Raw genomic sequence first — 72,089 nt, 5'->3', positions numbered from 1 at the left:
ATTCATTGGTTGGAATTTATTTATTTGCATTTTATTTTATTTTGTTTTATTACCATGAGCTCTATGTTTTTCTCGTTGAATGACGCGTTCACTGCCTGGTCCGAGCTTAGCCGCCTTTGATCCTGAAATTGAAAGAACTCTTTCACGTACTAGGCGAGCTTGACGTTGGTTAGCCTCTGAGGGTGGTGAAGTGATTGCTATCGATTCACCAGTCTCATTTGAGGGCGAATCTAAACCGCCATTTGAGGAAGAAACAAGCTCATTTACTACTGATTCAGTTGATTCACGTGCAGGTAACATGGGAGCACCTAGGAGGATTACTCTCCAGGAAGCTGGAGCCCCAGATTTTACACTGCAGCCGTATCAAGTGCATCACTCAGTGGTGGCTGCAGATTTTGAACTGAAAACTGCACTAATCAACTTGTTGCCCAAGTTTCATGGCTTACCTGCTCAAGAGCCTATCAAGCACCTTAGGGATTTTCAGGCAGCCTATTTTACTGTTAGGCGTCATGGTGCAAATGAAACTTCTATTCTGTTAACCGCCTTCCCGTTTTCTCTTGAGGGAAAGGCGAGGGAATGGTATTACACTCAACCTGAAGTGACTGTTACTAACTGGGATATGCTTAGAAGATAATTTTTGGAAAAGTACTTTCCAGCTAAAGTTACTGATAGATTGAGGAAAGAAATTTCTATGATTATTCAAGGCGCATCCGAGACTCTCTACAAATATTGGGAGCGCTTCAACAATCTTCTGGATGCATGCCTGACATAGCGAAAATTGGCGAGTTAAGAATTTATTAATAGGGACACGTTGCAAGTACAGTCCTTAACCAGCCAAAAATTCGCTTATCAATTTAAAAAGGGGTTGTCACAATATTGAAAATTAAAATACTGGGAGTATGAATCCCAGGTCGTCTCCCAACGAGTTGCAAGGAGATGTGCTATTTCATCAATCGGGTGTTTTCAAAAATGGTTGAGTTGCTAAACAGAAATTTAAATTAGAGAATTTAATTAATTTTAAATAAAAGCCTTGACTGGGGGTAAACTAGTTGGAAGCCCTATTCTTGTTGAAATACTCTCAAGATTAATTAATAATTGGAAGTTACTCTGCTTAGTTAACCCTTACTAGGTAAAGGAAAGTCAAGCAAGTTGGAAATTGATTTCTAGTCATAAGTCCTAATCCTTTCCCTTGGGAAGGACTAGAGTTAATGATTATAGGGTGATTCAACAATAAACCCAATTATAATTTCTCTCTTGAGTAGTTCAACTCAAGGGTTCCTTTCAATCATCCCCAATCAAGTCATGGACTACTCACTCATCATAATTATAAAATTCACATAATTAATGGTGAAAATGAAAGAAGACGTGATAAACAATAATGAAAGGATTAATTGAAAATAAAAATAGTCTATATTAATAACTTGTAAAAATAAGCCAAAGTCAACTCTAGAGGGATTAAAAATATGGAAGAATAAATATAAAAAGTAAATAACAAAATAAGATGACTGGTACCGAAGGTAGACTCTTCTCAAAAACTAAAGCCAAAATCTTCAAATGCTAATTATGAATGCTCAAGTGGGTGAAAAACCTAGGTGAGGAGTAAATCTAGATCTAAAACTAAAAATTATGCAGAATGAATTGTTGTCGCTCGTTTCTGCATGTTCTCTGACTCTAGTCTGTAATTCCAGGCCGAAAACTGGGTTGAAATCCGGCCCAGAAACTTTGCCAGCGACTTTTGAAATTCTGCAGATCGCGCATGTCACGGACGCGTCATTCGGCATTTTTTTCCATGTGGGCGCGTCGTCCATGCCTCCGCGTCGCTTCTGCTTTTCCAGTCTGTGCATCCGCGTCACTCATGCGGCCGCGTCACTACGAATTCCTCTCTTCTGCGCGGTCGTGTTGCTGACGCATACGCGTCACTTTTCGCTGGTCATCTCTTCAATTTCTTGTATTCCTTCCATTTTGGCAAGCTTCCTTCCCAATCTCTCACTCATTCATGCCCTATAAAGCTTGAAACACTTAACACACAGATCACGGCTTCGAATGGAATAAAGGGGGATTAAAATACCTAATTAAAGGATCACCAGGAAGTTAGTTTTCAATCATGTAATAATTTTAGGAAGGAAATATAAATGCATGCTAATTATATGAATAAGTGGGTGAAGACCATGATAAAACCACACAATTAAACACATTGTAAATCATAAAATAGTGGTTTATCAACCTCCCCACACTTAAACATTAGCATGTCCTCATGCTTAGTTGAAGGAGATAAAATAAATGAGTAGGAACATGTAAAACTCATGCAATACAATGCAACCTATACATGTGAATGCAACTATATGATTCTTGCCCACTTGATCAAGAATAAATAAGCTCTTCAAAATAATTACAAATCAAGCTCCACTAATTCAATTCTCATACAGTAAGAACAGATAAAAATGCAAGAAGGTAGCTCATGAAAGCAGGGAACATAAAATTTTAAGCATTGAACACTCACTGATGATGTATGTATCTTCTAATCTTTCCAGCGTATAGGGTAATCACTCTATCCTTCTCTAATCATGCTCCCTAAATTTTGTTCTTCTCCTAACCAATCAACAACATTTAATATACCAATGCAACATCATGAGGTCTTTTCAGGGTTGTAATGGGCCAAGGTAAGGGTAAGGATACATATATGGTTAATTGAGCTTATAAATTAAATCTTTAATTAACTCAAACTCTAACATAACCTATATATTTTGTATAACTATGGAGTTCGTACCTAGCTACCCAGAATTCTCTTTCACATTCCATACTCATGTATCAATTGTTTATTTTAATTTTATCCTACATGCATTGACCTTTGGATTCTTAACTCAACATTGGGGTAATTTTTTTTTGTCCTCTTATTTATTTATTGAATATATAAAAATATATATATATTTATTTTATTTTATTTTTATAAAACATAGCTTATCAATGCACATGGATTTTTTATTTTCATAGTTTCACATGAGTAGGTGTCCAAATTCCTATTATATTATCATGACATATCCCCTTATTATCTTTTGTTCCCACAATTTCCCATACTTAATTAGCACACACAATTCTATCTTAAGCTAACCAAAGATTCAAATTGGGGTATATAATTGTTTTTCCGCTTAAAGCTAGTAATGTGGTAAATTATAGAATAAATGGGATTTAAAGGCTCAAAGTGGCTAAAAAAGGTAATTGAAAGGGTAGGCTTAATTTGGATAAGTGAACTAAACAATTAATGGTCTCAATCATATGCAGCGTATAAATATATTAAACATTAGACATATAAGATGGAACAAAATATAGGTTATAATCATAGAGAAGTAAACACACAAGAATAAAACAAATATGATTAAATAATGTAACCATGCATAAAGGCTCAATTCTCACAGGTTGTGTGTTTTTTAGCTTTAAAAATCATGTTCCAAATACAACTTCAAGCAAATTTAACATAAGAGTTTTAATTAAAATTAGTGAAATTTTGTTCCAAAGATAAAGTTTTAGAAGAAACTTATTGTCTTTTCAATCAAGTAGAAAATGCATGCAACTAATCTATTACTATGTAATTTATCATATTCTAAAAGAAAGAAAAACTAACTAACTATCCTAATTATTGGTGTTTATGGAAGAAAAATTACATCCGGAAGTCAGGTACTGACTGACCTCCCCACACTTAAGGATTTGCACCATCCTCGGTGTCATCTGTCAGGAACAGTGGTGGGCTAGTGGTAGTGTCTCCACAATCGGAACCGTCGTGGCTCCCTATGCTGGTGAAAGAAGTGGAGTCCGGAGTGCCTGAATCCTCATCGGGTCGGTAATTTCCTGTAAGTAGCTCCTTGAGGTGTTTGAAACGACGGTGGTTGCGGCGCTCTCGGAGCTTTGCTTTCTTTTCTTGTTGGTCCAATCGCTTCAGTATTTGGTGCAGCAGCTGACTAGTAGATGGTGGAGGAGCTGCAGCATCCTCTGTGGACTGGCTGGTAGTGGCAAGTTGTGGCCTGAGATATCTCCCGTTAGGGACATACTGATCATCCCGTGGAAGAATGGCTTTAGTGTCTCCAGCTCTGTAGGATACTCCGGCTGCTGAGATAAGATCAGAGACCAATGCGGGGAAAGGTAGGTTGCCCGCGATCTGCACATGTTCCATAGCATTCTGGATATGTCTTGGTAAATTAAGAGGCTGGTCTGTGAAGATGCACCATAGTAGAACGGCCATGTCTGCGGTAAAGGAGGACTCATGAGTACTCAGAAAGACGTAATGGGACATAATCTGTGCCCATACGTGAGCCTCTAAGATAAGTGCGGAAGCCAAGATTCCCTTAGGATGGGAACGATGGTATCCGAAGATCCATTTGCTGCCAGGTTGAGCGATAACTTGGAGAACAGTGTCCCAATCAAAGGTGTACGCCTGGTGTTTGATGGCGGCTTTTTGAAAAGCGTCCAATCCTTCTGGAGTAGGGGGAGATCTAAGGCTTGCTGAATGGCCTCTTCTATATCGGGGACTTGCTTCAGGCGTAAATAAACTGACTGCAAATTTGGTAGGTGGAAGTTAGAGTAGAACTCAACAACCCAAGAAAGATTAATCCGTCGTGGCTGTCTTTGTAAGAATTCCCAATGTCTTTGTGCAATTTGTGGCTCAACAAATTCAACAATACGAGGCGGAAGGATAAGAAGGTGTTCATTGTTGTAATTTCGAGCTTCCAGAATAGGAAACATTTGCTCACAATAGCGATTTGGAAATCGTGCAGTGTCCTTTGCTGGGAAGGCTCTCTCCTTTTCATCAACCTTGATAATCCTTTTAATTCTTTTTGTTGAGGGCTTGACTGCAGTTGAAGAAGGCTCTGCCACTAATGCTCTCTTCGTTCCTTTTCTTGCGGTGGGTTTAGGGGTAGCTTTCTCTTTGCCTTTCTTGGTGGCCATTCTGAAAAAGGGAAGAGAAAGTAAGTTAAATCCAAAGAGATAAAGCAAGGAAGGGGATTGAGTGAGTGATAATCAGTGCACGGTAAAGATGAATGAAATAAACACATGGTCATGACAACATGTGAAAAGATCAAGAAAGGGAATAGAATAGGTGTATGATAGGGTAAGTAGATGCAAGATGATTATTGGCATGCCGGCAAGGGCATGAGTAGCATAGATCAAGCATCACTTCGTAACAAACTATCACGTTTGTATTAGCAATTAAATTCAATTAATAAAATAGTAAAGGGAATTTGTGAAAAGCATGCATTGAATAGTAGAATAGGATAATGTAGAAAAGTGCATAATGCCACATGGGCTTTTTCACAAACACATAGCATGCATGGTAAATAATCCAATGAAAATAATAAATTGAACATGCAAGCAACCCCTTTAAAAATATAATTGCCAAACAATTATGAAACAATCCACAATGACCAAATAAATTTCCAACACCAAGAAAAAGGAAAGAAAAAGAAAACATATGCAATGAAAGTAAAAAGAAAGAGAAAGCAAAAAGAAAACGTAAATAAAGAAGAAGAATAGAAAAGTAAAGAGGGAAGAAGAAAAGAAAAACCTTGATAATGGTGTTGAGAGAGAGAAAGAGTAGAAGGTGAGAATGAGGGAAGAAGGAAGAAGGGGGAGAAAGAAAGGGAGGGAAAAGAAAAAGTAGGATTGGGGGAAGAGAAAGATCAGATATATGGCAAATTAGGATAAGTTGTGTTGCGCAAGCGACGCGGACGCGTGAGTGACACGTTCGCGCGAATGCGCATTATATGAATTGACGCGGAAGCGTCTGTCATGCGGACGCGTGACACATGTTATGCTACTGGCGCGAGGGCAGCCTCGCGCTCGCACGACTTTCTGTTCGAATTTATAATTTTGCCAAATTTTGGGTGACGGGATCGCGTGAGTGGCCATTAGAAGGATATGACGGGGACGCGTGAGCCATGCGTCTGCGTGGGAAGAATTTCTGCGTTTAGCACCGATCCATTACCACGCTAGCACAACTTTCGGTCATGCACCCATTTTACCTCGAATTCTAGGGCACGCGGCCGCGTGAGTGACGCGGACGCATGGGAGGCTAACTTTTGCACTTGACGCGGACGCGTCAGCGACGTGGTCGCGTGTGACGATTTATGCCAAAGGCACGCCTCCAGCCACGCTCTCGCGTGACTCTCTGTTCACTTTCTTATATTCTCGGATCCACCTGCGACGCGAACGCATCAATGGGGCGGTCGCGTCGCGTGAAGAATTTTTTATTTTTTTTATTATGCAAATGCGATATGCAGATGAGGTGCAAGATAAAGGCAATAGTATGGAGAAGAGTTATAGATGAGGGAAGAGAAGGAAAAGAAGAGGAACGATCATACCGTGGTGGGTTGTCTCCCACCTAGCACTTCGCTTTAACGTCCTTAAGTTGGATGCTTCAGTAACTCAGTTTTCAGTTGCGAGTGGATCCTCCAGGAGGAAGATCTCTAACTCCTTGTTTTTTGTCGCCTTCTCACCATGGTAGAGCTTCAAACGATGTCCATTAACCTTGATGAGTTCAGAGCTTGAAGGGTGACTTAGATGGAAAACTCCGTACGGCTCAGCCCTTTCGACTCTATATGGACCTTCCCACCTTGATCGCAGTTTGCCTGGCATGAGCCTCTGTCTAGAGTTGTAAAGAAGAACCAAATTCCCAGGTTGGAACTCCTTTCTCTTGATGTGTTGATCATGTACAGCCTTCATTTTCTCCTTGTACAGTCTTGAGTTCTCATAACCTTCTAGGCGAAGACTCTCCAATTCTTACAGTTGCAACTTCCTTTCAGCTCCGGCTTTCTCAAATCCCATGTTACATTCCTTTACTGCCCAAAAAGCTTTGTGCTCCACCTCAACTGGAAGGTGACAAGCCTTTCCATAGACTAAGCGGAAAGGACTCATCCCAATGGGTGTCTTGTATGCTGTTCTGTATGCCCAGAGTGCATCTTGTAGTCTGGTACTCCAGTCTCTTCTATGAGGTTTGACTATCTTCTGTAAAATGCACTTTATCTCTCTATTAGACACATCGGCTTGTCCATTAGTCTGAGGATGGTAAGCTGTTGCTATTTTATGAATGATCCCGTGCTTCTTCAGTAATCCTGTTAGTCTCCTGTTACAAAAATGGGTGCCTTGATCGCTCACGATTGCTCGTGGTGATCCAAAGCAACAAATAACATGGTTTCTAACAAAGGAAACAACTGTGTTCGCATTGATGACAAGTCATCATATACCCATTTTTCAAGCTAATTTCACTAGTTTTATTAGTCTTTATGCACTTTCTTGCATCCTAAGTAAGTGATTTGGAATGAAAATGCATAACTTCTTTAAATCAAGCAACTACCATTAAATTGATGCTAAATCATGAGGTTTGAGCAAGAATTAATTGATTTTTAATGAATTATAAACCTTGTGAATTTAGAGATACTTTGAGTGGTTGTTTTGGTTTCTTGTAGGTGAAGAAAGAAAGAAAAAAAGGAAAAACGTGGCTTAAGAAAGCGTGGCCCAAGGAGAAAAGAGTGTGGCGCATAAAAGGAGGAAGCAAATGTTGCCCTCCACAAGGGCACACTGCCCTCCAGGAGAGCAACATAATGAACCAAGCCTTGAAAAATAACATTGCCCTGCCCACAACAAGGGCGGAGCACAATTTGATGCTAAGGATCAAAGAAAGCAAAAACTCTGCCCTGCCCTCCTCAAGAGCAATGTCGGGCTTCACCCAAGAAAAATTCAAAAGGATTTGCTTCATAATGCTTCCTATGGGGTTCGAACCCAAGGACAAAGAGGAAGGGAGTAGCACTCAAGCACAATAAAATCAAGCAAAAAGTGGCTTGCTTTCATTCACCATGAATCGAACACGGCACCATGAGGAAGTAAGGAACTAGGCATGACTTTGGTGCCAAGAAAACCAAGGAAAAAGGAGCAACTTGTGCCTCCACCGAGTATCGAACGTGGGACTTCACCTTTGGCACATTGCCCTGCCCTCCACAAGGACAGGGCAGCATTTCTTGGTGCATGGCGCAGCATCTTGGCACGGCCAGGACTTGAACTCTCGGCAGCAGCAGCACGCACGGGCAGCAGAATCTGGCACACCAAGAAAACTCTGCCCTGCCCTCCACAAGGGCAGGGCAGCATCCTGCAGCACCATACACACCAAGCGCACGCAACAAGGGCCGCACGCACCATTTCCTGCCCTGCCCTCCACAAGGAAAGGGCAACCTCCTGGAAGCTAATTTTCATGGGCTGAAAATTGGATTAAAAATCCAATTTAATTCATTTATTCACCAAATCAAAAGCCCATCCAAATCCCAAGATCCAAGAATAAAAAGTGTATAAATAGGAGATAGTTTGATGTAATTAGGACCTTTCTTTTGAGCTTTGGACCTTGACCTTTACTTTCAATTTTTGACTTTGGAATTCAAAAACTTCATTTTCTCTGAGAGCTAGGAACTGAGATTTTGGAGAATTGGGGAGGAGAATTGATCTCTCTTCTTCCTCGTTCTTGCTTGAACAATTTTTACATTTCTTGTTTGAGTCTTGGGTGTCAAGAATTGAGGAATTTCTGTCTCAATCTCCATTCAAGATCTCTTTAATTTCTCTTCTGCATAATTGAGTTCAATTACATTTCCTTTACTGCTTCTTCTTTAATTTCTTGTTAATTGCTTTGTGAACTTGGATCTGGGAAGGCAATTGAGATTTAGACTTTGCTATCTAGTCTCTGGAGTCCTGAGATCCCATTTTCCTTTTGGGTTCTTCTGTGAACCCCTGCTGCAATTTAATTTCCCTTCCTATTTGAATTCCAGTTACTTCCAATTCATCTTCTGCTTTATTAATTGTTGCAATTTAATTTCCCTTGCTTAAATTCTGAATTCCCAATCCTCAACTCCTTTTTTCTATTCAAGCAATTTATATTTCTTGCACTTTAAGTTACTACAATTTACATTTCTTGCACTTTAAGTTTCAGTCATTTAATTTCTTGTTCTTTAAGATTCAACATCTTTACTTTCAGTTCTCTTTAATTTCTGCAATTCACCCCTCTCCCTTTACATTTTCTGCTATTTACTTACTGTTGGATACAAAATCACTCAACCAATACTTGATTTGCTTGACTAAATCAACCACCGAACTAAAATTGCTCAATCCTTCAATCCCTGTGGGATCGACCTCACTCATGTGAGTTTTATTACTTGATGCGACCCGGTACACTTGCCGGTGAGTTTTGTGTTGGATCGTTTTCCACACATCAAGCATCATTGATACGGGTAGGAGTTTCTTCCACCCATTTAGAAACATAGTCTACAGCTAATAATATATAGAGGTGGCCATTAGAATTTGGAAATCGACTCATGAAATCAATGCCCTAAACATCAAAAATTTCACAGAAAAGCATAGTTTGTTGAGGCATTTCATCCCTCTGGGATATATTACCAAACCTTTGGCATGGGGGACAAGATTTACAAAATTCAGCAGCGTCTTTAAAAAGGGTGGGCCACCAGAATCCACAGTCTAAGATTTTTCTCACTGTTCTTTGGGGGCCAAAATGTCCTCCACTCTCAGATGAGTGACAGGCCTCTAAAATGGACTGGAATTCTGATTGAGGCACACACCTTCTAATTACCTGATCAGCACCACATCTCCACAAATATGGGTCATCCCATATATAATATTTAGACTCGCTTTTCAGCTTGTCTCTTTGGTGTTTAGTAAAGTGCGGAGGAAAAGTACGGCTAACTAGATAATTAGCTACAGGTGCATACCAAGGGATTACCTCAGATACTGCTTGTAGGTTATCAAATGGAAAATTATCAGCTATAGGAGTGGAGTTATCCTTAATGTGTTCAAGGTGACTTAGGTGGTCTGCCACTAGATTCTGGGTACCACTCCTATCCTTTATTCCTAAATCAAATTCTTGTAGCAGTAGTATCCAATGTATAAGCCTTGGTTTGGATTCCTTTTTAGCTAATAGATACTTTAGAGCTGCGTGGTCTGAATACACTACTACCTTAGTACCAAGTAAATAGGCTCGGAATTTATCCAAAGTAAAAATAATAGCAAGAAGCTCTTTTTCAGTAGTAGTGTAGTTAGACTGAGTAGCGTCTAAAGTTTTAGACGCATAAGCAATAACAAAAGGGTCCTTACCTTCACGCTGAGCCAACGCTGCTCCTACTGCATGGTTGGAAGCATCGCACATGATTTCGAATGGCTGGCTCCAATCCGGTCCTCCCACAATTGGAGCTTGAGTCAGGGCGGTTTTCAGCTTATCAAACGCTTGTTTGCAATCCGTACTGAACTCGAATTCAATATCCTTCTGTAGTAGTCTGGATAGGGGAAGTGCTACCTTACTAAAGTCCTTAATGAATCTTTGGTAGAAACCTGCATGTCCAAGGAACGAACGGACTTCCCTCACAGAAGAGGGGTAAGGCAAACTAGAAATAACATCCACCTTTGCTGGATCTACAGAAATGCAAGTATTAGATATAACATGTCCCAGTACGATTCCTTGTTTAACCATAAAATGACATTTTTCAAAATTCAATACAAGGTTTGTACTGACACATCTATCTAATACTCTAGATAAACTATCCAACCAAAGGTTAAAAGAATCACCATAAATGCTAAAATCATCCATAAAAACCTCCATACAATCCTCAATAAGATCAGAGAAAAGACTCATCATGCACCTTTGGAGAGTAGCTGGTGCATTGCACAGGCCAAAGGGTCTTGTAAGCATAAGTCCCAAAGAGACAAGTAAAGGTAGTCTTTTCCTGATCTTCAGGAGCTATATGAATCTGGAAATAGCCTGTGTAACCATCTAAAAAGCAATAATGTGATTTACCTGACAGGCAATCCAGCATTTGATCAATGAATGGAAGAGGGTAGTGATCCTTACGAGTAGATTGGTTGAGACGCCTGTAATCAATGCAGACCTTCCAAGCGTTCTGTACTCTAGTTGCTATGAGCTCTCCATGCTCATTCTTCGCTGTAGTGACTCCAAACTTCTTGGGCACCACTTGTATTGGGCTCACCCATTCACTGTCTGAGATAGGGTAGATAATATCTGCCTCTAATAGTCTGGTCACTTCCTTCTTGACAACCTCTAAAATAGTGGGGTTCAATCTTCTTTGGGGTTGACGAACATGTCTTGCTCCTTCCTCTAAAAATATCCTGTGCTCACAAACTTGAGGGTTGATGCCTACTATGTCTGCTAAACTCCACCCAATTGCTTTCTGCTGAGAAGTGAGGTCCTGTGCAATGATAACTGGAAACTTCTGCTTGTCCTCAAGGTAAGCATATTTGAGGTGTGGAGGGAGGGGTTTCAATTCTAACTTCTGGTCATGGTCTGGCTCTGGATTATCTGGAACTGGTGGCAGTGGTAGAGTACCTGCATTGTCCTTGGAATTCCCCACACTCGGACCTTGTCCTATGTACTTATCTTCAAACTCTTCCTGGTGAACTTTAGCTACAGTTTCATCTATGATGTCACACTAGAAGATAGAACGGTCTTCTGGAGGGTGTTTCCTAACTCCATTCAGATTGAAGCTTACTACTCGGCCGTCTATTTCAAAAGAGTGTGTGCCTGCAAAAGCATCTAATTTGAACTTCGAGGTCTTCAAGAAAGGTCTTCCGAGTAGGATTGATGATGGCTTCTCTGAGTCATTTTGGGGCATCTCCAGGATGTAAAAATCAATGGGAAAAGTGAGACCTTTAATTCCCAGTAATACATCTTCAGCAACTCCAGCCACTGTAATAATACTTTTATCTGCTAACACAAAACAAGTTGCCGACCTTTTTAAGGGAGGGAGCCTCAAAACATCATATACAGATAAAGACATTAGACTAACACATGCTCCTAAATCACACATGCAGTCAGAAAATATCACACCTCTAATGGTACAGTTAACCATGCATGGACCTGGATCACTACATTTTTTAGGTATATTTCCCATTAAAGCAGATATAGAACTTCCTAAAGGAATAGTTTCTAATTCAATAATTTTGTCTTTATGTATGCACAAATCTTTTAGGAACTTTGCATATTTAGGTACTTGTTGAATAACATCAAAAAGGGGAACAGTTACCTCAACCTTTTTGAAGATTTCTACCATTTTGGGATCAGGTTCCAACTACTTCCTGGGCTTCCTTGCAAGTTGTGGAAATGGAATAGGAATGGCGTCCTCTATAGTGTCTGCGCCCTTTGGTGCTTCTTTCTGTGATTTGGCGTCTTCATCTTCAGCCATGTCCTGTATGCTCTTTTCTTCTTCAACATCTTCTATATCCACTACCTCTTCAGCTGAGGTGTGTTCAGATGGATTTGGCTCTTCCTGATTCCTCTCTTGCAGTGTGGTTCTGGACCTTAGGGTGATGGCATTAATACCACCCTTTGGGTTGGGTAATGGTTGAGAGGGGAGTCCACCAGAGCTTGATAACTGGTTGTTGGAGTTGCTCATTGATCCAATCTGTGAGACAAGGGCTTGCAAAGTAGAATTCAAACCATTCAAAGTAGAAGTAAGGTTGTTTTCCATGGCCTGTTGTCTCTGATCAATAGATTGTAGTAACTCATCATTAGGAGATGAAGAGGGGTAAGTGATCTGAGAGGTCTGCTGAGACGCTTGAGGCTATCTTAAATGAGGTGCTCTGTAGGTCTGATTTTGATTCTGCTGCCTGAAGTTGTTATTGTTATTCTACCTCTAATTTCTATTATTATCTGTTCCTCCTCTGTTATAATTGTCCCTCCAACCCTGATTAGAATTATCTCTCCAGCCTTGGTTAGAGTTATCTTGCCATCCTTGGTTATAGTTGCCACCTTGATTGTACCCTTAATTGGGGCGGTCATGAAAGTTATGAGTGGCTGCTATAGTGTTGTCTTCTGGTTGGAGTTGCGGGCACTCATCGGTATAGTGACTGTAATCTGCACAGATTCCACATACTCTTTATGGAAATAACTGCTGGCTGAGCTGTGGTGGAGAAGGCTGAACTTGCTGAGGCTGTTGTTGATTCAGTTGCATCTGCTTCAGCAAGTTAGTCAATTCACATAAGCTCTGAGCTATAGCAGCAGTCTCTTTACTAGTGGATACCTCTGCAACAGCTCTTGACTGACTTTGTTTCTGCCTGTGATTCCTAGTAGAGACAGCTAAGTCGCTGATCAATTGCCATGCTTCTTCCGTAGTCTTGTACTTTTTCATAGAACCATTGCTAGCACCTTCCAATGTGGTCCTATCTCGAGATTTCAAACCCTGTGTAAAGTAGCGGAGCAACACTATCTTGTCAATCATATGATGGGGGCATGCTTCTCGAAGATTATTGAAGCGTTCCAAGTATTCATAGAGGGTCTCAGATTCATCCTGAACGATCATAGACATGTCCTTCCTCAGCTTATCGGCAACTTCAGCTAGAAAAAATTTCTCCAGAAACTCTCTCCTAAGTATATCCCAGTTGGAAACAGTTGTTCCGGGTTGAGTGTAGTACCACTCTCTTGCCTTTCCCTCTAGAGAAATCGGGAAGGCTTTCAACAGAATGGAGATTTCATCAGTGCCATCACGCTTAACAGTAGAACAAGCAGTCTGAAAATCCCTAAGATGCTTGATAGGCTCTTAAGCAGGTAAGCCATGAAACTTGGGTATCAAGTTGAGTAGTGAAGACTTTATTTCAAAATCTACAGCTACTGCTGGGTGGTGTGCCTGGAATGGTTGGAGCTTAAAATCAGGGGCTCCTTCCTCCTGGATAGTGACTCTTCTGGGTGCTGCCATGTCACCTACACGTAAATGAACTGGATCAGTAGAGAGGGAGCTTGTCTCTTCCTTAGATGACGGTTCAGTTTCGTCCTCAAAGAGGATTCGCCGACGCCGAGCTTGCCTTATACGTAAAAGAGTTCTTTCAATCTCAGGGTCAAATACTGGCAAGCTTGGATCAGGAAGGGAACGCGTCATTTAACGAAAGAAACGTACAGCTCATAGTGACAAAATGAAAAGAAAAATTACAATTAAAATAAATACCAATCAATAAATTAGCACACTGTTGCAACTCCCCGGCAACGGCGCCAAAAATTGATGTAGCAGAAATTGGCGAGTTAAGAATTTATTAATAGGGACACATTGCAAGTACAGTCCTTAACCAGCCGAAAATCCGCTTATCAATTTAAAAAGGGTTGTCACAATATTGAAAATTAAAATATTGGGAGTATGAATCCCAGGTCATCTCCCAATGAGTTGCAAGGAGATGTGCTATTTCATCAATCGGGTGTTTTCGAAAATGGTTGAGTTGCTAAACAGAAATTTAAATTAGAGAATTTAATTAATTTTAAATAAAAGCCTTGACTGGGGGTAGATTGGTTGGAAGCCCTATTCTTGTTGAAATACTCTTAAGATTAATTAATAATTGGAAGTTACTCTGCTTAGTTAACCCTTACTAGGTAAAGAAAAGTCAAGCAAGTTGGAAATCGGTTTCTAGTCATAAGTCCTAATCCTCTCCCTTGGGAAGGACTAGAGTTAATGATTAGAGGGTGATTCAACAATAAACCCAATTATAATTTCTCTCTTGAGTAGTTCAACTCAAGGGTTCCTTTCAATCATCCCCAATCAAGTCATGGACTACTCACTCATCATAATTATAAAATTCACATAATTAATGGTGAAAATAAAAGAAGACATGATAAACAATAATGAAAGGATTAATTGAAAATAAAAATAGTCTATATTAATAACTTGTAAAAATAAGCCAAAGTCAACTCTAGAGGGATTAAAAATATGGAAGAATAAATATAAAAAGTAAATAACAAAATAAGATGATTGGTACCTGATGAGCGGATAATTTATACGCTTTTTGGCATTATTTTTAGGTAGTTTTTAGTAAGTTCAAGCTACTTTTAGGGATGTTTTCATTAGTTTTTATGTTAAATTCACATTTCTGGACTTTACTATGAGTTTGTGTGTTTTTCTGTAATTTCAGGTAATTTCTGGCTAATATTGAGGGACTTGAGCAAAACTCTGAAAAGGCTGACAAAAGGACTGCTGATATTGTTGGAATCTGACCTCCCTGCACTCAAAATGTATTTTCTGGAGCTACAGAACTCCAAATGGCGCGCTCTCAACGGCGTTGGAAAGTAGACATCCAGAGCTCTCCAGAAATATATAATAGTCCATACTTTATTCGGGAATTGATGACGTAACGTGGCGCTCAACGCCAAGTACATGCTGCTGTCTGGAGTCAAACGCCAGAAACACGTCACGACCCAGAGTTGAACGCCAGAAACACACTATAACTCGGCGTTCAACTCCAAAAGAAGCCTCAGCTCGTGGGTAGATCAAGCTCAGCCCAAACACACACCAAGTGGGCCCCGGAAGTGGATTTATGCATCAATTACTTACTCCTGTAAACCCTAGTAGCTAGTTTATTATAAATAGAACTTTTCACTAGTGTATTAGACATCTTGGGATGATTAGTTCTCAGATCATGGGGGCTGGCCATTCAGCCATGCCTGGACCTCTCACTTATGTATTTTCAACGGTGGAGTTTCTACACACCATAGATTAAGGGTGTGGAGCTCTGCTGTACCTCAAGTTTCAATACAATTACTATTACTTTCTATTCAATTCTCTTTATTCCTATTCTAAGATATTCGTTGCACTTCAACTTGATGAATGTGATGATCCGTGACACTCATCATCATTCTCACCTATGAACGCGCGTGACTGACAACCACTTCCGTTCTACCTTAGGCCGGGCGCATATCTCTTATATTCCCTAACAGAATCTTCGTGGTATAAGCTAGATAGATGGCGGCATTCATGGGAATCCGGAAAGTCTAACCTTGTGTGTGGTATTCCGAGTAGGATTCTGGGATTGAATGACTGTGACAAGCTTCAAACTCCTGAAGGCTGGGCGTTAGTGACAGACGCAAAAGAATCAAGGGATTCTATTCCAACCTGATTGAGAACTGACATATGATTAGCCATGCTGTGACAGAGCATAGGACCATTTTCACTGAGAGGATGGGATGTAGCCATTGACAACGGTGATGCCCTACATATAGCTTGCCATGGAAAGGAGTAAGAAGGATTGGATGAATGTAATAAGAAAGTAGAGATTCGAGAGGAGCACAGCTTCTACATATGCCTATCTGAAATTCCCACCATGGAATTATATGAGTAACTATTTACTATTTTATTTTCTGTTTATTATTTATTTTTGAACTTATCATAAACCATATTATCCGCCTGACTGAGATTTACAAGGTGACCATAGCTTGCTTCATACCAACAATCTCTATGGGATCGACTCTTACTCACGTAAGGTATTACTTGGATGACCCAGTACACTTGCTGGTTAAGATGAACGGAGTTGTGACCACACATAGTTGTAAACCATGGTATTGGCATCATGTTTTTGGCGCCATTGCCAGGGAAAGAAAAAGCAATGAATTTTACAAAATGCAATAACATATGAATCACAATTTCGTCCACCAAGTTTTTGGCGCCATTGCCGGGGATTGTTCGAGTATGGACAACTGATGGTTCATCTTGTTGCTCAGATTAGGTAATTTTCTTTTCAAAAATCTTTTTCAAAATTTTTCTTTTCTTTTTCGTTTTTCCAAACTTTATTTTCGAAAAATATAATAAAAATACAAAAAAATCATAAAATCATAAAAATAAAAAATATTTTGTGTTTCTTGTTTGAGTCTTGAGTCAATTTTTAAGTTTGGTGTCAATTGCATATTTTTAAAATTTATGCATTATTTTCGAAAATTCCATGCATTCATAGTGTTCTTCATGATCTTCAAGTTGTTCTTGACAAGTCTTCTTGTTTGATCTTGATGTTTTCTTGTTTTGTGTTATTTTTTGTTTTTCATATGCATTTTTCGTTTGTTAGAGTCCATGCATTAAAGATTTCTAAGTTTGGTGTCTTGCATGTTTTCTTTGCATCAAAAATTTTTCAAAAATATGATCTTGATGTTCATCATGATCTTTAAAGTGTTCTTGGTGTTCATCTTGACATTCATAGTGTTCTTGCATGCATCTTGTGTTTTGATCCAAAATTTTCATATTTTGGGTCATTTTTATGTTTTTCTTTTTCATCTTTAAAAATTCAAAAATAAAAAAATATCTTTTCCTTATTTCCTTCAAAATTTTCGAAATTTTGGGTTGACTTGGTCAAAAAATTTTAAAAAAAATAGTTGTTTCTTACAAGTCAAGTCAAATTTTCAAAAATTTAAAAATCTTATCTTTTCAAAATCTTTTTCAAAAATCATATCTTTTCCAATTTTTCCTCTTTTTCGAAAAATTCAAAAAATTCTTTTTCAATTTGTTTTCAAAATCTTTTTCTTATCTTTATATCATATTTTCGAAATTATGCTAACAATTAATGTGATTGATTCAAAAATTTGAAGTTTGTTACTTTCTTGTTAAGAAAGGTTCAATCTTTAAATTCTAGAATCTTATCTTTTAGTTTCTTGTTAGTTAAGTAATTAATTTTAATTTTAAAAATTAAATCTTTTTCAAAATATCTTTTTCTTAAAAATCTTATCTTTTATCTTATCTTCTTATCTTTTTATCTTATCTTTTTCAAAATTTGATTTCAAAATATCTTATCTAACTGATCTTCTTATCTTTTCAAATTTGATTTTAATATCCTTTTCAACTAACTCTTCGACTTTGTGTTTGTTTCTTATCTTTTTCAAAACCACCTAACTACCTTTCCCTCTCTAATTTTCGAAAATACCTCTCTCTTTTTCAAAAATTCTCTTTAATTGTTTTAAATTTTAATTTTAATCATATCTTATCTTTAATTTTCGAAATTACTAACCCCTTTTTCAAAATTATTTTCGAAATTCTCCCTCTCTTTTCTTCTTCTATTTAATTATTTAATTACTAACACTTCTCTTCACCTCTCTTCATCTAAAAATCCGAACCCATTCTTCTTCACTTTTCCCCCCTTTCTTCTTCTACTAACATAAAGGAATCTCTATACTGTGACATAGAGGATTCCTTTTCTTTTCTTGTTTTCTTCTCTTTCATATGAGCAGGAACAAGGAAAGAGGCACTCTTGTTGAAATTGATCCTGAACCTAAAAGGACTCTGAAGAGGAAACTAAGAGAAGCTAAATTACAACAATCTAAAGGTAACCTTTCAGAAACATTAGAACAAGAGAAGGAGATGGCAGCCGAACCCAACAACAATAATGCAAGGAGAATGCTTGGTGACTTCACAAAGCCAACGTCCAAATTTGATGGAAGAAGCATCTCCATTCCTGCCATTGGAGCCAATAATTTTGAGCTTAAGCCTCAACTAGTTGCTTTAATGCAACAGAACTGTAAGTTTTATGGACTTCCATCTGAAGATCCTTACCAGTTTTTAACTGAGTTCTTGCAGATTTGTGAGACTGTTAAGACGAATGGAGTTGATCCTGAAGTCTACAGACTCATGCTTTTCCCTTTTGCTGTAAGAGACAGAGCTAGAATATGGTTGGATTCACAACCTAAAGACAGCCTAGACTCCTGGGAGAAGCTGGTCACGGCCTTCTTGGATAAATTCTTTCCTTCTCAAAAGCTGAGCAAGCTTAGAGTGGATGTTCAGACCTTCAAACAAAAAGATGGTGAATCCCTCTATGATGCTTGGGAAAGATACAAGCAGTTGACCAAAAGGTGTCCATCTGACATGTTTTCAGAATGGATCATATTAGATATATTCTATTATGGTCTATCTGAATTTTTGAAAATGTCGCTGGACCATTCTGCAGGTGGATCCATTCACCTAAAGAAAACACCTGCAGAAGCTCAAGAACTTATTGACATTTTTGCAAATAACCAGTTCATGTACACTTCTGAGAGGAATTCTGTGAGTAATGGGATGCCTCAGAGGAAGGGAGTTCTTGAAATTGATGCTTTGAATGCCATATTGGCTCAGAACAAAGTGTTGACTCAGCAAGTTAACATGATTTCTCAAAGTCTGAATGGATGGCAAAATGCATCCAACAGTACTAAAGAGGCAGCTTCTGAAGAAGCTTATGATCCTGAGAACCCTGCAATAGCAGAAGTAAATTACATGGGTGAACCTTATTGAAACACCTATAATTCATCATGGAGAAATCATCCAAATTTCTCATGGAAGGGTCAACAAAAGCCTCAACAAGGCTTTAACAATGGTGGACGCAATAGGCTGAGCAATAGCAAGCCTTTTCCATCATCTTCTCAGCAACAGACAGAGAATTCTGAACAAAGCACTTCTAATTTAGCCAATCTAGTCTCTGATCTATCAAAAGCCACGTTCAGTTTCATGAGTGAAACAAGATCCTCCATCAGAAATCTGGAGGCACAAGTGGGCCAGCTGAGTAAGAAAGTCATTGAAACTCCTCCAAGTATTCTCCCAAGCAATACAGAAGAGAATCCAAAAGGAGAGTGCAAAGACATTGATGTAATCAATATGGCCGAATGCACAAGGGAAGAGAAGGACGAAAATCCTAGTGAGGAAGACCTCCTGGGACGTCTCTCAAGCAAGAAGGAATTTCCTATTAAGGATCCAAAGAAATCTGAGGCTCATATAGTGACCATAGAGATTCCATTAAATCTCCTTCTGCCATTCATGAGCTCTGAAGACTATTCTTCCTCTGAAGAGGATGAAGATGTGACTAGAGAGCAAGTTGCTCAATATTTAGGAGCTATCATGAAGCTGAATGCCAAGTTGTTTGGTAATGAGACTTGGGAAAATGAACCTCCCTTGCTCATTGGTGAACTAGATACCTGGATTCAGAAAATTTTACCTCAAAAGAGACAAGATCCTGACAAGTTCTTAATACCTTGTACCATAGGCACCATGACCTTTGAAAAAGCTCTATGTGATCTGGGGTCAGGGATAAATCTCATGCCACTCTCTGTAATGGAGAAACTGGGATCATTGAGGTACAACCTGCCTTGTTCTCATTACAATTGGCAGACAAGTCATTGAGACAAGCTTATGGAATAGTAGAGGACGTGTTAGTAAAGGTTGAAGGCCTTTACATCCCTGGTGATTTCATAATCTTAGACACTAGGAAGGAAGAGGATGAATGCATTATCCTTGGAAGACCTTTCCTAGCTACAGCAGGAGCTGTGATAGATGTCAACAGAGGTGAATTAGTCCTTCAATTGAATGGGGACTACCTGGTGTTTAAGGCACATGAAAGAGAGTGAGCACAAAGAGCTTCTCTCAGTTCAGAGTCAAGAAAAGCCCCCACAGTCAAACTCTAAGTTTGGTGTTGGGAGGCCACAACCAAACACTAAGTTTGGTGTTAAGACCCCATACCCAAACTCTAAGTTTGGTGTTGGGACTATACAACATTGACCTGATCACCTTTGAGGCTCCATGAGAGCCCACTGTCAAGCTAATGACATTAAAAGAGCGCTTGTTGGGAGGCAACCCAATTTTATTTATCTAATTTTTATTTTATTTTATTATTATTTTGTGTTTTATTAGGTACATGATCATGTGGAGTCACGAAAAAAATATAAAAATTAAAAACAGAATCAAAAACAGCAGAAGAAAAATCACACCCTGGAGGGAGGACAGACTGGCGTTCAATGCCAGTAAGGAGCATCTGGCTGGCGTTCAACACCAGAACAGAGCATGAATCTGGCGCTGAACGCCAGAATCAAGCAACATTCTGGCGTTTGAACGCCAGGAATATGCCTTGAGAAAAGCTGGCGCTGAACGCCAGTAACAAGCATGGAGTTGGCGTTCAATGCCAGAAACATGCTACACATGGGCGTTGAACGCCCAGAACATGCTACACATGGGCGTTGAACGCCCAGAACGTGCATCACCTCGGCGTTTAAGCGCCAGAATGGTATGCAAAGGCATTTTACATGCCTAATTGGTGCAGGGATGTAAATCCTTGACACCTCAGGATCTGTAGACCCCACAGGATCACCTCAGGATCTGTGGACCTCACAGGATCCCCACCTACCTCGCCCTCTCTCTCTCCATTCATGGTCATCCCTTCTATTTTCCATTCACCACTCACATCCATCCACTCGTCCCCATACACCCCACCTACCTTCAAAATTCAAAATCTCTTTCCCACCCAATCCCACCCATATAGCCGAATACACACATCCCTCCATCTCCTCCATATCTTCTTCTTATTCTTCATCTTTTCTTTCTTCTCTTGCTCGAGAGCGAGCAATTTTCTAAGTTTGGTGTGGTAAAAGCATAGATTTTTGTTTTTCCATAACCATTGATGGCACCTAAGGCCAGAGAAACCTCAAAAAAAAAAGAGAAAGAGAAAAGACAAAAACTTCCACCTCTGAGTCATGGGAGATGGAAAGACTCTTCTAAAGGGTTTATAGCTCAGTGGTAGAACATTTGACTGCAAATCAAGAGATCCCTAAGATACCTCAGGGGATAAATTGTCCTCCACACAATTATTGGGAGCAACTAAGGATAGGAGCACCAAAATTACTAGAGATCATCCAACAGAAGCAAGGAAGAGACATAAAGGAGCTCAAAGAGCACCATTGGTTCTTCAAGAAGGCGCCACCCTCACTAAGGTGGACTCATTCCTTGTTCTTATTTCTCTATTTTTCGATTTTTATGCTTCATGTTTATCTATATTTTGTGTTTCTACTTCATGATCATTAGTGTTTAGTAACTATGTCTTAAAGTTATGAATAAATCCATTGATCCTTCACCTCTCTTAAATGAAAAATGTTTTAATCAAAAGAACAAGAAGTACATGAATTTCGAATTTATCCTTGAATTTAGTTCAATTATATTGATGTGGTGACAATACTTTTTGTTTTCTGAATGAATGCTTGAACAGTGCATATTTTTTATCTTGTTGTTTATGAATGTTAAAACTGTTGGCTCTTGTAAGAATGATGAACAAAGAGAAATGTTATTGACAATCTGAAAAATCATGAAAATTGATTCTTGAAGCAAGAAAAAGCAGTGAAAAGTAAAAAGCTTGCGAAAAAAATGGCAAAAAAAAATTAGAAAGAAAAAGAAAAAGCAAGCAGAAAAAGCCAATAGCCCTTAAAACCAAAAGGCAAGGGTAAAAAGGATCCAAGGCTTTGAGCATCAATGGATAGGAGGGCCCAAGGAAATAAAATCCAGGCCTAAGCGGCTAAATCAAGCTGTCCCTAACCATGTGCTTGTGTCATGCAAGTCCAAGTGAAAAGCTTGAGACTGAGTGGTTAAAGTCGTGATCCAAAGCAAAAGAGTGTGCTTAAGAGCTCTGGACACCTCTAACTGGGGACTCTAGCAAAGCTGAGTCACAATCTGAAAAGGTTCACCCAGTCATGTGTCTGCGGCATTTATGTATCCGGTGGTAATACTGGAAAACAAACTGCTTAGGGCCACGGCCAAGACTCATTAAAGTAGTTGTGTTCAAGAATCAACATACTTAACTAGGAGAATCAATAACACTATCTGAATTTCTAAGTTCCTAGAGATGCCAATCACTCTAAACTTCAAAGGAAAAAGTGAGATGCCAAAACTGTTCAGAAGCAAAGAGCTACAAGTCCCGCTCATCTAATTAGAATTAATATTCATTGATACTTTGGAATTTATAGTGTATTCTCTTCTTTTTATCCTATTTGATTTTCAATTGCTTGGGGACAAGCAACAATTTAAGTTTAGTGTTGTGATGAGCGGATAATTTATACGCTTTTTGGCATTGTTTTTAGGCAGTTTTTAGTAAATTCAAGCTACTTTTAGGGATGTTTTTATTAGTTTTTATGTTAAATTCACATTTCTTGACTTTACTATGATTTTGTGTGTTTTTCTGTAATTTCAGGTAATTTCTGGCTAAAATTGAGGGACTTGAGCAAAACTCTGAAAAAGGCTGACAAAAGGACTGCTGATACTGTTGGAATCTGACCTCCCTTTACTCAAAATGGATTTTCTGGAGCTACAGAACTCCACATGGCGCGCTCTCAACGGCGTTGGAAAGTAGACATCCAGAGCTTTCCAGCAATATATAATAGTCTATACTTTATTCGGGAATTGATGATGTAAAGTCGCGCTCAACACCAAGTACATGCTGCTGTCTGGAGTCAAACGCCAGAAACACGTCATGACCCGGAGTTGAACGCCAGAAACACGCTATAACTCGGCGTTCAACTCCAAAAGAAGCCTCAGCTCGTGGATAGATCAAACTCAGCCCAAACACACACCAAGTGGGCCCCGGAAGTGGATTTATGCATCAATTACTTACTCCTGTAAACCCTAGTAGCTAGTTTATTATAAATAGAACTTTTTACTAGTGTATTAGACATCTTGGGACGATTAGTTCTCAGATCATGGGGGCTGGCCATTCGGCCATGCCTGGACCTCTCACTTATGTATTTTCAACGGTGGAGTTTCTACACACCATAGATTAAGGGTGTGGAGCTCTGCTGTACCTCAAGTTTCAATACAATTACTATTACTTTCTATTCAATTCTCTTTATTCCTATTCTAAGATATTCGTTGCACTTCAACTTGATGAATGTGATGATCCGTGACACTCATCATCATTCTCACCTATGAACGCGCGTGACTGACAATCACTTCCGTTCTACCTTAGGCCGGGCGCATATCTCTTAGATTCCCCAACAGAATCTTCGTGGTATAAGCTAGATAGATGGCGGCATTCATGGGAATCCAAAAAGTCTAACTTTGTCTGTGGTATTCCGAGTAGGATTCCGGGAATCCAGAAAGTCTAACCTTGTCTGTGGTATTCCGAGTAGGATTCTGGGATTGAATGACTGTGACGAGCTTCAAACTCCTGAAGGCTGGGCGTTAGTGACAGATGCAAAAAAATCAAGGGATTCTATTCCAACCTGATTGAGAACCGACAGATGATTAGCCGTGCTGTGACAGAGCATAGGACCATTTTCACTAAGAGGATGGGATGTAGCCATTGACAACGGTGATGCCCTACATATAGCTTGCCATGGAAAGGAGTAAGAATGATTGGATGAATGTAATAAGAAAGTAGAGATTCGAGAGGAGCACAGCATCTACATATGCCTATCAGAAATTCCCACCATGGAATTATATAAGTAACTATTTACTATTTTATTTTCTGTTTATTATTTATTTTTGAACTTATCATAAACCATATTATCTGCCTGACTGAGATTTACAAGGTGACCATAGCTTGCTTCATACCAACAATCTCTGTGGGATCGACCCTTACTCACGTAAGGTATTACTTGGATGACCCAGTACACTTGCTGGTTAAGTTGAACGGAGTTGTGACCACACATAGTTGTAAACCATGGTATTGGCATCATGTTTTTTGCGCCATTGCCAGGGAAAGAAAAAGCAATGAATTTTACAAAATGCAATAACATATGAATCATAATTTCGTCCACCAGTATCGGAGGTAGACTCTTCTCAAAAGCTAAAGCCAAAATCTTCCAATGCTAATTATGAATGCTCAAGTGGGTGAAAAACCTAGGGGAGGAGTAAATCCAGATCTAAAACTAAAAATTATGCAGAATGAATTGTTGTCTCTCATTTCTGCATGTTTCCTGACTCTAGTTTGTAATTTCAGCCCGAAAATTGGGTTGAAATCTGGCCCAGAAACTCTGCCAGCGACTTTTGAAATTCTGCAGATCGCGCACGTCACGCGGACGCGTCATTCGGCGTTTTTCTTTTCCATGCGGGCGCGTCGTCCATGCCTCCATGTTGCTTCTGCTTTTCCAATCCGTGCGTCCGCGTCACTCATGCGGCCGCGTCACTCCAAATTTCTCTCTTTCACGCGGTCGCGTCGCTGACGCGTACGCGTCACTTCTCGCTAGTCATCTCCTCAATTTCTTGTATTCCTTCCATTTTGGCAAGCTTCCTTCCCAATCTCTCACTCATTCATGCCCTATAAAGCCTGAAACACTTAACACACAGATCACGGCATCGAATGGAATAAATGGGGATTAAAATACCTAATTAAAGGATCTCCACGAAGTAAGTTTTCAATCATGTAATAATTTTAGGAAGGAAATATAAATGCATGCTAATTATATGAATAAATGGGTAAAGACCATGATAAAACTTCACAATTAAACACATTGTAAACCATAAAATAGTGGTTTATCAATGCCCCCATCACATGATTGGCAAGATGGTGTTGATCAGCTACTTCACACAAGGCATGAAGCATCAGGATAAGACCACGTTGGAAGGTGCTAGTAATGGTTCTATGAAAAAGTACAAGACCAAGGATGAAGCATGGCAACTGATCAGCGACTTAGCTGAATCCACTAGGAATCACAGGCATAGGCACAACCACCCAAAAGCTGTTGCTGAAGTTTCCTCTTGGAAAGAGACTACTGCTTTGACCCAGAGTATATGTGAAATGACCAACCTACAGAAACAGATGCAGTTGAATCAACAACAAGCACAACAATATCAGCCTCCCCCGCCACAACAAAGCCAACAGTTAGTTCTACAAAGAGTATGCGGGATCTGTGCTGATTACAGTCATTATACTAATGAATGTCCCCAGCTCCAATAGGAAGACAATACTGTGGCAGCCACTCACAACTTCTATGACCACCCAAATCAAGGATACAATCAAGGTGGCAACTATAACCAAGGTGGAAACTACAACCAAAGTGGCAATTATAACCATGGATGGCAGGACAATTCCAACCAAGGTTGGAGAGATAATTCTAACCATGGTTGGAGGGACAACTATAACAGATGAGGCAAAGATAAAAATGGAAACCAGAGGTAGAATAAAAGTAACAACAACAGACAGCATAATCATAACCAACCTTACAGAGCTCTTCACCTAAGACAGTCTCAAGGACCCTATCACAACCAACAACAAGTACCTCAGATCACTTAATCAAATTTCTCATCAAATGACGAGATGCTCCATTCTCTTGCACAAGGGCAACAAGACATGCACACGCAGCTGAGTTCTACTTTAAATAGTCTAACTGCCACTTTACAAGCTCTTGTCTCCCGGTTAGATTTATCACCTAACTCCACCAATCAACCTTCAAGCTCCAGTGAAATTCCTTCTCAACCCCTACCTAATCCCAATGGTGGCATCAATGCCATCACTTTGAGGTCCGAAACCACATTGCAGGAGAGGAACCAGGAGGAGCCAAGCCCAACAGTACACGTCCTAGCTGAGGATGTGGTGGAAATGGAAGATGCTGAAGAGGAAGAGGATGTACAAAACATAGTTGAAGAAGAAGCAGCTCAACCACAGAATGAAACACCAAAGGATGCAGAAGCTGCAAGCAACGCGCTCTCTATTCCATTCCCACACCTTGCAAGGAAGCCCAGAAAGCAGACGGAACCTGATCCCAAAATGGTAGAAATATTCAAAAAGGTTGAGGTAATTGTCCCCCTTTTTGATGTTATTCAGTAGGTACCTAAATATGCAAAGTTTCTAAAAGATTTATGCATACATAAAGATAAAATTAATGAATTAGAAACTATTCCTTTAGGTAGTTCTATATCCGCTTTAATGGGAGGTATACCTGAAAAATGTAGTGATTCAGGTCCATGTATGGATAACTGTACCATTGGAGGTGTGATATTTTCTGACTGTACGTGTGATTTAGGAGCATGTGTTAGTATAATGCCTTTGTCTATATATGATACTTTGAGACTCCCTCCCTTAAAAAGGTCAGCAGCTCGTTCTGTGTTAGCAGATAAAAGCATTATTACAGTGGCTGGAATTGCTAACGATGTATTGGTGAGCATTAAGGGGCTCATATTTTCCATTGACTTCTATATCTTAGAGCTGTCTCAAAATGACTCAGGAAAGCCATCATCTATCCTACTTGGAAGACCATTCTTAAAGACTTCGAAGTTCAAACTGGATGCCTTTTTAGGAACCTATTCCTTTGAAATAGAAGGCCGAGCAGTGAGCTTCAACTTGAATGAAGCTATGAAGCATCCTCCGGATGATCATTCCGTATTCAAGTACGACATTTTTGATGAAACTATCACTGCAGTTCACCAGGAGGAATAAGAAGAGAAGCACATGGAGCAAGGTCCAAGTGTGGGGACATCCTCTGAACAAAATGAGGATGCCTTACCATTATCATTAGCTCCAGAAGGTCCAGATCCTAGCCATGAGCAGAAATTGGAATTAAAGCCCCTTCCTTCACACCTCAAGTATGCTTACCTTGAGCATAAGCAGAAGTTCCCAGTTATTATTGCAATGGAGCTCACTTCCCAACAGGAAGAACAACTGCTTAGTGTGTTGAGGAAGCATAGAAAGCAATTAGATGGAGCTTGGCGGATATAGTAGGCATCAGCCCTCAAGTTTGTGAACACAGAATATTCTTAGAAGAATGAGCAAAGCCTGTCCATCAGACTCAAAGAAGATTAAATCCCACCGTCTTAGAAGTTGTCAAGAAAGTAGTAACCAGACTACTTGAAGCAGATATCATTTACCCCATCTCAGACAGTGAATGGGTCAATTCAGAACAAGTGGTGCCCAAGAAGTCTGGAGTCACAACAGTGAAGAATGAGCATGGAGAGCTTCTGACAACTAGAGTGCAGAATTCATGGAGAGTTTGCATTGACTATAGGCGTCTAAACCAAGCCACTCACAAGGATCACTACCCCTTGCCATTTATTGATCAGATACTTGATCGCCTGTCAGGTAAATCTCATTATTGCTTTTTAGATGGTTATACAGGTTATTTTCAAATCCATATAGCTCCTAAAGATCAGGAAAAGACTACTTTTACATGTCCTTTTGGAACTTATGCTTATAAGAGAATGCCCTTTGGCTTATGCAATACACCAGCTACTTTCCAAAGGTGTATGATGAGTCTTTTCTCTGATCTCATAGAGAACTGCATAGAAGTTTTATGGATGACTTTAGCGTATATGGTGATTCATTTAGCCTTTGCTTGTATAGTTTATCTAGAGAATTAGACAGGTGTGTTAGTTCAAACCTTGTTTTAAATTTTGAAAAATGTCACTTTATGGTCAAACAAGGTATTGTTCTGGGACACGTTGTTTCTAATACTGGTATCTCTGTAGATCCAGCAAAGGTAGATGTTATTTCTAGTTTACCTTACCCCTCCTCTGTGAGGGAAGTCCGTTCGTTCCTTGGCCACACAGGTTTTTACAGGAGATTTATTAAGGACTTCAGTAAGGTAGCATTGCCTTTATCCAGACTATTGCAGAAAGATATTGAGTTTGAGTTCAGTGAGGATTGCATATAAGCGTTTGATAAGCTAAAGATCACCCTAACTCAAGCTCCAATTGTGAGAGGACCAGACTGGAGCCAGCCATTTGAAATTATGTGTGATGCTTCCAACCATGCAGTAAAAGTGGCGCTGGCTCAACGTGAAGGTAAGGATCCTTTTGTAATTGCTTCTGCATCTAAGACTTTAGATGCTGCTCAGTCTAATTATACTAATACTGAAAAAGAGCTTCTAGCTATTGTTTTTGCTCTGGATAAATTCCGAGCCTATTTACTTGGTACTAAGGTAGTAGTGTGTACTCAGACCATGCAGCTCTAAAATATTTATTAGCTAAAAAGGAGTCTAAATCAAGGCTAATACGTTGGATACTGTTGCTGCAAGAATTTGATTTAGAAATTAAGGATAGGAGTGGTAACCAGAATTTAGTGGCAGACCACTTGAGTCGCCTTGAGCACATTAAGGATGACTCCACTCCTATCAACGATACTTTCCCATTTGATAGCTTACAGGCAGTATCTGAAGTAGTTCCTTGGTATGCACCTGTAGCTAATTATCTAGTTATCCACACTTTTTCTCCAAATTTTACTAAGCATCAAAGAGACAAGCTAAAAAGTGAGTCCAAATATTATATCTGGGATTATCCCTATTTATGGAGATGTGGTGCTGACCAAGTAATTAGACGGTATGTGCCTCAAGCAGAATTCCAGTCTATTTTAGAGTCCTGCCACTCATCTGAGAGTGGAGGACATTTTGGCCCTCAAAGAACAGCTAGAAAAATTCTAGATTGCAGATTCTGGTGGCCTACTCTTTTTAAAGACGTTGTTGTATTTTGTAAATCTTGTTCCCCTTGCCAAAGGTTTGGTAATATATCCAAGAGGGATGAGTTGTCTTAACAGATTATGCTTTTCTGTGAAATTTTTTATGTTTGGGGCATTGACTTTATGGGTCCATTTCCAAATTCTAATGGTCACCTTTATATACTGTTAGTTGTAGATTACATTTCTAAATGGGTGGAAGCAATTTCTACCTGCACTGATGATGCTAACACTGTTGTTTCCTTTGTGAGAAACAATATTATTTGTCGCTTTGGATCACCACGAGCAATCGTGAGTGATTAAGGCACTCACTTTTGTAACAGGAGACTAACAGGATTACTGAAGAAGCATGGGATAGTTCATAAAGTAGCAACAACCTACCATCTCCAGACTAATGGGCAAGCCGAGGTGTCTAACAGAGAGATAAAGCGTATATTATAGAAGATAGTCAAGCCTCATAGAAAGGACTGGAGCACCAGGCTCCAAGATGTGCTTTGGGCATATCGCACAGCATACAAGACACCAATTGGGATGATCCCTTCCGCTTAGTTTATGGAAAGGCCTGCCACCTCCCAATTGAGGTAGAGCACAAAGCCTTCTGAGCGGTAAAGAATGCAATATGGAATTTGAGAAAGCCGGAGTTGAAAGGAAGTTGCAACTGCAAAAATTAGAAAACCTTCGCCTAGAAGCTTATGAGAACTCCAGGCTATACAAAGAGAAGGTGAAGGATGTGCATGATAAGCACATCAAGAGGAGAGAATTCCAACCTGGGGACTTAGTCCTCCTTTACAACTCCAGATTAAGGCTCATGCCAGGCAAGTTGAGATCAAGATGAGACGGTCCCTATCGAGTAGAAAAGGCTGATCCATACGGAGTCTTTCACTTGAGTCATCCTTCAAGCTCTAAATTCATCAAGTTCAATGGACATTGCTTAAAGCTATATCATGGTGAGAAGATGCAGAAGAACAAGGAGCTAGAGATCTTCCTCTTGGAGGATCCACCAACAGCAGGAGACTGAGCTAGTAGAGCATCCAACTTAAGGACGTTAAAGCAAAGTGCTGGGTGGGAGACAACCTACCATGGTAGGATCGTTGTTTTCCCTCTCCTTGGTTCTCTTTTTCAATAACTCTTCTCATTATTCGTACATATAGTTGCATCTTCATCTGCATACTGCATAAAAAAATAAATAAATAAATGGCACGTGACGTGACAGCGTCGCCGACGCGTCCGCGTCATATGTGCCTTGGGAAGAGAAGAGAATTTTACAGAAAGTCGCGCAAAAGCATGGCTGGAGGCGTGCCTTTGGCACAAATACGCCCACGCTACCGCGTCGCTGACGCGTCCGCGTCATGTGGAAAAATGGCCTCACACGCGTCTGCGTCACCCATGCGAACGCGTGCCCCAAAATATAGACGTAAAAAGGGTTGTATGGCAGAATGTTAGGCTGGAATGGGGCTGGAACCATGCTAGAAGCACAAGCCCTACCAAGTGAACGCATGCCCAACGCGTCCGCGTCGTTTTTCAAAAAATTTCCTTTCACGCGATCGCGTCACCCACGCAAACGCGTCACCCTAAATTTTGGCAAAATGAGTTTCAAACAGAAAGTTGCGCGAACGCGAGGCTGCTCTGGCGCCAATAGCACAGTTCATATCACGCGCACGTATGACCCACGTGTCCGCGTCACTTAGAAATCACGCCAACCGCGCGACCGCGTGCCCCACGCGTCTGCGTCGCCTGCGCCGCACAGCTTATCCAGATCAGCCAAATATTAAATCTTTTCTTCCCCAAATCCTAATTTTTCTTTTCCCTTCTTCTTTCTTTCTTCTTCCTTCCATCCCTCTTCTTTCTTTCCCACTTCTTACTTTTCCCCTCTCTTTCTTTTTTCCGACTCATCATCAAGGTTCTTTTCTTTTCTTCTTCTCTCTTTACTTTTCCATTTATTATTTTTATTTTCTTCTTCTTTTTCTTTTTCCTTTCATTATCTATGTTTTCTTTTTCTTTTTCTTTTTCTTTTTCTTTTTAAACCCCTTTTTTATTGGTGTTGGAAATTTATTTGGGTCTTTATTCTCTATATTTCGCTTGTGGATTATTAAGGATTTGTTTGACAATTATATTACTTTTCATAGGATTGCTTGCATGTTCAATTTCTTACTTTTAAAATCATATTTACCATGCATGCTATGTGTTTGTGAAAAAGCCCGTATGGCATTGTGCATTATTTAAAATTATTCTATTCTACTACTCTAATGCCTGCTTTTCACAAAATCCCTTTTATATTTTATTGATTACATATAATTGTCGAATACAAACATATTGTTAGTTCGAAAGAGTTGATAATCTAACTTGGACATTTAATGCTTGATCTATGCTACTCGTGCCTTTGCCGGCTTGCCAATAAACATCTTGCTTTAAATGCCATCACATGCACTTGCTATGTTTCCATTGATGACCTAATCATATGTATTCATGACCATATGTTAACGACATCCTTCATTACCATGCATTGATTATCACATATCCAACTCTCTTCCTTGTTCTAACCCTTGAAGTTTTAAAGTACTTACTTTTTCCCTTTCAAGATGGCCACCAAGAAAGGTAAAGAGAAAGCTACTCCCAAACCACCAGCAAAGAGGGGAACAAAGAGAGCATTAGTGGCAGAGCTATCTTCAACATCGGTGAAACCCTCAACAAAACAAATCAAGAGGATCATCAAGGTCGATGAAAAAGAGAAAGCCTTCCTAGGAAGGGACACTGTGCGATTTACTAACCGCTACTGTGAGCTGATGTTCCCCATTATGGCGGAAAGGAACTATAACAATGAGCACCTTCTCATCCTCCCGACCCAAATTTCTGAATTTGTTGAGCCCCGCATTGAGTGAAGACAATGGGGATTCCTACAGAGACAGCCACGACAGGTTAATCTATCATGGGTAATTGAATTCTACTCTAACTTTCACTTGTCAACACTGTAGTCTGTCTATGTCCGTCAGAAGTAAGTCTCCATCACAGAAGAGGCCATTCAAAAAGCTTTAGATCTTCCCCCTGCTCCAAAAGGTTTGGAAGCATTTCAAGAAGCCTTACTCAAGCACCAGACATACCAATTTGATTGGGACACCGTTCTCAGAGTATAGCACAACCTGGCAGCACATGGATCTACGGAAACCATCGTTCCCGACCTAAGAGAATATCGGCTTCCGCACTTACCTTAGAAGCTCGCTTATGGGCACAGATTATGTCCCATTACATCTTTCCGAGCACTCATGAGTCCTCATTCACTGCATACATTGCTATTCTACTCTGGTGTATCATTACAGACCAGCCTCTAAACCTACCAAGACACATCTGGAGTGCCATGAGACATGTACAAATTATGGGCAACTTACCTTTTTCCGCCGTGGTTTCAGATCTCGTCTCAGCAGTCGGAGTCTTATACAGAGCTGGAGACACCAGAGCCATGCTTCCACGGAGTGATCAGTAAATCCCTAACAGGAAATATATCAGACCTCCAGCAGCCACTACCAGCCAACCTGCAGAACAGGTTGAAGACATTTCTCCTTCCACACCACAAGCACCTTCAACAAGTCAACTGCTCCATCAGATACTGGAGAGGTTAAACCGGCAAGAATAGAAAGTGAAGCTAAGAGAGCGCCATAACTAGCGCCGATTCACATACCTCAAGGAGCTACTCACAGGAGACCACAGACATGACAAAGACCGAGACACCCAGGACTCCACTTCATTTACCAACACAAGGAGCCATAACGGTCCCGACTGTAGAGATACTGCTACCAGCCCCCCTTTGTTCCAGACAGATGGCACCGAGGATGGTGCAAAGCCTTAAGTGTGGGGAGGTCGGTCAGTACCTGACTTCTGGAGGTAACTTCTCTTCCCTAACATCAATAAAGTATGATATTTAGTTATTTTTCCTTCGATTAGAATAGGATAGATTCATTAATAATAGGTTATTTGCATGCATGTTCTATTTGGTTGAGGGATGCCAGGGCATCTAGGCTAGTTTCACTGACCTTTTCTTTACTGTTTTAGGATAGTTTCATACATTTTCTTAGTGAATAAGGCAAGTTTTGGATGAAAATACACTTACACCTTGATTTAAGCAACTATTGTGAATTTTACATGATTTCATGAGGATTTTGCAAGGATTGAATGACAAATTGATGATGCATAATCTCATGACTTGGGCTAGAGCTTTGATGCACTTTATTTGCTTGATTTCAGGACAAAAAAAGCTAGGAAGAACCACGTTAATAGCCACATTAATCTAATTAACATGACCACTAACGTGGAATGGGAATGAGCTTGCAACGTTAATGAGAAAGGTAGTCGCCAATAACGCCTGCGAAGCCATCATAAGCCCACGTTAATTGCCACGTTAACTACATTAACGTGGTAGTTAACGTAGAGATAAAGGGAGCTCCAGTGTTAGTGGTAAACATGAACACCACTAATGCTACAAAGAGGCAATTGGCCACGTTAAGAGTCACGTTAACTTAGTTAACGTGAACTCTAACATGGAAGAAAAGACAATGCCAACGTTAGTGACACTCACCTTTGTCACTAATGTTGGATCAAGCTAACATTGCCCACGTTAGTGGTCATGTTAAGACCACTAACGTGAAAGTTAACGTGGAGCTACGATTGATGAGCCAACGTTAGTGACACTCACCTTTGTCACCAACGTTGGAGATGGCATTCACTACCACGTTAACCTAGTTAACGTGAACTCTAACGTGGGAAAGAGGGGCGTTTGTAGCGTTAGTGACAAAGGTAAGTGTCACTAATGCTCTCGAAGATAGGCATGCCCATGTTAAAAGTCACGTTAGTTATACTAACGTGAACTCTAACGTAGGGAAAGAGGGGCACAAGGCAACGTTATTGGAAAAGGTGATTCTCAATAACGCTTGCGAAGGATCATAAGGCAACTTTAGTGGTCACGTTAGTGCCACTAACGTTGAAGTTAACGTGGACTATTTTGGGGTTGGACGTTAGTGAAAAAGGTGATTGCCACTAACGTTCTCGAACCTACATTTTCACTTAACGTTAACATCACTAACGCCGATGCCTAACTCACACTTTTCTGCAAGCTGAGCCCACTAAAAATTGTAATTTCTTCAACTCAAGATCTAAGGCCCACATCCAAGACTCGAAGAACTCACTAGAAGATCAAGAAGAGTAGTATATATAGGAGTAGTTTTGAACTATAGAGGGGCTTATCACTTTGGAGAACTACCCTCTGTATATTTACTTTTCTGCATTTTTCTAGCTAAGGATGTATTCTTTTCTGCCATTTCCCATTTCCAGAGCAATGAATAACTAAACCCCTTTCATTGGGTTAGGGAGCTCTGTTGTAATTTGATGCATCAATTATAGTTTTCATTCTTCTTCTTCTTTCTTTTCTCTTGATTTACTAGAAAGCTTTCGATCTTAATTCAATTGGTTAGTTGTCTTGGAAAAGAAACTCTCCATAATTGGATCTCCTTTGAGCCATGGAAAAGGGATGAGGAGATCATGCTAGAAATGCTTTCTCATGTTGGACCAAATTGGAGTCTGGGCGGATATAGTGACATGTAATCCTCCCAACACTGTGATTTGGAAATACATGTGGTATAATCAGTGACCACACTTCATCTCTTCCCATGAGCAATTAAATCAAGAAATTGGGCAATTGTTCAAGCTTAGAGAGATTGGGTTGCCAAGGAATTGGAACCCAATCACTTAAGATTGCCAAGAAGATCAATAGATGCTTTGATTGAAGAAGAGATAAAAATGTATTTGATCCGAAAAATACAACATCTCCTGAGCCCAATGAACTCCCCACCTCTGATCTTACCCATTCTCTTTACTTTCTGCCATTTATTTCCATGTTCATCTCCCCGATTCCCCATTTAAGATTCTGCACTTTATTTCCTGCAATTTACTTTCCCGCTATTTAATTTCCTACAACATCAACTACACTCTGTTTAGCTCAACTAGCATATTCTTCCAACTAAAGTTGCTTGACCAATCGATCCCTGTGGGATTCGACCTCACTCTATTATGAGTTTTTACTTGACGACAATTCGGTATACTTGCCGAAAGAAAATTTGTTGAGAGACAAATTTTCATGCATCATTGAAATATAATGAGTTTCTTTTTAAGACCCTATTTTTGAAAATTTTCACTAATTTAAATCAAAACTTTTTGTGTTAAATTTGTTTGAAGTTGTATTTGGAACATGATTTTTGAGCTAAAGAACACACAACCCGTGAGATTTTGAGCTTATTTATATGGTTACACTATTTAACCATAAACATTTTATTCTTGTGTGTTTACTTCTCTATGATTGTAATTTATATTTTGTTTCATCCTATATATCCAATGCTTAATATGTTATATGCATGCATATGATTGAGGCCATTACTTATTTAGCTCACTTATCCCAAATGAGCCGACCCCTTAAATCACCCTTGTCAGCCACTTTGAGCCTTTTAAATTCCATTTGTTCTATATTTTACCACATCACTAGTCTTAAGCAGAAAAATAATTAAATATCCCAATTTGAATCTTTGATTAACTTAAGATAGAGATTGTGCGTTAATTAAGTATGAAAAAAATTGTGGGAACATGGGTTAATAAGGGAATATGTTATGTTCTTACTTTAATAAAATATTGGGTATTTGAGTGCCTACTCATGTAAAACAGAAAAATTAAAAATCCATGTGCATTGATATGTTGTTTTTACTTTTACTTTAAAAAAATAAAAAAATAAAAAATATATTTTTACCAATTCTAAGTTGAGTTAAGTTCCAAAGATCAATGCACATGTGATGAAAATTAAAAGAAGGTTGATGCATGAGTATGTAATGCAAAAGTGGAAAAATTGGGTAGCTATGCATGATTTTAGAGTTATATAGAGTATGTGTATGTTAGGTGAGAGCTTAGACTAGTCAAAGATTCAATTCATAGCTCACTTAGCCTTATATATATACCATTACCCTTGCCTTAGCCCCATTACAACCTTGAAAAGGCCTCATGATGTTTGCATTGGTACATTAAATATTGTTGATTGGTTAGGAAAAGAACAAAATTTAGAAAGCATGATTAGAGAAGGATAGAGTGATTACCCTATACACTAGAGAGATTAGAGTGCACATACACCATCAGTGAGGGTTCAATGCTTGATACTATGTTCCCTACTTTTATGAGTTGTCTTCTTACAAGTTTACCTGTTCTTACTGTATGACTTGAATTAGTGGAATTTGATTTATGTTTGTCTTAAAGAACTTATTTACTTTTAACCAAGTAGACAAAATCATATAGTTGCATTCATATATATAGGTTGCATTGCATTGCATGAGTCTTACATTTCTCCTACTCATTTATTTTATCTCTTTGAACTAAGCATGAGGACATGCTAATGTTTAAGTGTGGGAAGGTTGATAAACTATTATTTTATAATTTATATTGTGTTTAATTGAGTGGATTTATCAAGTCTTTATCCACTTATTCATGTGATAGCATGATATTACAATTCCTTCCCAAAGTTGTTCTATGGTTGAAAACTTGCTTCTTAGAGATCTTCTTATTGTGTATTTTAATTCTCTTTTATACCATTCGATGTCGTGATCCGTGTGTTAAGTGTTTCAAGTTTCATAGGGCAGGAATGACTTAGAGAATGGAGAGGAAGCTTGCAAAAATGGATGGAATACAAGAAATCAAGGAGATGACCAACGAACACCGACGCAGATGCATGGCTCACGCAACCGCGCGAAATGGAGAAAATCACAGTGACGCGTTCGCGTGCCTGACGCGAACGCGTGGATTGAAATCTGCACGGATGATGCAAACGCATGGACGACGCGTACGCGTGGCGAGGAAAAACACTAGATGACGCGATCGCGTGGACGACGCGTATGCGTGACATGTGCGATCTGCAGAATTTACAGAAATCGCTGAGGGCGATTTCGGGCCGCGTTTTGACCCAGTTTTTGGCCCAGAAACACAGACTAAAGCCAGGAACATGCAGAGACTCGGGGGAGATTCTCATGAAGATAGTTTTTAGTTTTTAGATCGGATTGTACTCCTCCTCTAGGTTTTCTCTCTACACATTCATAGTTCTTAGAATTTTATTTGCTTTTGGATTTGGATATTGAGAAGAGTTGTTACCTCCGCCAAGACTTCGTCATTCTAGTTTGTTTTCTTACTTTTCACTTACTCTGTCATATCCTTAATTTGTCCAGGGTTACAATTGAATTATTTTTAGAGTTTATTAATACAAGAACTATTTTTATTTTTAATTGATCTTTTTGTTAATTGTTTATCATGTCTTTCTTTATTTTCCCTTTTAATTTTGTGAAGTCTACATTCATGATAATGGAGTAGTTCCCCAACTTGATTGGGAGTTGATTAAAAGGAGAACCTTGAGTTGGAATACTCAAGGGTCAAATTGTAATTGGGTTTATTGTTCGTTGACTCTCTAGTCACTAACGCTAATCCTTCCCAAGGGAGAGGATTAGAACTTGTGAATAGAAGTTGACTCCCAACTTACTTGACTTTCCTTTATTCAGTAAAGGATAACTAAGTGGAAACAACTACCAATTATCAATTGATCTTGAGAAAAAAATCCAATAAGGATAGAATTTCCAATTAATCTTCTCTCGGTCAAGATCTTCATTTAAATTACATAAATTCTCTTATTTATTTTCCTATTTCTCAATAAGTTGCATTCTTTTGTCAACTCGTTGGGAGATGACTTGATATTCATACTCCCAGTACTTTTATTCTAATTTTGTGACAACCTTTTTAAATTGATAAGCAGATTTTCACTGGTTAAGAACTATACTTGCAGCGTATTTTTTCCATTAAATTCTTAATTGGTCAATTTTCACCTCCGTCAGTCACGCCTTCAATCTCAAGTGGCACGCCCATGTGTTTGGACCTTCAATCTCGCCTCTGGAAATTTATACTAGCGTGCCATGCCGTGATGTTCAAGTGGCACGCTCAAGTGATGATGGCCTTCTTCAAGCTTGGCGTACCACACCTGGCTCCTCAAGTGGCACGCCCAAGTGATGATGAGAGATTGGCGTGCCACGCCTTCAATATCAAGTGGCACGCCCAAGTGCTTGAACCTTAGGATTAATGAATTGGCACAGCACGCCCCATCTTTCAAGTGGCACGCCCATAGTGGTTGATGGTCTTGGTGTGCCACGCCTAGCTTGGCGTGCCACCCCCCTCTTGTGGCATTCATCAAAGCTCTCTAGAAAATTGTACCAGCGTGCCACGCCCAACTCCTGTTGTGCCACGCCCATATACTTTCATGGCGTTTGCTCTATGTGGTACGCCAGTTTCACACGCCCAGTTCTGTTTTGTTGTTTTCTTCTCCTATTATTGCACTTTTCACCTGAAACTTAACACAAACCCATTTTAAAGCAATGCACCATAATATTTACCATTTTGCTCATGAAATTGCAATGAAACAATGAGTATGTGTTCTTTTTATAGTCCTTTTGTATAGGTAAAAAAGATAAATGATGCAAGTCACCAGGGATCTAATGCGAGTCTTTTATGGAAAGGTCAATAGAATATTAAAAGTCCTTAGATTAGATTGTGGTTCAGGTTCAGGTTGAGTCAAAATTGTTGCCTAAAAAAGCTTGAGAGAATAATATCTAAATTTCTTATATTGAATTTCGGTTCAGTGTACGTTAAAGCTATAGCTTAGGAAGACTTGATGGAAAGAATTATCAATAGACATTTATTTTATTAATAGAACTCGTAACTTCTCTTGAAAATTGGATTTAGACATTTTGAGTCGAACTACTATATATTGCTAAGTACATCTTCTTAAGTCTTATCTTTTACCTTGTGCATTGTGTTTATTTTCTTCTAAAAGATCTTAATTTGTTCAAGTTTTGTAGATATTTCAAAAATTATTTTAAACTGATCTAAAGTTTATTAGGCTACGTTTATTTTCAAGGACAGGACACTGAGACAGGAACACGTGACACAAAATCGTATTTGATATATGAGATATGGACAGAGACATTGTGTCTAGGAACACTAAATTAGTGTATTTTGTGTCCATCCTGACAGGAAGGACACAGAGACACTAACAAGGAATATAACTTTTTCTTTATTTTTTCTTTCATTAATCTTGTTAATTTTTTATAATTATGTTAGATTTTCATAATTTTTTCTAGTTTATCCCCACACAGAATACAACACAAAATTTTGTGTCTCTATCCTTTATATCTTGTTCTCAGTGTCTTATCTTGTCCTCTTCTCAAAAACAAATACAACCTTAAAGACCTGAAAAATCTTCTAGTAAAACCTTGTTTTAAAATGAATAAATGATCCTTCACAATTCGTTAAAACAACTCTTATTCTTGAGAAGTTATATTCTTTTCGGTGACCTTAAAAAAGGTTTTTTAACTAGCAAAAAATGACTTGAATTGAAATACTAATAAACTCGACTGCATACAAAGTCATAACACATAGATAAGTATTTTCAGTTCACGTATTTCAAGAGAATGTGTATGCATTATTCAAGCTCCCTCGTGCACCCTTAACTAATTTTAATAAAGGGTAAAGTATCATTTTTGCCCCTAATATTTGGGGTAAGTTTTAAAATTGTTTCTAACATTTAAATCGTCCTATTTAAATCCTTAACGTTTAAAAATTGACTCAATATTATTCTATCGTTAGGGATCTGTTAACAGAATTGACGGCGGGACAAAATTGAGACGATTTTAAAACGTTAGGGACTTAAATAGGACAAAAACGTTGTGGACAAAAACGATACATAAAAATAAATCTTAGCTTTATCCTTAAATAATATCAATTTTTTACGGTACATAGTTATTCAATTATTTTTTTTATCACATCCAAATAAATTACACTTAATCACATTACACTCATTCTAAATAAATTTATTTTTTATAATTTTACTCTTAAAGATTTTTAGTCATCATGAACTTTTTGTAGAATGACAAGTACATAAACTTGCAGAAAAGAAAAAAAACAATAAATATACAATAAAGTATAAATTGTACATTTTATATCTGATGTTTAATTTAGTTAAATTTTATTTTTAATTTTATTCTTCAGTAATATCAAATTTTTACAGTATATAATTATTCAATTATTTTTTAATTTTATTCTTAATCACATTATTTTTTCCTAAATGAATTTATTTTTTATTAAGAGCAAAATTAGAAAATAAATTAAGTAATTATTTGTGTAAAAAAATTGAAATTATTGAAGGAAAAATTGAAATTTACTTGTCGCAAGTTTATGTATTAGTCATTCTACAAATATTTTGTGATGAGTGAAAATCATTAAAAAAATTATAAAAAAATAAATTTATTTAGAATGACATTAATGTGATTAAGTGTAATTTACTTAAATGTAATTAAAAAATAATTGAATAACTATGTACCATAAAACATTGATATTATTGAAAGATAAAATTAAAATTTATTTCTGTGTATCATTTTTGTCCACAACGTTGTCGTTATATTTAAGTCCCTAACGTTTTAAAAATATTTTAATTTTATCCTACCGTCAACTCTGTTAGCAAATTTCTAATGGCAGGACAACATTGAGCCAATTTTGAAACGTTAGGAACGTAAACAGGACGATTTAAACGTTAAGGACAACTTTAAGACTTACACCAAACATTGGGACAAAAATGATACTTTACTCTTCAATAAACAACCACCTGTAACGAGTCTATTTTGTATTATTAATAGTTACGGCCTCTAATATATCATTATAGCTACAAAAATACACAAAAAGTTAGCCATTAAAATCCAATATTATATGATTCTGGCTTGGATGGATTTCCTATTAGGGTCAGTGGAAGGACCAAGTGGTGACGAGCCCCGCGCTAAGGAACACGCCCACCGAGCGAGCGGAGCGGCCTATTTGGCCTCTTTCTGCGGACGCACGAGATCCCCCTCCCGAGGGAACAAACTTCACTCTCGTTCCCAGGACGGACGTCCCTTCGAAGGGACAAGAAGCGTCAGCGCTAGGATAATGCAGGAGTTGCGCCACAGGGTACAAAATCTAGAGAGGGAGCTAACGGCCAGGGATCGCTACCAGCCCGACCCAAGGCAACCCAGTCCTCGATTTCCTCGACAAAGAGGGGATGTCAGGGGAAGAAGCCCGCGGAGGACCCACACCCGGCGTACCCCGGACTCCCGATCCCCACCAGCTCGTGCTCAGTCAGAAGACCAGGGGGAGAGCAGGGAAATATTGAGGAGACGACAAGACCCCATCATATATAGTCAGCACCAGGCAAGGCACACTAGGGGGAAAACCGAAAGGAGGACAGGGAGAGACCGAGAAGGTGACCTATCATCATGGGAGCGACCCCCTTCCACCACTCCATTCTCGAGGTCCGGTTGCCGAAATATTTCGACAAGCCCACGGACATGAGATACGACAGAACCCAGGACCCCCAGGAGCACCTAACAGCCTTTGGGGCCAGGATGGACCTGGAAGGCGTGCGTGATGAGGTGAAGTGTCGCGCTTTCCCTGTGACCCTGGCGAGACCGGCAATCCGGGGGTTCAACACACTCTCCCAGGGGTTCGTGAGGGCTTTCGCGAACATAACCTGAGGTTTTCTGGCACAGTTTACCATGCATATTTCCAAGGCTAAGCACCCGATCAATCTTATAGGGGTGACACAATGAAGCAGCAAACCGACCAGGAAGTACCTGGAAAGGTTCAATGACAAATGCTTAGAGATAGACGGCCTGACCGACTCAGTGGCTAGCCTTTGCCTAACAAACGGGCTGCTGAATGAATACTTCAAGAAATACCTCACTGCCAAGCCGGTTTAGACGATGCAGAAAATCCAGAACGTGGTGAGAGAGTACATAAATGACAAGGAGGTCAGCCAAGTTGTGGCATCCAACAAGTGGCAGCCCGCGTACCATTCTACCCTCAGCACAAGAGCGGAGAAAGACCCAAAGAACACTCCAAGGATGGAGGGCCAGCTAAATCCTTCAAGTTGTCCCCTCATGTAGGAAAATTCACTAATTACACCCCCCATTAATGGTCCCGATCACTGAAGTATACCAGCAGTTAGCCGACAAATGTATCTTGTCGAAGCCTCGTCAGCTCAAGGACAAAACTGAAGGAAACAAAAACCTCTACTGCGACTACCACAAGGTTTCGGCCATTGATGCGAGATATTTTGTCGATATAGAATTTATCAATAAAATCTGTTGCGAGTATAGTCTAAATCAACAAGCAATCCCGTATCAAATTTAGAAAATGTGTCACCACAATTCAAAAATCAATAATCGGGAGTAGAATCCTGAGTCGTTCTCCCTATGAATTCCCTACGATGCACATCATTGGTTAGGAGTTCTCTTGATGTTTTCAAGGTAAGTAAAAGGAAAGTAGATAAGCATAAATTGAGACAATGAGCAATTAACAATTGAAATAAGAGAGCCAAGAAATCAAACTAATAAAAGTGAATGACAACCAATCAATGTAAAAGCCTTGTCTAGGGGTGAGAATTCGAAGTCCTATCATCATAGTCTCCATCAATTGTGACAATAATTAGTTATTGCTCCACTTAGTCAACCTCTAACTATGGAGAAAAGTCAAGTGGAGATAATCAATTTGAGTCTACAAGTCCTAGTCAACCCCTAAGGAAAGACTAGCTTTAGTGGCATGCGAATCAATTAGCAATTTCCAATTATGAGTCAATAAAGGACATTGACAATTCAAGTGTCTCCAATAACTCAACCCCCAATCCAAAAGTGAAAAGTCTGCTCCATAACTATAGTTTACAATTTCTCAAACACTTGGTGAACAAGAATGAAGGACATTGTCAAATTGAGAAGAAAATTCAAATCAAAGTTTTCTACCACAAACAATTAACAACAATTGAGCAATTAACAACAATGAACATGAAATACCTCAATGCATTAATAAAATTCAAAAGAAACAAGATCCAAATCCAAGATCTACAATAACTTGAGTAAGAAGAACACAAAAACAAGAGTAGAAGAATGAGATCTACAAATTAAAGCAATGTAAACTTGAGATAAATTCAGATCTAACCAAAGGATCCAAGAGAAATTCAAATTGATAAAGCCAAAACCTAGAGAGGTGAGAGTTTCTCTCTCTAGAACATAAACTCCAAAAACTAGCTAAAAATCCCTAAAAATGTGTGAATCCCTCTATTCCCTTGCTCATCTTGGGTCTTTATCATTCAGAATTCCTCTAGAATGGGCCCTAAAGCTCTTCAGAAATCACTAGGCACAATTTCACTAATGAAGTCACGTGCTGCGCGTCATGCGTACGCGTGGGTCACGCTTACGCGTCGATGAGATTTTTAAGCCACACGTACGCGTAAGGCACGCGTACGCGTCGATGGGATTTTTGCTCATCCACGCGAATGCGCCAGCAATTTGCGCCAATTCCAGCATCATACATCCACGCGTGCGCGCAAGGCACGCGTACGCGTCGATGCTAAATCTCCAAATCTTCCATTTTTCATGTCCCTTCCACTTGTGCATGCTTCCTTCCTCTTTTCTAAGCCATACCTGCACTATAAACTCTGAAATCACTTAACAAACACATCACGGCATCGAATGATAATAGAAGAGGATTAAAAATATAGCATATTTAAGGTCAAAGGAGCATGTTTTCAACCATGAAGCAAAATTGGGATGGAAACACAAAACCATGCCTTTTATATGAATAAGTGTGAAAGAATATTGATAAAACCCCCAAATTTCGTACAAAATAAACCCTAAAATTGGGGTTTTTCATCCATAAAACCAAAGATTGCTTTGACTTAAAGGACGCTCTGGAACAAACAATCCTTGAAGGCAAGCTGGTGGAGTTCTCGCAATTCATAAGGGAACCCAGGAGGCGAGAACGTGATCGATCCGATGACGACAGAAGTCGTGCTTAGGCGATCACTTTATCGAGCCCGACGGGATCATCTCTCTCCCGGTCTCCATAAGCGGAGGTCAGGGAAAGAGGTCCTTAATGGCAGCGTTCGTTGTTCCGAGGGACTCCACAGCTTACAACCTCATCCTGGGGAGGAAAACAATCAACGAGTTCGGAGCGGTAATATGTACTAAACTATTGGTAATGAAATTCACAGCTGACGATGGGTCGGTGGGATCCATTAGGGGAAATCTGAAAACGATAGTCGCATGCCACAATGCCAGCTTCTCCATAAGGAAGAAGATGACAAGCCAAGACCAGAACACCAAGGAGACCTAGAAAAATTCAGGGTCGGCAACTCGGAGGACAAGTTCATATTCGTGAACAGAAACCTCCCCCACGGCTTGAAATAGCCCTTGATGGATATTATTCAAGCTAACGGGGACCTGTTCGCCTGGACGCCAGCCAACATGCCACGTATCAACCCTCAGTTCAAAGGCGAAGGAAGATGTCTCAAGAGAGAGCCAACGAGGTGGCCAAGCAAACGGCCATCTTGTTAAAAGCAGGATTCATCTGGGAATTTGACTACTCGACCTGGTTGTCAAATGTAGTCCTGGTCAAGAAATCTAACGGGAAGTAGAGGATGTGCGTAGACTACTTCGACCTCACTAAAGCATGCCAGAAAGACTCTTTCCCCTCCCCAACATTGATGCTCTGGTGGACGCGGTCGCGGGATACTATTTTCTGTGCTTCAGGGTTGCCTACTCTGGTTACAACCATATACCAATGCACAGACCAGACGAGGAAAAAATGGATTCATAACGCCAGGAGGCATGTATTGCTACAGGGTAATGTCGTTCAGACTAAAGAACGTACGGGCCACCTATCAAAGGTTTATGAACAAGGTGTTCGGCAACCTTCTTAGGAAGTCGGTGGAAGTGTACGTGGATGACATCCTGGTCGAGACCACCCTCTCGAAGGATCTCGTGGGAAACCTAGAAACCGTGTTCGCGTCCCTCTGACGACACAACGTGAGTCTTAATCCGCTCAAGTGTGCTTTTGCTATGGAGGCCGGAAAATTCTTGGATTTCATGATAACCCAGAGGGGGGTCGAGGCCAACTCAGAGAAGTGCGAAGCGATCCTACAGATAACGAGCCCGGGATGGGTTAAGGATGTTCAGAGACTGGCCGGGAGACTCACAGCCTTGTCCCATTTTCTCGGCGTGTTTGTGATGCCTAGACATCTTAGGCTAGTTTCACAAGACTTTTTCATTAGTTTTTACTTGGTTTTCATACATTTCTTAGGCAATAAGCAAGCATTTGGATGAGAATTACATGCATATCCTGATTCAACGAACATGATTTATTATGTGCATTTTCATAAAAATTATGCAAGATTTACTTGATGCTATGAATGATGCAAAAATCTTGTGATTATGGCAAGACTTTGATGCATTTGTTTGATTGATGATAGGTGAAAAGAAGCAGATGAATAGCAAGGAAGAAGCAGAGAAAGCAACATTGGTGGCCAAAGTTGGCTCACCGGTGCAATGTTGATGGCCATTTGGCTCACCAACGTTGCTGGTGACGTTATAAAAAAGGGGTATCAACGTTGGTGAACCAACGTTACCCCCAACGTCTTCAATAAAAATTTCATTTTGGAGTTGGAAAAAATGGCTGCGACGCGCACGCGTGGGCAACGTGTACGCATGAGTGAGGAAATTGACAATCCACGTGTACGTGTGGGTGACGCGCACGTGTGAGATGAGCATTGGTGCGCCAACGTTGTGAGTTGAACTTTAACATTTGTACGCCAACGTTGGGTCACACGTACGCGTGACATGATAAACGTTGCTGCCACCAACGTTGAGTCCAACGTTAGTGGCAACGCTCGAAAAGATTTTTACATGCAACGTTTGACTCAACGTTTTTACACAAACGTTGGTCACCAACGTTAAGGCTAATTTCATTCCAAAATGCACCCATGCAAACTTGTGAACGTTAGTGAATTAATCCCAACGTCAACGTTACTAAAAAAGTCACTCCTAACTACTTCAATCAAGACCAAGGCCCACATCCAAGTACTAGAAGAAGAGTATAAATAGAAGAGTTTTTGAAGATGAAAAGAGGCTCTGAAGGCTGGAGGATTAGAGACTCCAAATAGCTTAGCTTAGAATTTTAGTTTCTTTTGATAGGCTTTTTCTTCATTACAATTTTACAATTTAGTTTGTATTGAGTTTCATTTATTTTCATGCAATTTCAATTCTATGCTCTTCTACCTTTCTGCACTTTTACGTTTAAGTTCGCATTGCATTCAATTTACTTTCATGCAATAAGAATCTTCTGCAAGTATTCTTAGAACGATGATCAACTAAACCCCAATTTCATTAGGGGAAAGGCTCTATTGTAATTCACATGATTGAATGAACATCTTCTTCCTCTCAATCCGCTTGGGTAGCTAAGAGATAACATCTGTTTTGATTTGATCCATTCACTCCGGAAGGGGGTTTGGATCCATTGAATTCCCATGTGAGCCTCGAAAGGGAAATCATGAAAATTAGAACTGAAGCTCTATCTCTCACAACTCTCTTGATCAACACCATTCCGGAGGAATTGAGATCTTGAGAGTTAGTGTGACTTATGGATGAGAGACATGCACTTAACCTCTTCTCATGTCAATTGGATCAAGGAATTGGCAAGATTGATGGATATTAGAGAGATTGGGTTGCCAAGAAATTGGGATCCAATCAATTACAATCCACCATAGATCTACTCATATTGTTGAGAAGGGAGTTGGCACCCATTGGTTCATGATGGACTATGATATCTCCAACCCCTAATGAATTTTTCTCTCTGTTACTCTTCACTTTGCTTACTGTGAGTTTCCTTTAATTGCTTTGATTTATTGCTTTCTTTAAGATTTCCAGCACCCAATTCCCATTTACTTTTCATGCAATTTACTTTCTATTGTCATTTACATTCTTGCTTGTTATTTATATTTCTTTCCCTTTTAATTTCTTGCTCTTTACGTTTCAGTTGTTTAGTTCTTTGCCATTTACATTTCAAGCAATTTACATTCTGTTAATCAATTTTCACCAAACTCTTCTCAATATTTTGCTTGACTTGACATATAATCTCACTAAAGTTGCTTGATCCATTAATCCCTATGGGATTGACCTCACTCTTTTGAGTTTTACTACTTGATGCGACCTGCTATACTTGTCGGTAGTTTGAGCGGATGCGTTTCCCGCCATCAGTCGGCAGCCAAGGCCCTCCCGTTCTTCAACTTAATGAAAGGAATAGTTTTTGAATGGACCCTGGCGTGTGAGGAGGCCTTCAACCACTTCAAAAGCGTACTCTTGGCAGACTATGGCGACCGTTCTAGTACGAGAAGAAGGGAAAACTCAACAGCCAATCTACTTTGTGGGCAAGGCGCTACGAGGGGCGGAGCTAAGGTAAAGTAAATTGGAAAAGCTGGCATCTCCGCTCCGAACCTCGTCCAGAAGGTTGCAGAAATATTTCCAGGGGAATCAGTGATGCACCACTCTTTAGTGGTACATATTGTGCTTAATTTAGGTGGATTTTATCCACTGTTTTCAAATTTATTCAAGAAAATAGCATGGTTTCATAATTTTCTCCTAAATTATACTTAGGTGTAAAAGCATGCTTTTTAGGCCTTCAATTGATTAATTTCTATTCACCTCAGATTCCACTAGATGCCTTGATGTGTTTGTTAAGTGAATTCAGGTTGAGAAGGCTAGGGATGGATCAAAGGAATGAAGAGAAAAGCATGCAAAGTGGAGAAATCATGGAAAACCAAGGATTTGAGATGCTGAGATCGACGCGCAAGCGCAGCAGACGCGCACGCGTGGGATATGAAGTCACATGACGACGCGTACGCGCACATGACGTGCACGCGTGGAAGCAAGAATTCCAAGCGACGCTTACGCATCGATGCTCGCATGTGACCTCATTAAAGTAAATCCGCTGGGGGTGATTTCTGGGCTTTCCAGGCCCAAATCTAACTCACTTATGATGCTATTAAACCTAAGGATTGAAGGGGAAGTAATCAATTAGTTACCACACAAGTCATTAACTAGTTTAGTTTAGAGTTAGTTTTTAGAGAGAGAAGCTCTCACTTCTCTCAAGAATTAGGATTAGGATTAGGTTAATTCTTCTCTAAATCTAGGCTTTAATTCTTCTTTTCAATTACTTCTCCTTCTCAATTTTTTGTTGCTACATCTTGTTCTCTTATTCCTTTGTAATCATTTCCCTTATTTTGTATTCTTTGTTGTTGATACACTCTTGTTCCTTTCATTTTCTTTTAATGCAATTTGAGGTAATTCATGTTAATTGTGCCTTCTTTGATTGTTGTTGTTAGTTCTTTACAATTAATAGTTGTTAGATTTTATTCTTGTTGTCATTTTGCTATGCTTTCCTTTTATGCCTTCCAAGTGTTTGACAAAATGCTTGGAAGGAAGTTAGAGTAGAATTTTCTCCTCTGGGCTTAGGTTGAGTAATTGGTGACACTTGAGTTATCAAAGTCTCTTGTTGATTGATAATTAAAAGTTGCTAATCGATTTGAATTCCACTAACTCTAGTCTTTTCTTATGAGTTGAGTAGGACTTAAGGAATCAAATTGATTTATCCACTTGACTTTCCTTCATACTTAGAGGTTGACTAAGTGGGAGCGATGAATAATTCTCATCACAACTGATGATGATAATAAGGATATGATTTCTAGCTCTCATGCCTTGCCAAGAGCTTTCTCAGCTATTAGTTTACTTCTTGCAATTTACTCTTCTTGACCTTTATCCAAAACCCCAAAATATACATCTCATAACCATTAACAAGAACACTTTCCTACAATTCCTTTGAGAGACAACCCGAAGTTTGAATACTTCGGTTATTATTTTTAGGGGTTTGTTACTTGTGACAAATAAATTTTTGTATGAAAAGATTTTAGTTGGTTTAGAAACTATACTTGCAACGAGAATTTATTTGTGAAATTCTAAACCATAAATTTTCCATTCATCAATCGGATAATCGTTAGAACGGATCAGGTGATCCACCAAGTTTTATAGAAGCCCGACCTGACGGGAAGAATGATGACTTGGGCAATCGAGCTGTTTTAGTACGACCTGCAGTACGAACCCAGACATGCAATCAAGGCCCAGGCGATGGCTGAATTCTTAGTGGATGTAACGGGAGATCCTCACAAAGTCCCGAGCACACGGTGGAATCTCCACGTGGACGGAGCTTCCAACTTGACGTTCGGAGGAGTAGGGGTGATCCTAGAAAGCCCGACCGGAATTATATACGAGCAGTCCATTAAATTCGAGTTCTCGGTGTCTAATAACCATGCAGAATACGAAGCACTAGTCGCTGGTCTACTCTTGGCCAAATAAGTCGGAACGACTAAAGTAGAAGTATGTAGTGATTCCCAAGTCGTCACCTCCCAAATTAACGAGACGTATCAAGTAATAGACTCCCTGCTACAGAAATACTTGGAAAGGGTCAAGAAACTAAGTGAAGAATTTGACGAGGTCATTGTACAGCATGTTCCCAGGGAGAGTAACATCCGAGCTAACCTCCTGTCAAACCTTGCGAGCACGAAGCCAGGAGCAGGGAACCAATCCCTCATACAGGGTTTAGTGAAAGAACCAACTGTCACTTTCTACTTAACCCAAACAGCCCATGTGCCCTCGTGGATGGATCCGATCTTCGACTTTCTGAAAAACGGCAGACTCCCCGGGAACAACAAGGCTGCGAAGGCGTTAAGAAGAGAGACGGCTAGGTATGTTATAGTCCAAGTACAACTGTTCAAGAGGGGACTGAACCAACCTCTGTTGAAATGCCTACTTCCCGACCAAATGGACTACGTGTTAATGGAAGACCACGAGGGATGTTACGGCCAACACATCGGAGGGAAGGCCTTAGCCCAAAAACTTGTCAAGGCTGGCTACTTCTGGCCCTCAATGATGTCGGACTCCCAAGAGTTCGTAAAGAAGTACAGGAAGTACCAGGAAAACGCCAACCTCCACAAAGCCCCAGCAGCGGAGCTGAATTTACTAATCGCCTCTGGGCCTTTCGCTCAGCTGGGGGTCGACCTTTTGGGACACTTCCCCATCGGACCGAGACAGGTCAAATACCTAATTATTGCCGTGGACTATTACACCAAGTGGGTGGAAGCTAAGCCGCTAGCCAGCATATCCTTCGCAAACTACCAAAAGTTCTTATGGAGGCAGGTAATAGCCAGGTTCAGAGTCCCAAAGGTCGTCATATCCAACAACGAGACACAGTTCGCCGACAAGAAGTTTGGAGAGTTCCTTGCTGGCTTGGGGATAAAGCAAATGTTCTTTTCCGTTGAACACCCTCAAACCAACGGCCAAGTCAAAGTGGTGAATAGCGTCATCCTCCAGGGTCTTAAGAGGCGACTCGACCAGAGAAACGGAGCCCGGGTGGAAGAGCTAGCGTTGGTCCTATAGTCCTATCGCACAACGCCGCAATCCTCTACTGGCGAGACGCCTTACCAACTCACCTATGGAGTCGACGCAGTAATACCCGTGAAGATAGGAGAACCGAACCCGAGGAAGCAGTGGAAAAGGATCTTATCGACGAAACCAGGAAAATGGCGCACTTGTCAGAAGCGGCGTTGAAACAAGAATAGCCTTGAGGTACAACGCCGAGGGAAAGGAAAGTTGGCGGCCAATTGGGAAGGCCCGTACAGAGTAACAGAAGTAGTCGGCAGCGGAGCATACAGGCTAAAGTGACTTGACGGGAAAGAAGTGCCCAGGACCTAGAACGCATGGAATTTAAGGAGATTCTACTCTTAGCAGCCTCAGCAGGCCCATGGTCAAACAACGACCTGATTTAGTAACACCCGCTTCATGCTCCCTTGTTAATATTTATGTTCATTTGCCCGTCTTATGTTCCCTTGTTAATATTTATGTTCATTTGCTAACCGAATACTTGTTATTACATGCTTACCTGCTTGTTTAGTTCATGAGTTTAATATACTTTAGTCTCTTCTCGACGAATGCCTATCGCGTTTTTTATTAGCTTGCTGCCTTAAAGGCATCTCACGGCTACTACAACCAGTCGAACTAATAAAAAAGCAGCTCCTCGGGACTGATCACCCCGTCAGCCATTGAAATCGTGAAACACTATGCTAAAGCGGCTACGAAACTGTTGCCATAACAAATAATTGGAAAATAAAGTCACTTTCCGGCTTCGTTTTGTCAACGATTAAGCGACGAAGCGATAAAATGTTTCACAAAAAACAAACTACAAGACCAAAAGTACATAACGCAGCCAAAAGCGGCAAAAAAAAAAGACTACAAAGCAACAAGTCATACTTCTTCAGGAGATCAACGATCTTGCCATTTTTAATAGTCTTCAAGGCGCTGATAGCTGAGACATTAAAGTCGGGAGACAGCAGCTTCACTTGAGCCTTAATAGCCTCTTCGATAGCCCTGATGGCATTGCGACCATGCTTCACTATCTCTGCTATTTTTCTTCATATCGGCGGCCTCGGCCTTGGCTGCATTTGCAGACGAGACATCTACGTCACGCTTCTTTTCCAGCTCCTTAACCTGACTCTGCGCGACGCTGAGCTGACCTTCCAAAGTAAGCTCTCGCTCGGTAAGTCGCACAACCGTCGCATCAGAAGTCTTCACCTTCCCCTCAGCGGCGGCCAGCTGTGTCTGTAGCGACTTCACCTCAAGTTTGTACTTCTCATTAGCATTGACGGATGACTGAAGCTTATTCTCCAGAGTCTGAGCCCCCGCCAGAACGGGTTCCGCTTTCCTTGCTATGGCGGCTGCCCGGAGCAAGGTGCGGTACACCCACTTGGCCTGAGAGGCAAGATCGCCGCCATGGAAAAAGTCCTCTGTGCTGGGCAGGAGTTGAGAGTCGATGAAATTCCCAGCATCGAAGTTCTTTTCCATCACAGTAAGGGCTCCCTCAAGGCTCGAAGTCGACTTCTTCTTTCTCGGGTTGTCAACAATGACGACTTCGGGCCCCGCACTCTCTCTTCGACCACTGGTCGAGAGACCGGTCCAGTGCTGGTTCCAATCACTTCCCCTTGGGTAGGTTAGCATTGCACTTCAACAGCAGGAGAGTGCATCGGCTCGTTCGTCTGAGTAGTAGAGCTTCCATCGCCAACGAGAAACGTTTGAAATAATGTTTCAAGTCCAACCTACTCACCAGCCATCGACACTGACAAAGCACAACACACAAGAGCTCGTTAGTAGGTAAAATGAGTAAGTAAACAAAAGAGCAATGACAACCAGAAACATACGACTAGACGACGACTCACCTCTATAGCCCATACCCATATAACGATCACCCATAAGAAGGTAGGGGTTAACATTGTTTTTGCCAAAAATAACCAACAGTACGTCGGCAACCTTTTTATTTTGAGGGGTCAGGCCTTTGTAAGTCACCTTAGTGAAAGCATTGGACCCAGCCCAAAGCTCCAGTAAGTCGGGATGCGGCGTTTCCCTTCCAAAGTTAACCAAAAGGGATGCCGACCCTCGAGAGGCCGCACCTTGAAATATTTCTCTTTGAAACCATGAAAGAAGTCTCCGAACAACCCAAAAATTTGCCTACCCTGAGCTTTCTGGAAAGACATATACCCTTTCTTGGCTCTCCCTTCCTTGGAAGGATTTATTAGGACGAAGAACCACAAGAACACCTCCACCGAGACCAGTAGCTCGAGATATTCGCAGACAATCTCGAAACATCGGATGGAGGCCCAACTAATTGGATGAAGTTGCGACGGCGCAATGTCATATTGGTTCAATAGCACCATTTGGAAGGGAGAAAAGGGTATACGAACCCCCAAGCTGGCGAACATGGCTATGTACAACCACATCCAATCAGCAACCCGGGGAGTGTTTAAGTTGAGGTGGCAGATCTGTTCCCGATCCGTGGGAATGAATACGTCGTAATTATCTTCCCCGGGACCTCCTCCGCCCAATTGGTCGTTTTGGCGGAACTCCGTGAACTCTTCCACGGTTATTTGCGAAGGAGTGTCCTTTATGTCCGACGTAACCCACGCGTACCAATCCACGGGGGCCTTCGCCACATGACACTGCGTCATACCTACAATGGAAGTACCACCGGGTCAATAAGATCGGGAGCTCGGAAAAAGGAAAACTCGGAACCAACTCTATCAGTTGCAGGAAGCCTATCTACAGTTATAAAAAAGGGCGAAAAAAACGAAAACTAATGGTAACCCTTTCTAGAGTCTAGCTAATGATAGAGCGATCCAAAAACACATGCATGGCCTAAAAGCTTTGAAAAACAAATAGCAGCAAATAACTATACACATTCCAGGCAGAAAAAAGACAGTGGCAATACAAGGTTTATACACCAGAAAGAAGGAAAGGGTGAGACTTACCAGGAAATGATGAGCGAAAGTACAGCAAGAAGAAGCCTGGATCGAGCAAGAACAAAGTAGAACACCTGAACTCAGACAATTAGGAAGAAGTTGCAGAAAGGAAGGAAGAAAGAGGGAAAAAGGGAGTGTTTTGAGCACGAATAGTGAAAGGCACAAAAAACTAAAGTGCAACTGATGATAGAGTAGCACAAAAGGCAAGGGAAGAATGGACATTTTACCAAGGATTTAAATCTGCAGTTAAGGGCATTAAATGTCTAGCACGAAGAACGAGGCGACTAATGGTATTTTCCAAAAACGACGATGCACTTTCGCGTGTTGGGGGCACACCCCTATCACGAACAGACAACCCAACAATGATATAGCTCGAGGTGGATAGAACGCGCTAGCAACGGCGCTCACGCCCCAGCTAGCACGTTGGGGGCATTACTCCGGCCCAGCCCAACTGAGTGATGACCCGGCGGGCGAGCAACACCCAAACCGCGGGTAATATCCGAACACCTCCCTACCGGCTAGCCGCATGACAGCTACAAGAAAAAACTTCCTGGAAGACAAGCCTACCTTGTGGGATCCGCCCTAGATTCAGAGTATATAAGGAGAAGGCCTTACCCCCCCCCCTCCCAGGTACGTCACGATTCCCTACTTTTACTGCCACTTTGTAAGGTTTCTGACTTGGTCATCGAAGTCCCTTTTACAGGTGGCTCCCCCTCATCCAATCAAAAGCTTGGGAGGTCGTAAAACCCCAATCCTTGCACACCAGCTCCAGCTCGAGAGATCCACCCCATACCAGCTACCCAGATCCAGTCCTATTCACTCCACCTTACATTCCGTGCAACCACGACGACCCGTCCGAGACCCGACGACACGAACAAAAATCATGTTAATTAATGACTTAGCTATGGTTTAATATTAATATTTTTTACTTTAATTAGCGTAGTGTCACCATCAATAATAGTTCACAATTTATAAACTATGGTGTGAGAGACAAACATCAATTACCTAATTAATAAACTAAGGAATATCATGATACAAGTATTCTGCTCCGTGAGATACAAATATCACGATTGGATGATATTTAAATCTTCCACACCATCCACCACTCAGTTCATGCTATTAAATACCAGCTATAATAATCAGCAATTACATAAATAAGCATTAGAGAAGCTAAGATAGAAGAGAAGAAACAACTGCATACAATATGTTGAGAATTAGAACAATATTGAGAATTTATATGTATACATTATAGAAAAGCTCGTTAATGGAAGGTAATGACTATGTACAAATAATTGGTCAACACTTTTACAAATTATTCCCACCTCCCAGAAGTTTAGCCTTCAAGCTCTCGCACCTGTTAACTAATAAATAGGAAAACCTGGGTACGGCTCGACATATATAAATGATCATCGATTAATTAGTTACACACATGTGGAGCATAATTCTCAAATAATGATACGCAAATTGATATTTCTCTGGAGAGCTATATGAAGGTTAGATCCCTAAGGGTGCTTAAAATAATGGTTAATGTTACAAGTAAACAAACTCTGAACAGCACAACCGATCAACAGTTTCTACTACAATGCATCCTACACCAACTCCAGCAACATGAAGACTGAACATTGGAGATATTTAAAATCCAATGGAGGACGGATCTGTCACCAAGAGAAAAAGAGAATAGAATAGAACAATGGAGAAAATGACATCAACCTATGCTGCAGTAATATGCAACAATGCAGCTTTGATGTTGGGAATTCCACAGAAGACAAGTTAGAAAGACTTTGTTCCTTTTCCGAAATTATTTTTCAGATAGATGATTTGGTGCAAATAATGATAGCAAGCTTGGTCCCCCACACAACTTAATACAAGGCTATTGCGATCATATGTGCATCCGATTACACACAGACTAAAATTTCAAGGATCTTCACATTGTCCCCATCCTTCAGGAAACCATAAAAATGGACTCTGAAAGCTTCTGACACCAACGAAAAGGACCTCAAAAGATGGAAATATCAGACAAACTACCAATGATGGAAAAGTTAGACACAATGGACTAGGCATTGGCTTGCCCTATTTCCATTAACAGAAAATGCTGGCATGGCAAACATGTATGATGGCATGTCAGTATGTTCTGTTCAAAGAAACGTGAGTGGATTGTTTTGTTAAACTTTACTATCTTCGTGGGGTCTTTTAATTTGTTGTTTCAATCTTTCAAGATTTTTATTGTCAGCAGTAAAATCTTTTAGAACATGGTTTACTGCCCCATCCTTAAAATAAAATAAGTAAATAAATCATGAGTAATGAATCGAAGTTCTTGAAAGGATGGATATCCATCAGAATAGTTTTCAACATGAATTTAAGTGTTATTGAAAACAAAAAAAGAAAAGAACAAGGCGGGATACAAATTAGAAAAATAAGATCTGATCTAACAATCTTTACCTTCAGTATTTTTCATAGTTGGACATCACAGGTTTAACCCCGTCTTCTAGGAATGAAAGGAGATGCAGAGCCAGATGACTGAGAAAGTGGCCGTTGGACAAATGAATGTGTTAAGAGTTGAGTAGCCGTGGGACGATCATCTGGATTCACTTTTAGGCACTGCAGGATGAAATCATTTGCATCTCTTGAAAGAGAATCAGGTACCGGAGGTGGTTCACCTTTTCCAATTCTAAACAGTGCCTGCATCTATTGTGACAAGATTCGTCAAATATTCAAATCTCAAAAGTTAACCACGAGCAATGCAATTTTACTGTGAAATTGTTACAGATAAAAGAAAAAGAATTTAAACCTAAAATCAGGTAGTCAAAACTTAGGTAGTTCCATTGAAAAAAAGGGGAAAGCAAGAAGAAAAACAATGTTGGGTTATATGTATACCCATTGAATTTGGAAACCATGACGGGAATGAAAGTGGTAATCATTATAGGATACATACGCATTCCAAGTGAGAATATGGGATTTTCCCCGTCAACATCTCCAACACAGTGCACCCCAAACTCCATATATCAGCTGGAAGCCCATAACCTCGGGCTTTTCCTTTCACAACCTGCATATTACAACAATAATCAATAGTCATCTAGTGAAAGAGAATAAATCACTAATGAACATCTGAAAGAATAGGATTTTCGTCCCCTCTACTTTGGAGGCTTGCCCAATATGTTCAAGGTTTCTATTTCCAAAGGCAAAATAAATGACTTTAAATTAGAATTGAGTGGATCGAATTCAACCCTAAAAGATAGCTCAAGGCGTGAAGGATATCCAAGATCTTATAAAAGCTACCTACATATTATCTTTAGGCAAATGGAAACTCTAAACACACCCTCTCATGCTCAAGACTATAAATCTGAAGCATGAAGTTTCCAAGACTTTGGGAATCTACTGGAAGCTCATTAACAAACATAGAATAAGTTTTGATACCATATTAGAATTGAGTAATCTTAACTCAACCCTAAGAGCTAACTCATGAGATAAAGGATGTCCAGGCTCCCAAAGGATATATAGGCCCTCTATGTGATGAGGCACAAACACTATTAATTATGATAGAAACAAGTTGTTTGTTCCTTTTAAGCTAGGTTAGCAGGTTTAGGAGTAGTAGGGCTAGGCCTAGCTGCTGCCTATAAATACTAGGGATTAGTTACTTTTAGTCGGTTAGAGAAAAATCTGTTCAGTTTGTTAGTTCAGGTGAGGGAAATTCTTTCCAGAGTTGGTTCCAACAGTATACTTCAATAAGATCACAATCCCTAGTTCATCAATAAAATCCCTAATTCTGCTAGATCTCAGTTCCTATCAAATTACAAACAGAAAAGAATTCTTGAAAAAGAAACATAAATACAGAACCACTGCCATGAACTATGTCCATTAATTCATCACAATGGTCAAGACTTAATATGAATTTAAAACAAGAAACTAAACAAAAAAAAAAAAAAACAAATACAAATACAAAAACAGAAACAGAAAAATGTGAAATTCGGTAATAGTCTAGGACTGTCCAGAATAGCCCTGATGTTTACTAAATCAACTGGAGAAAACTTACAGTCAATGTGAATAGATGCTTTTCTATATGTGCAAAACCTTGTAAATTTGTAATATAATAAGATCTTGATGCTATGCTCCATCATTCCATAATTCTAACTTTCTAATAACCCTTTCAATAAGTGCAAAATAAGTCAACGTCCATGTTCGACATTGTATAGTAGGATTTCCATTTGAAACAATCATATTCTTGTTAGTTCCGAATCTCAAATTATGTTTTGAATTTTGATGATTAACAAATGACAAATATAAATTTAAAATTTCATCAATTCATTTCTAATGATTCGCTCAATCTCTTAAGTAATTAACTGCAAATCAGAAATGTATAAGACTTGAAAATGGTGTAATTAATGAACGAAAGAACATAAATCTAACTTCAATACACATCTCAGGCTACAAAAGCATGATTTCTAGACCTCAGATGCAGGATAAAAGGACACAACTAGACCTCAGAAAAAGCATTTAAATTCAACAGATATATTTTGGCTCCAAAGTATGAACTTGCTCAATGAGCTAAAACACTGAAAAGAAATTATTTCTTACTCATCTTCTACATGTACAGAAAGGACTACCATATTTGCTAAAAGGACTATACCAGCCAAAAAGAAGCTTGTACTACTTGCACACTTTAAAAAATCAAGCTGTCCGTTATGAAGAAAGGATTTCCAACATCCTTTTTACCAAGGAACACTAAATACAAGATGAAGGACCCTATGAAGAACATAAAGATCCATTAAAAAGCGAATTACTGCTGCCTTGTTTTCAAAGTTGAAACTTGAGTTCTTCATCATTCTTCATTTTTTGTGAACTCTTCATACCTCAAGAGTCTTTTAAGTTTGTTTGTAATATATGTTAAACATAGTTTCATCATGCACTAGATTTACAAACAAAATCTAAGATAGTTCGTATTTGTGATATATCTTAAAACAATAATTTCAGAAGCTGTAAAATGTTTTCATAACTTCTTTTTTGAAGCAATTTTCATAATAATAATTTATAGTGTTTTCATGAGTGTGAGATCATGTTGTTTCCGCTCCTTAAAGGTAGCAGATCCAGTATTTGCTACCTTTTCGGCATCTGTAGAAAACTGTGGAGGAATCTTGGATGGATAAGTGTGTTTCTCCATGTTAACAGTTTGAAAAGTAAGAAAACATGATGTTGCCATGTTGAGAAACTGTTATCGTCCAATTTCTCACTGATAGGAGCAATGGATGTTTTGGCAGAGGAATCAACAAGAGTGAGGGACATAGGTTTAGTATCAAGAAACAAAAAAGAAAAATTGAGGCTCTTCATACCATGGAAGAGCTTGAGATGGAACCAATAACAGATCTTGAATGATCTGTTTGAACACAAAGAACTAAAAGCACCAGAGCTGGTAGAAGAAAGAGAGCAAGGAAGATGAGTGAAAAGTGAAGAGTATGAACATTCAATATCACTTGAGTACTGTGTTTACAATCTGTGTATTAATCACAATAGTGGTGCAGCATCTATCTTCTTCTTTTATCTTTTATCTTTTATTATCTTTTATCTTTTATCTTTTATCTTTTATTATATAAAGAGGATATGGGAATAGTTTGGTGTCCAACTTTCTTTCCTAAAATACCCTTCATTAAGTATAATCTATTAAAAAAATTATTGTTATTTCGATGACTTGAACCCAAGACCTTTTAGCTAAGTTATAAACAGCATGCCATGACAACTAATTCTATTTTTATTATGTTTTAGCATATATTTAATATATAAAAAGTGGACATAAAGTAGTCGATCACCAATACATAGTGTACAAGACCACCAATACATAGCACACTAGTATACATAAATTATTGATACACTAGTACACGTAGCACACTAGACCACCAATACACAGAGCTGATTAGCAACTAACCACTAGCTAACAGCTTACTAATTCTAGAAAGTAGTTGATCATAACCCACTCTATTTAACCGTATTGTCATCTTCCTTTACAATATTAGATAAGTGTTGGCATTTGTTTTAAATTTCAATCAAATCCTAAACAATCTCATTTTATTTTTGTTAAAAGGATTTTGAGATATTAAAAAGATACTACCGATCTTGGTCTATGGTATAAAAAAGATACATGTACTAAGATCATGCGATATACAGAAATTGACTTTGCAGGAGATAAGGTTGACAGAAAAAGCACTAATGGAAGTTGATGTTTCTTTGTAAATTGTCTTATCACTTGCAGAAACAATAAACAAAATGCTGTTGCACTATCAACAGCTAAAGCAAAGTATGTAGCTAGCACAAGTTGTTGCAAACAAGTCCTATGGATCAAAAATCAACTTGAGAACTACTTACTAAGGTACTCCAAGATCCCTATCTTATGTGATAATACAACTGTCATATATAATGCAAAAAATCATGTCATTATATTAGATATCATGTTCAGAAAAGTTTAATTAGATGAAGACCATTGAAAATTCACATATGAGCAAAGCAAGCATATACTCTAATACCATGTTAAGTCCACCTAGCTTATAATAGTTGTATGACACGTTACTTTCATTCAAAAGGCGTCATTAGACAAGATTAAAGGCAAACCTCTGGGGCCATCCAAAATGCTGTTCCCTTCATTGATTTAACATCATTCAATTTGGTTGCCTAAACACGAGGCACAAAACAGTTTCAGAAAACATAAATAATTTGGAAATGAAAATTGTTCAGATATCTGAAAGAAAAAGTACTAAGAAAAAGAAAAGGAAGAGAGGAGCATGAACTGAAAAAGGTAACCTTTGCCAATCCAAAATCGGCAAGCTTGACAGATCCATTTGCATCGACCAAAATATTTGCACATTTAATATCCCTTTGATTCAGAGGAAAATGATTAAGTTACACTTACAAAGATGACATAAATGACATAGAAACACAATCAAGATGTTAAAGAAATTGGGTTTAACTCAATGATACAACTCTACTCAAGTACTCATCAAATTTTCAAAAAGTGGAACTCCTTTCACATGACTTTTATGTTGGGCAGTTTCAAGTTTCAATGACAAGTGGAAATGTTCTTTATACTCTACATCTTCAGCTCAAGGCTTCTGCATTTAGTGAATCCCTCAAATTTGTTAACCTTGATCTAGTCTACATTGATGGAAAGGATTTTGCCTTTTTAAGAAATAAATCCTCAACAAAAGTTTGAAGTAATCAATTATTGTAAAAGCACTAGTCCTCCAAAAATAGTATAATGCATAATAGCATATAAGGGTACTTTTGTCTGGGGAAATGAAAGAATAGCAAGCACAACTCAGTGATAAAAACATTTTCTACCGCATAAAACTTTCATCTTCCTCTCTAGTTTGGCTCAATATATGGAACAACTTTCATCTTCCCTCTCTAGTTTGGCTTAATATATGGAACAATTTGCAGTCCAAAGTAAGTGATCAACAATACAAGAAGAAAATGAAACACAAATACGAGTAAGTGATTGACAATAACAAGAAGAAAATGAAACACAAATACAACAATAACAATAACAATAACAATAAAAGAATATTTATATTGCACTTTTGACCAGCAAGCAAAAGTACAAGATTCTTTGAAGCAAGGAAGTCAATGACCACAAACATGACTCATGACTCTTGGCCAAGACTACCTTACACTGAAGTTATTTACACCACAAAAAAAATAAATAAAATAAATTCTGGGATCACCTGTGGATGACATTTCTATCATGAAGATACTTTAGGCCGTGCAGAATCTGTCTAGTATATGCAGATACTTGGGAATCTCGAAGGGTATACCTATGGTAGAGGCTTGCAAGAGAACCTTTGGTTACGAGCTCAAGAAAGATATACAGCTTTGAGTCATCCTGCAATAAATAGCATGCAAATTGAGGTACAAACTACAATATAACCAAGACTGTAGTTATAGGGTGACAATACAAGCTAACAAAAATAAAAAGATCGATATACAATAGGACAGTGAAGATTTAGCTAGACTTGTCCATAACTGATGAACTCAGAATCTGAATTTGACAACAGCCAGAATGATAACTAAAGCTTTACTTATGATACCAATTGATGGTATTGGGATCCTAGTTATCTATATAGTTTTTCAACCAGCATACCTTAAAAATCAAGGAATATCATATATGATCTCTTAAGATTGATTAGTATTGATATTTATTTTTCTTTCATGATTATTTCCATAATAGTACCATTATAGAAAGGGCAGCACCCAAACAGTGTAACATAGGTAGCATAACCTAATAAAAGTATCAATGGTTGATTACATAACATGAACCTGTGACCTTGAGGTCAGAGACAACTCAACCATTGTTCCAAGGCTCACCTTCTTAATAGTACTATTATAACTAGGGATTAAATGCAATCTAGTATCTACTTTAAAACATCCGGTGATATCAAATTTTTTATTCATATCAATCTGTTCATCAACTATATTCTCTCTTTTATCCTTCTCTTTCTAAACTCCAAAATCTCAACATGGTATGAGAATGATACCATCCTCCACCCTTCAGTATTGTGGATCCTTGTGAAGAGTAAAACTCATGGCCTATCATGACATAACATAATAGACTCATATGTTTACTCGAGGGGAAAGCATTGTCCAGAATATAAACTAATTCTCACCCTAGCAGCAATTTTTCCACTATACTTGCAAGCATACAGTTAAAATGATTTACAAGTAAGACTAAGTCATTATATTTTCAGAACAATCTGTAATTAAAATGTTTAACATGGATTCAAGAATGGTACACAACGAAAATAACAAATTGAACATATAAAGAAACAGAAGGAAAAAGAAAACAGAGAAAGAGAAGTACCATTTCTGTACCATAGTATTGAACTATATTCTCATGTTGAAATTGACTCAAAAGTGCAATCTCCTGGGACAGAGGAAGAAAGGGCACAATGAGAAAAAATATAGTAGGACAAATATTAGTGAGAGTAGACAGACTAGGTTAGAAAACTTTCGCATCTTTTTTAATTTTTTATTTTGCATTAATGAATTCCATAAGGCATGAGGTGGAACAGAAAACCATAAAAACAAAAATGATAAAGAAATAGAGAGAGAGCAAGCCTATTGTACCTGTTCCAATTGATAGACACTTTGCTTTCCCTGATTCCCTTGATCAAGCAGTGAAACTTCTTTTACAGCAAAGAAGAACCCATCCCTACATTGATAATCAGAAGGTATGAAAATCATGTAAGTAGCACTTATGTAACTTAGAATTTGTGCCAAAAAAAGACTTCATTTATTTTAAGAGCTCTATACATAAACAACATCAAAAGATGAAGCATGTGAAAACTCATTACATTATATTTATTCCTCACAAATCACAATAAGCTCTTAGGATGAATGCCTTTCAAGAAGTTTTGTCAATCTGATTAAACAGTATACATTTTCAATAGTTTCCCATACCTATGGTTTTAAATACATAACAGGCAAACCATTAAACTTTTTGCTGGCATTGAAGTCACCTATGTTCAGCGCATTAATTTAACTATACTAAATTTACAACTATGTGACAGTTCAACTAGTGTCATAATTCTTGTACATTTCCTATTCAGGATGAGCAATAGATGGATAATAGAAATTACTTATAACATTCTAAATGGATAACATATTAACAATTTAACATTATATTAAAACTTCAATATGAAGGTTGCATAGTAGAGCAAATCGTAAAGGAGTAAAAAGGTTTACAAATCTAAAATTTTGATAAAAATATATTCCCTGGAATCATTGAAGGGAAACATAGTAAAACTCTTCACAACAGATTATAGATAAGGTTGTTATTGTGGTAAAAACAGAAACAGATAATGATAAACTAATTAACATGATTAAGAGTTGAGAACACTCACCCTGCAATTCCTTCGTAGACAGACCCAAAGGAACCGCGACCCAAAAGATCACCCTTCTGCCAGTGGGTAATAATACGCTTAAATCTTCCATTAGGAGATATATTATTGGACCTAGGATCCGTGGTAGTGCTAGAAGAATCATCTCCATTCGAAGTTGTGAAAGAACATGACCCAGTAAGCTCCGCAACAATCTCTGCGAATCTCAATGAATTCTCTTCTTCTTCTCTCTTTCCATCACCCCCTCTACCTCCTTCCTCTTCCTCTTCCTCTTTTTCTCTATTCTCTAATTCACCATGCAATCCTCGATGATCATCATCTGAATCACTGAATTCCACGAAATTCTCCTTCCCTTCACCTTGTGAAGGAAAATCCCTCAACAGGTCCCATGTGGAGGACGCGTTGTCCACAACCGAAACCCTACTCCCCGGCGCTGGTTTCAGCATAGGGGGCCGAAAGCCCTTGATACCTCCGCCACTGCCACTGCCACTGCTGCAGCCAGTATCAGCAGTTACAGTACTGTTGTAGTTTCCGCGATCACCGCCGTCTTTTACAGATTCATCAGAAGCCCAGACCGTAACGCTATCCTCACAATTATCCCCAACTTCAACTCCATCATCTCCGCCAACGCAACCACCGAGAGTGAAGCAACTTCTGCAAGCAATCTCTTGAACGCATTGATCAGAAACCGTAACCGGATTAGGAGCCTTAGGTTGGGAACTATCCCCAAATTCACCTTCCTTCATCCCAATTTCTTCACTCTCCTTGACTTCATCCAAGTCGCGAAGCTTCAACCTCGGAAGAATATCCGAAGAAGACCGAACCTTCATGGCCTCCCAAGCCGCCGCGGGAATTGCGAAGTCCTCTGGGCCAGAGAGGCCGAGGCTCTGGCAAATCCGGTCGAACTCGCCCTCGACGCCTTCGATTCTGAAGCTCTTGTGATCGTAGAACTCCATCGAGCGCGTGTAGAGCACCGAAACGCCGTTGCCGTGAGAGGAGAAAGTGGAGTAGTCATTGAACGACGAAGACGATGAGCCGGCGTCGTAATCGAAGTGCTTGGCGGCGTTGCGGCGCTCGAGACGGGGCTTTGACATTCGGGCCTTCTTGGGATCCACGCCCATTCCGTCTTGCTTCTTATTATCATTCCTACGGCCTAAAAATCGTGGTAAGTGATTCATGGCAAGTTAAATCCATCTAATGAAAACTCAAAACAGTGTTGTTGATGGGATTTCGCGTTTTGAATAGTTTCTCTTCTTTGGATTTTGAATGTTTACTTGCGAAGCGTTTTGATCGAAATCGGGGTTTCGTGCGCTGAGGAAGAGAGGAAAAAAAGGGAAAAGCGTTGCAAATGGAGAAAAAAAGGGGTTTCAGTGGCGAGAGACTGTATGCGTATACTGGTAAACGGCGACGAAGAGAGAGGGCCTCGGGGGAGAGAGAAAACGCGGTGCCACGTTTACCGTAAAAGCGTGACTTGGGTTGGCGACTTGGCGTCCAGTTTTCCCTTTGTGCATGCAGACATAGTCGTAAGCCTGTAACCCGAGATATCAACTTATTAATTTATTGGTTTATTAGCAATCCATAAATTATTGGACAAACTAATAAAATCAATTTTAGGTAAATAAAAAATATAAAATAATTAAAAATTTAAAAAATTTAAAATATATATTTTTATCAATATTTTAGGAATAATTTATTTTTAAATTCTAAGATAACTAATATAAAAATAAACATAATAATTAAACATAATAAAAATAACAATTTATGAATTATATTCAATCAGTGATTTTAAAATTGGAGTATTCGTTTTCATCTGATAAATGTAGACTTACATACTGATTAGTTTTATTTTGATTATTTGTATTTTTCACAAAATTATTAATTCCATTATCATCCCGATCATCTTTCAAATCCAGTTGATCTAGCATTATGGATCATAAACTTGCTTTTTCATTTAGTTCCTGTGTTGTCAATATACTTCATTACTTTTATGATTTTTAAAATTTTAAAATAATGCTTTTAACTTCAATAATTAAAAAAGTGCTTTTGTTATAACCTAAGTTGTAATGAACATAAATAAGATTATTAAATTTTTTATGCTCTAACTGAATTCTCTTTTTTGAGTGAATGTGTTCAAAAATACTCCAATTACACTCACAACCTGAAAAATATAAGTTTGGCTGAAAATACAAATTGCCAACTTTTGTAAATTTGGTGCTCCACAACCATAAGATTCTCACCATTGATCTTAACATAAAAAAAAAGGAATAATAGATCACAATCATAAATATCAAATCATAAATACTTCACAATCATAAAAGACAAATTTTATGAAGAAATTCACCTGGCATAATAGTGCTTCGTTCACGTATTGCAGACGTTCTTTTAAAATCTTGTTTAGCATTCTTAAAGATCTTCATCTCAATTGTCAGCTTAGAATTCAAATCTGGATCACCATAAGCATATTTCTTAATGACATCTAGCAAGCTAGAAGTCATTTGCCTGTGCTTTTCAAATTCTTCAGCATTAAATCGAAAAACTGGATTTAACCAATAACCAATGGCATGAAGATTTTTCCGAAGTTGTGAATCCCAACGCGTATCTAACATCTTCAAATAAGGATTAGCAACCTTCCTTTTTTTTGAAACCACTTCACCATTTCTCCTCTACCTTATAAATAGCTTGATAAAGGAAACTCAATGCAGCTCTGTCTTCATTATCCACAATACGTAAAACACAAACAAGTGGCTCAGTAAACTTAACAATATCAGTGTATTGAATCCAAAATTTATAATCCAAGACTTGATCCATAAATCTTTTAGCTTTGGCTTCTTTGGAGCAAGCTGAGTTTATCCATTCTTTAAAGGTCACCATAGTTCTCAAAGGATCCTTTTGAGCCAAAATACTTTGCAAAGCAATAAAATTAGTGGCAAACCGAGTTGGAGTCGGACGAAGTATTTCCTGTCTACCTGTAAATTTTCTCATTAAGAACAGCGGATAGCAATGATTATAGATATACTTTGTGATCACTAAAGCTTATGACACAGTTTCACTCACTTCTTGTAACATCCCAATATCTTGAAACATTGATAAACCCAATTTTTAGGGTTTATCTTGTATAGATTTTTGGGGTTTATCAATGATCTTTCACACTTATTTCTATAAAAATGCATGACTTTGTCTTCCTTTCCCAACTTTGCCTCACGGATGAAAACATACTTCTTTTGCATCAAATGAGATATCTTTTAAAACCCCCTCTATTACCATTCGATGTTGTGATCCATTTGTTAAGTGATTTCAGAGTTTATAGGGCAAGGATGGCTTGGAAGAGGGTGAGGAAGCATGCATGAAGGGAAGGAGCATGAAAAATAGAGCTTTGGAATTTCGAGCAGCAGCACGTACACGTGGATGTGCGCTACCAAAGTCGGCGCATAGAAGCCAAAGCCAGAGCCGACACATTTGCATGGCTAAGCCAGAATCTCATGGACGTGCGCGCACGCTTGGTGCATGTGCGTTGATTGTAAAAGCTCCAGGGACGCGTACGCGTCGATGTCGCACGTGATTTTTAAAACAAAATGTGACCAGCGATTTGGGAGCAGTTACAAGCCTTGTCTGGTGCAAAGTCTTGGCGGGAAAAGCATAAAAGACCCAAAGATTGGAGGATTGGGATTCATTCACTTATTTTTACATTTTCTAGATATTTTTCCCTTAGTTAGTTACACTTTGGAAGAGAGAGAAGCTCTAACCTCTCTTTAGAACATTGCAATCTCCATCTCAATTTCTCTTAGAATTCTTGGTAAGATCCATGGCTAACTCATTGTTCCTTTGATTCAAAGTTGTAGATCTACTCTTTTCTTGTCAATTGATGTTCTTTTGATTCATTCATTCTAGATCTTAAAATTGTGACTTTGCTATTTGGATTTTGATCAATGAAGTGATGAATTTCATTCAATTGTTTGATTGTTGATGCTTGCCTTGAGTTGAATAGCTTGAATTTAATTCCTTTCTCTCAACTTCTTAATGTTTCTTATTATTGTTCACCAATTGTTTGATGAAATGACAACCCTAGCTACGGAGTAGATTTATCTTACTTGGCTTAAGGGTTGAGTTGTTGGAGACACTTGAGTAGTTAATATCAATTGTTGACTATCAATTGAGTATTGTTAATTGACTTGTAGGTCACTAGAACTTAAATTCATTAGAACTTGTGCCTCAAGTTAATTACTCTCACTTGATTTTCCTCCATGATTAGGGATCAACTAAGTGAAACAATGATTGATTGTTTTCACAATTGATGGAAGCTATGATGATGGAACTTCCAACACTCACCCTTGGCCAAGGCTTTTATCTTGATTGATTGATCGTTCATTGTTGTTAGTTTAACTTTTTACCTCACGACTCTCAAAACCACAAAAGACTTCCTAATTAATGATGAGCATTCTAAGGCAATTCCTAGGGAGGGCGACTCGGGACTCATACTCACGGTTATAAATTGTAGAATTGTTTAATGAAAAATTTGTATGTTGGTTAGACTATACTCACGATTGGACTTATTGATAATTTCTATACCGGCACAAAAATCTCTCATCAAAATGGCGCCATTGCCGCGGAATAGTGCTTATGTGTGCCATGTCATTAGTTAGTGTGAATATGTTCATATTATGAATACTTGCATTTTCTTTTGATTGTTTGCTTGTTTGATTGATAGTTAGGATTAGTTTTTGTTTAGTTCAATTTGTTGTCATGAGCTCTATATCTCCTTCCTTCTATGACGCGTTTACTACCGGATCCGAGCTTAGCCCCATTTGATCCGAAAATTGAAAGAACTTTACTCCACATTAGGCAAGCTCGGAGGCGGTTGGCCTTTGAGAAAGGTGAAAAGGTTTTTACTAATTCACCAACTATATCCGAGGTCAATTTTGAATCGTCATTCAAAGAAGGCACTATATACTCTTCCATTGATACTACTAATAGTTCTTATCTTGATTTAGGTGCCAACACCATGGCCGCTTGGTGGACGAAATTGTGATTCCTATTTTCTTGTAATTGGATTTTAGAAATTGGCACGAGTGGACACAACTCCGTTCAACTAACCAGCAAGTGTACTGGGTCGTCCAAGTAATAAACCTTACGTGAGTAAGGGTCGAATCCACAGAGATTGTTGGTATGAAGCAAGCTATGGTCACCTTGCAAATCTCAGTTAGGCAGATTAAAAATGGTTTATGGGTTTTTGAATAATTAATAATAAAAAGAAGAAATAATAAAAGGGATAGAACACTTATGCAGATTCATTGGTGGGAATTTCAGATAAGCGGATGGAGATGCTGTAGAGCTCTTGGACGCCTGCTCTCCTACTGCTTCTACTCAATCCTTCTTACTCCTTTCCATGGCAAGCTTTGTATAGGGGTTCACCATCAACTGTGGCTACTTTCATTCCTCACGGGGAAATATCCTGTGTGGCTGTCACTCGCACAGCTAACCAGTCTGGAGGCATCACCCATGGCTGATGGCTACATCCCATCCTCGCAGTGAAAACTATGCTAACGCACTCTGTCACAGTACGGCTAATCACCGGTTGGTTCCCGCTCCTACTGGAATAGAATCCCTCTTTTGCGTCTGTCACGAACGCCCAGCAGGTTAAAGTTTGAAGCACGTCACGGTCATTCATTACCGGAATCCTACTCGGAACACCACAGACAAGGTTGGACTTTCCGGATTCCCAGGATCCTACTCGGAATACCACAGACAAGGTGAGACTTTCCGGACCCTCATAAATGCCGCCATCTATCTAGCTTATACCACGAATATTCTGTTGGGGAATCTAAGAGATACGCATTCAAGCTCTGTTGCATGTAGAACAGAAGTGGTTGTCAATCACGCGCGTTCATAAGTGAGAATGATGATGAGGGTAATTCGACTCATCACATTCATCATGTTATTGGGTACGAATGAATATCTTGGAATAAGAATAGAAGAGATTTGAATAAAAGAAAATAGAACTTCATTAATACTTGAGGTACAGCAGAGCTCCACACCCTTAATCTATGGTGTGCAGAAACTCCACCGTTGAAAATACATAAGCAAAGAGTTCAGGCATGGCCGAATGGCCAGCCCTCTCCTAACGTGATCACAGGATTCAAATTACAATCCAGGATGTCTAATACAATAGATAAATGTCCTATATATACTAGACTAGCTACTAGGGTTTACATGAGTAAGTATTTGATGCAAAAATCCACTTCCGGGGCCCACTTGGTGTGTGCTTGGGCTGAGCTTGATCATTCCACGAGCTAAGGTATTTCTTGGCGTTAAACTTTGAGTTATGACGTGTTTTGGGCGTTTAACTCCGGATCATGACGTTTTTCTGGCGTTTAACTCCAGACAGCAGCGTGTACTTGGCGTTTAACGCCAAGTTACGTCGTCATTCTTCGAATAAAGTATGGACTATTATATTTTGCTGGAAAGCCCTGGATGTCTACTTTCCAACGCCGTTGAGAGCGCGCCAATTGGAGTTCTGTAGCTCCAGAAAATCCATTTCGAGTGCAGGGAGGTCAGAATCCAACAGCATCAGCAGTCCTTTTGTCAGCCTTCTTCAGAGTTTTGCTCAAATCCCTCAATTTCAGTCAGAATTTACCTGAAATCACAGAAAAACACACAAACTCATAGTAAAGTCCAGAAATGTGAATTTAACATAAAAACTAATGAAAACATCCCTAAAAGTAGCTTAAACTTACTAAAAACTATATAAAAACAATGCCAAAAAGCGTATAAATTATCCGCTCATCACCGCTCCAAGGAGAGTTACTCTCAAGGAAGTGGGTGTACCGGACTTTGTTCTCCAACCTTTTCATGTGCTTCACCCCAACTTGAATGCAAACTTTGAGTTAAAGACCGCATTGATCAACCTTCTACCTAAGTTTCACGGCCTTCCCGCACAAGATCCTATTAGACACCTCAAGGACTTTCACGATGTGTGCTTAACAACTAGGCGAGAAGGATCCGATGAGGTTGCTATATGGTTGTTTGCCTTTCCATTCTCTCTTGAGGAAAGAGCTAAGAAGTGGTTCTACACTTTACCTAGTGAGGTTGTGACATTAGGATTTTTGCTAGTAAAAAATTTTATAAAAATGGTCGCGTTGTAGATATAGATTCTAAACCAACAGAAATCCCTTCGTGCAAACGTTTTGGTTGTCACAAGTAACAAACCCCTTTAAAATTGATAACCGAGTATTTAAACCTCGGGTCGTCTTCTCAAGGAATTGCAGGGAGGTATGTTCTTATTATTGGTTATGGAGATTGTAAATTGGGGTTTGAGAATGAGGAATGAATATGGCAAATAATTTAAATGGCAATTAAAATAAATAGATACTGTAAAGCAAACCCTTTTGGCAAGGTATGAGAAATTGGAAGTCCAGACTTAGTTATTCTTATCAATAATAATGAAAGTTGAATCTTAATTCCACTTAGTTAACCTTTGCTAAAACAAAGGAAAGTCAAGGGACTAATTAGTTTGACCTTCAAATCCTATTTATTTCCAAAGAAAAGGTTGGGATTATTGAAGTTCAGTTCAATTAGCAAAGATAACAGTTATCAATTATGTTGAGTTAAGATAACTCCTGAGTTACTGATTTCTTAACCAAGACCAAAAGGAAAAGGAATTAAATCTACTGGAATAAAAATGTCTTCAGATTGGGAATAATCAATAACTTAAATAAAAGAAAGCAATATTAACTGAAATACCTCAAATAACATTAATTCGAAAGAGTAATCTGTAACATATAAGAATTCATATTAAATTGAAAAGCAAGTAATGAAAAAGGGATATTGAACCTGATAAAAAGATAATCCTCAAAGCAAATAAAATCCTAAATCTAAATTCTAATCCTAAAGAGAGAGGAGAGAACCTCTCTCCAACTAAACCTAAATCATGGAAAGTGACTAAAATTCGGAGACTTCTCGAATGGATGCATTCCCTCACTTCATAACCTATGGTCTATGCTTTCTGGACCTGGATTTGGGGCAAAAAGGGCTTCAGAATTTGCTATGAGCGTTTTCTGCAATTTCTGGTGCGTGGCCTCTGTCACGCGTCCGCGTGGGTCACGCGGTCGCATCAATTGGAGTTTTTCTTGTTGCGCAGTCGTGTCAGTCATGCGGCCGCATCATAAGTGTTCTTCTTTAGGCACGCGGTCGCGTCAGTCATGCGGCCGCGTCGCTGCTTCTTCGCGCTTGGCATGCGGCCGCGTCATCCATGCGGTCGCGTCGCTGCCAGTTTCTTCACAAACTCCGTTTTATGCTTTCCTTCCATTTTTGTATGTTTCCTTTCCATCCTTTAAGCCATTCCTACCTTGGGAGATCTAGAACAACTCAACACACCAATCACGGCATCGAATGGTAATAAAGGGTAATTAAAATAATTAATTTCAAAGCATAGAAAACCTGTTTTTCACAATTATCACATAATAAGGAAGGGAAAGTAAAACCATGCAATTTACATGAATAAGTGGGTGAAGGATTGAATAAATCACTCAAATTAAGCACATAATATATCATAAAATATGGGTTTATCAACCTCCCCACACTTAAACAATAGCATGTCCTCATGCTATATCCAAGGTAAAAAGTAAGGTTGAAGTGGTGGAATGTCATGCAATGCAATTCTAATCTAAATGCAACTACCTAAATGAGTCATGCAATTCTAATTTTATTCACTCGTATATAAAGCTTACATGTAGTTAAATCAATTCACATTCTCAAGGAATCATATATACATAGCCAACCTTAGATAATGTTAAAGCACTTTTACACTTGAGATGGGAAGAAAAATATTTTATAAACTTGCAAGACAATTAACAAATTAAGCATAGATATATGTTGATGAGTTATTGAATCCTCACTGGATTTTATGTTTACTCTCTAATTACTCAGTGTTTATTGGGTTAATCACTCTATTCTTCTTTTTATCC

General features: G+C 39.2%; 3 protein-coding genes and 1 non-coding gene across 8 annotated transcripts; 1 reads left to right on the top strand and 3 right to left on the bottom strand.

The window, feature by feature from the left end:
* Positions 1–18,542: 18,542 nt before the first annotated feature.
* LOC112718847 (small nucleolar RNA R71) lies at positions 18,543–18,646 on the bottom strand. Its single transcript, XR_003161175.1, has one exon. It is a non-coding gene; the product is annotated as a small nucleolar RNA R71 (small nucleolar RNA).
* A 24,217-nt stretch (positions 18,647–42,863) lies between these two features.
* On the bottom strand, positions 42,864–64,676 carry LOC112715645 (mitogen-activated protein kinase kinase kinase 1). Of its 5 annotated transcripts, none has more exons than XM_072204885.1 (9): positions 63,133–64,676; positions 62,357–62,441; positions 62,091–62,153; positions 60,958–61,115; positions 60,038–60,110; positions 59,849–59,908; positions 56,187–56,297; positions 55,694–55,939; positions 42,864–43,505 (listed from the first exon to the last, which is right to left on the bottom strand). In XM_072204885.1, exons 1-8 carry the CDS (start codon positions 64,305–64,307, stop codon positions 55,727–55,729), a joined length of 1,938 nt encoding a protein of 645 aa, XP_072060986.1. In that variant the 5' UTR covers positions 64,308–64,676; the 3' UTR covers positions 42,864–43,505; positions 55,694–55,726. The 5 variants fall into 5 exon arrangements, with proteins under 5 accessions (XP_072060986.1, XP_025623208.1, XP_025623209.1 ...); XM_025767423.3 differs by lacking the exon at positions 42,864–43,505 and adding an exon at positions 54,433–55,229; XM_025767424.3 differs by lacking the exon at positions 42,864–43,505 and adding an exon at positions 54,433–54,909.
* LOC140175658 (uncharacterized) lies at positions 49,038–50,345 on the top strand. Its single transcript, XM_072204188.1, has 2 exons — positions 49,038–49,238; positions 49,359–50,345. Exons 1-2 carry the CDS (start codon positions 49,038–49,040, stop codon positions 50,343–50,345), a joined length of 1,188 nt encoding a protein of 395 aa, XP_072060289.1.
* Positions 51,030–53,883, bottom strand: LOC112715647 (uncharacterized). The gene is made up of 3 exons (XM_025767426.3): positions 53,264–53,883; positions 52,178–52,965; positions 51,030–52,077 (listed from the first exon to the last, which is right to left on the bottom strand). Exon 3 carries the CDS (start codon positions 51,957–51,959, stop codon positions 51,312–51,314), a length of 648 nt encoding a protein of 215 aa, XP_025623211.1. The 5' UTR covers positions 51,960–52,077; positions 52,178–52,965; positions 53,264–53,883; the 3' UTR covers positions 51,030–51,311.
* Positions 64,677–72,089: the final 7,413 nt, after the last annotated feature.

The sequence above is a fragment of the Arachis hypogaea genome, chromosome 10 (assembly GCF_003086295.3).
Source record: "Arachis hypogaea cultivar Tifrunner chromosome 10, arahy.Tifrunner.gnm2.J5K5, whole genome shotgun sequence".
NCBI lineage: Eukaryota > Viridiplantae > Streptophyta > Magnoliopsida > Fabales > Fabaceae > Arachis > Arachis hypogaea.
Note: the sequence above shows the minus strand (reverse complement) of the source record. Positions and strands in the feature narration are given on the sequence as shown.

Excerpts from the sequence above, each read along its gene's own strand:
- LOC112715647 (XM_025767426.3), bottom strand. The coding sequence starts at position 51,959 with ATGCTAACCTACCCAAGGGGAAGTGATTGGAACCAGCACTGGACCGGT.
- LOC140175658 (XM_072204188.1), top strand. The coding sequence starts at position 49,038 with ATGGCTGAATTCTTAGTGGATGTAACGGGAGATCCTCACAAAGTCCCG. Across the intron at positions 49,239-49,358 it reads ATGCAGAATACGAAGCACTA|AAATACTTGGAAAGGGTCAA; the intron begins GTCGCTGGTCTA and ends TCCCTGCTACAG.
- LOC112715645 (XM_072204885.1), bottom strand. The coding sequence starts at position 64,307 with ATGAATCACTTACCACGATTTTTAGGCCGTAGGAATGATAATAAGAAG. Across the intron at positions 62,154-62,356 it reads GTGTCTATCAATTGGAACAG|GAGATTGCACTTTTGAGTCA; the intron begins GTACAATAGGCT and ends CCTCTGTCCCAG. Across the intron at positions 59,909-60,037 it reads CCGATTTTGGATTGGCAAAG|GCAACCAAATTGAATGATGT; the intron begins GTTACCTTTTTC and ends CCTCGTGTTTAG.